The sequence below is a fragment of the Silurus aristotelis genome (genome assembly GCF_946808225.1).
Source record: "Silurus aristotelis genome assembly, chromosome: 15".
NCBI classification, from domain to species: Eukaryota; Metazoa; Chordata; class Actinopteri; order Siluriformes; family Siluridae; genus Silurus; species Silurus aristotelis.
In genome coordinates, this window is record NC_139588.1 from 5,435,819 (window position 1) to 5,507,907 (window position 72,089).

A 72,089-nucleotide genomic window follows, 5' to 3' on the forward strand; every position below is an offset into this window, starting at 1 on the left:
AATTCTGTCATGCAACAGACAAAATGCTCTCAGTCAAACCAACAAATCTACAACACAATGGCTGTAAAAAGAACAGAATCAAGGCTGTAATGGCACAGTCAAAGTCCAGACCTCAGCCCAATTAGAATGCTGTGGCAGGACCTTAAGAGAACTGTGCGTAAACAAATGCTCACAAACCTCAATAAACCGAAACAACACTGTAAAGAAGTGTGAGCCAAAATTTCTCCACAATTAAGTTATTGCTTCTAAAGGCGGTTCTACGAGCTATTGGATTATAAGGTGTACTTAGTTTTTCGCACATGGAATCTCCATTTCGGATTGATTTGTGAAACAAATAAAACTTATGGAGGTTTGAATGAGGATATTATGAAGATTAAAATGTGCTAAATGGCTGATAAAGAAAGAAAAAAAAAGAGGCTTTGACTTGTCACATGTACATTACAGTACAGTGAAATTCTTTATTCGCATATCCCTGGTTGTTAGAAAGAGGGGGTCAGAGTGCAGGGTCACCCATGTTACAGAACCTATGGAGCAAAGAAGGTTAGGGGCCTTGCCCAAGGGCCCCAAGAGTGGCAGATTGCCAGTGCTGGGGCTTGAACTAATGGCCTTCCGATATCAGTAAACCAGAGCCTAAACCTTTAAGCCACCACAGATAAATACAGAGACTGTCAGTGGTAAAAAGTCATTACATTTTCTCTTCACTGGAACCAGGAGGCCAAAATCTATTCCCACATAATGATGCCCCACTAAACACCTTTGAGATGAACTCTAACACTGAGTGAACCCCAGACCTTCTCACCACTATCTCACTAACCTTGTCTATAAACACGTGCTAAAATCTTGTGAAAATACTTCTCAGAAGATTGGAACTTATTCCAATGTTCAGCAACCTCTCCTCTCCTCTCCTCTCCTCTCCTCTTCTCAGATCTGCACACTTTGTCCCGGCCTGCCTCTGGATGGTGTTCTCTTCGACTGGAGGCACATTAACAGTCTGGGGATCCATGAAATTACGGAGTAACACAGTAGCTTTGAGGATGGATTTGGATTGTGTTTAATCTCATCAGTCTGCTAAACTGTTTGCATTGAATCACCATCACTGCACACCTCAACATTGTTTAACTGTAATAAATAGACATTTGGTGCCACTCAGATGAAGATGAGGTTCCCCTTGATTCTGGTTCCTCTTCTTTCTAATTCCCTCTATTTTTCAACTTTTTCCTTGCCACAGTCACCCCAGGTTTGCTCATTGGGGTTAAATATACATAGTTCATGAATTTAATCTTTGTACTACAATTCTTACATTCTGTAAAGCTGCTTTGAGACAATGTCCTTTGTGAAAAGTGCTATAGAAATAAACTTGAATTAAATTGAATTGAAAAAAGAGAACTACTGCCATCTTATGGCCACAGACATGTAATACATTTAAAAATAATTATAACACATTATATCTCTGAGGGTCACGTGCTGCCTTCTATAAGAGATGTTCTATTTCATGCCATTAAGGACTAACAGTGTCTTTGGACACTCGTGGATCACATGCTGGGAACCACTGAACACCAGTTGGGACCATTGGGACGTCATTGAAGCATCCAGATTCCAATAAATTTCCACTTCCTATGTTTTGATAGGAATAATTTCATGATGGACTTACTGGTTATGGAACATAATTGTATTTGTCGAAGGAACCATGAGTATTTGTATGATGGATTCTGCTGATGTGATCTAAACTTAAAAATTTTTAGTTTTCCATCATAAATAGGGTTAAGCAGCGCATGAGTACTTAAGCCTGTGAACTGTTTTCGACTTGTGTGAAGGAATTAAAATCCATACCAACACACACACAAACACACACACAAGCACACAAACACACGCACACGCACACACACACACACACACACACACACACACACACACACACACACACACACACACACACACTTACACTCTCTCTCACTCTCAATCACAAAAACCCACAGGGCGATAAACAAGGTGCTAATCATGTCTTTGGTGTCAAACATTTGATGTAAGATCTCATGTAAGGAGTGAATTTAGAGGTGCTGCATGTGTGTATTAAGTAGTATGATGTGCTGAAACTATATACTTGTGACATACAGTTGCCTGCTTGGGTTTTGTTTAGTTCACTTCAGCATATCTTGTGTTCTTCCATTACAAAAAAATAAAAAATAATACACCATGCGTTGTTGCATGTCACGGGATCGGCTCTGGTTGTTGTTTTATGAAGCAGAAGCAGAGGCAGAGGCGGAGATCTGTTTAAACAGACCCGCTATTCATATGCAACAACCCGGGTGCTAATTAGCACGTGTTTTGTTGATTGGGGCTCCACTCTTTCCTTTGATTAAGGGCTGTGAGAATGAGAAGTTCCCCTATTGTGGACCAAAGGGCCTGTGGATAATTGACAAGGGAAGGGGAGAAGACTGACACATATCACACAAGGGATTTAGGCCTTCTAGTTTGCTGGGAAGAGAAAAAAAACTGAGTGTGTGTGTGTGTGTGTGTGTGTGTGTGTGTGTGTGGATGTAGTTTTATTGACAGAAAACCATGTAAATGCAGAGACTGGGATGAAAAAACTTTCACTACAAGATGTTATATGTTCTTTTTCTCTTTTATAAGTATGGGCTTGCTATTAGGGGCTGTTCTCTGGATTTGTGCATGCATGCGAGTGAGCTCTGGTTCAGCCTTGTGTGCCGCATTCTCCAAGCGCAAGAGAAGTCATCTGGCCCTCCTTTGCTGCGAGCAGTCTGTCTGACATCTCTGAGCAAATAGAGGGGGCCAATACACAAACTCAGACAGTGGGCCCTCACTGCCACTCGGCCCCTTTTCTTATGTTTGTGTGACTAAACAAGGCATGGCAAATTTGGCAATGGAATCAGATGATCACCAACCTGTGAAGAGCTCCCCAATCCACATCCGCACGGCCTCCCTGGATTAGCTGTCTGTTTGCCTAATAATTTTAATCTCGGGATGTAGGAACAGGGTGGGAGTCCTGGAATAAACATCCCATCGGCTTGGATTTCCTTCCAAGACTTATGACGTGAAGTTAAGGTTTGAAGTCGATCACTAGACCTGGCTGTCAGACACATAAGTCGAGATGTCCACTTGCCAGACTAGGAATGTTTTACAATGTCCGGGGGAATGTACACATGAAGAACAAGGGTGGGACTGTGACACTTCCATGACCTGGACTGGAAAGCTGAGGTTTACTAGGTCTGGATGAATGCCAATGAATCAATAATCAGAGACTATACAGAAGATAGTGAATGGCAATCATATGTCATATTTGTCAGGAATTGGTTTCGATGACATATGCACCTGCTCGAGTGTTTTGTTAGTTCATTGGTAGTAAAGCAGTGGATTGCATAGCAGGCGCAGTATTTTCAAAAATCTCACCAGTTAAATTTTTTTGTCATAATTCCATTTTAACAGCATTTTCTTTTACTGAAAATTCAGGTTATTATAGGAGCCAAGCCTTTTCGAAGGAACATTGTGCCCTTGGATCCCCTTTAAATGCTCATACTATTGTATAATTAACCGAGTTACATGGAAATTTCAATGACTGAATGACTCATGGGTCGTCAAATTTAAGCACATTATGTACATGTTTGCTATGTCCCCCCCCTTACCACCCCCTGATGTCAGATACACACCCATACACACACGCATACACACACCCACCCTTTCAGCTTGGTTGAGGAGGGAATGGAGGGCGGGGGTGTGTGCGTGTGTGTGTGTGTGTCTCGGATGCCTATAAAGTGCGAACCTGGCTGTCAAAGCGCCAGTGTTTAATTTCCACTGTGTGCCAGAAGGACTAAAGAGCTTCAAGAACTTCTCGGGAGATAAGCATGGCTTCGACTTTGACCTCCTGCTTCTTCTGCGCGGTTTTTCTGACCCTGGGGCACGCGTTTACGCAAGACGACATGAAGGATGCCCTGCTGAAAAAGCTCGGACTCGACGAGGTTCCTCAGATACACAAGCGGGACCTGGAGAACCTTGTGGTGCCTGCGCACGTGAAGAGCAAATATGTGTCTATGCTGAAGCTTCACCACGAGAGGAGGCGCCGCTCTCTGCCCAGTCTGGCAGGTATTTTACGCGGGATTCCAGGCAACGCAGGTAAGCCATCGTGCCATCATCATCTTCATCATTCTTATTCTTATTATTGGGGGTGTAGGTGGTTAAAGGTATTAGTGGGGCTGTTGGTGAAGGTGTTAGTGGTGTGACATCTTTAGAAAATGCGCGCGCAACGCGTTTGGAGAGGTGGCTCACTTCATCGGTGTTACTTCTTGCAGACATCTCCGGGGAGTTCGTGTATTCCGACACAACTCGTCAGCGCGTGGTGTTCGAGATGACCTCGAGGATTCCCGACAACAGCGAGGTGACCATGGCCGAGCTGAAGCTTTACAAGAAAGCGCCACACAAGCGAGCCATGCCCGAGAGGAAGGGCCAGAGGCCGGTCAACAACGCGCGGGTCAGCGTCTACTGGGTGGAGGTGCTCGGGAACGGCTCGAACCGCACTTCCCTCGTCGACTCCAGGTACGTCAAACCCCAAATGATGTCCTTGGTGTTGCAGTTGTCTGCCCCCAACCCCCCCCCCGGACTGCCTGACACTTAATGTGCGCGTTAACCTTGTGCCCTCAGGTTGATTCCCATCCATGAGTCGGGCTGGAAGAGCTTCGATGTCACACAGGCTGTACATTACTGGTCCAAGAGCGAGAGGAACACACCAATGCACCTGGAGGTGTGGATCGAGGGCGAGAGACACGGCAGTTACGCGGCGGAAATGGCCAAGAGCGTCCAGTTTAGCACCCAGGAGCCGAGCGACATCCTGGGCAAACCTGAGCTCGTCCTCTATACACTGAACCTGGAAGAGTTTGGGTGAGCATATGTAGAATTATATATGATAGGTGTCACTTTTCACTTGAAAAAAAAAATCCATTGGAAAAATCCATGCAATTGTCCATATTGTGTCTTTAGGACAACGGTCCATGATTTTTTATTTATTTATTATTATTTAAATTTTTTTTATCACGGACCCGTTTCAGGCAATTTTTCCAGGCACGGTGGGGGTGTTTTATGCACGCGCAATAACGTGCATTATATTACTGTTATACATATACGATTGTATTCATCATGCATCATGAATTCATCTCATGCAACTTATGCATGATGAATTCATGATGCATAAGAATCAGTGCAGAATCAGTGCGAGCTGCATTTTTCGATGCTTAGGGAATAAGAAACTGCGACTGAAACACGTGTGGGGAAATTGGCACAGGCAGAAATTGACTTTTTATTGTAAAATAAAACGCTTTCCTGTGCGGCTGGGTACCAAATGATCCACGGATCGGTGCCCATTGATTTTATTTCAATGAATTCATTACATCATCAAAATATCTTTGCACTTTAGAGCGTATTTTTTGTGTGAACGCATACGTATTCAGTCTTTTATTGGAATAATTTGCATTTAAACTAATAAAAGTATTTGTATTTTTCCTCCAGCTCCCAGGGCGACTGCGAGCCAAGCAAAAGCAGGGAGACGTGCTGCCGTGAGGAGCATTTCATCAACTTCCGCGCTCTGACCTGGACGCAGTATTGGGTGATCGAGCCCGCGGGTTACCGCGCGTTCCGGTGCGCGGGGACCTGCAGGCAGCCGCAGCGCGCGCCTCACGCGTACGGAGCGCGCAAATGTGCGGCGGTGGAGAGCGCGCCGCTGCCCATGATGTACCTGGTGAAGAAGGGCGAGTACACCGAGATCGAAGTGGCCGAGTTTCCCAACATGATTGTGGAGAAGTGTGGCTGCGCTATGGACAACGTGTCCCTCGTGTGAGGGCACCCCGTCCAAAAAAATTCTTCAAACGTACAGTACTTAACATTTTTCTTTAAAAACTGGAACAATTTTTTTTCCTTTTTATTCCTTCTTTTCTCCTGAATCTCCTCGAGCACTTTGTAAAAAGTTTCTATGTATTTTATGTATTCAAACGTATTATTATTATTTGTATTATTATTATTATTATTATTATTATTGTTTTTTGTTTTTTTTTTGCATTGACGGTCGACATTAAACTCATTAAAAGCTCTATTTTGGATCACTCTTTCACTGCGTCGGCATTTTTCCACTGCCGTGTGTGTGAGCGCACAGTGTTGATTGGAGTGTTTGTGTTTGCATGGATTGCAGACTGTTGGCACACAAGTCCATCACAGCTTTGTTTGCTCGGTTTTGCATACGCGACACTAAACGCGCATTGTGCGAGCTACAGTTTGAAGACTGTCCATCAAACTCGGTGTAGATCCATATATGAACTTCTCACTGAAGTTCTATCACAGGAGCTCTCTTAGTGGAACTCTATCAGCTTTAATAAAGTAGGAAGATTGGCAATTAATATGCTCTGAAATGTTTGTCACATAAATACTAAGTGCTATCAGTGTACACATGTAACCCTGGGCGTAAATCCTGGGGGGCGCGGGGGGGGGGGGATGTCCCCCCCATCCGAGAGTTGTCCCCCCCCCCCAAAAAAAAAATATATATAAAAAAATATCGCACTCTCTATTGTAAAAAATTTATGTATACCTAAATTACTGTGTAAGTAAAAAAAAAAATGCATTTAGAAACAGTTGACTTTCACTTTAAATAAAGCGATTCTCTTTAATGTAGTTCATGCAGACTCATTCATAAATTAGTTGTGGGAAAAATGCTGATTATCGTTATAATCTCCATGAATCTGCTCTATTATAGATAAAAATATGACTTCTCTAGTGAACGTTAGCTTGTTTACAATATCTTGTAGCATAGTGCACTGACACTAACACACCAAAACCGTTTCCCATGCACTGTTTTATTTGGGACGACTTGTTATAATGTTAATTTACCATTAATGGCCACAATCAGCATATTGTTTATCTGTGCATTTACTAAATGATCACCGTTCTGTTCTTAAGTGTCTTAATTTTTAATAAAATTTTAACCGTTTTTAATTCCTTGTTTTGCTTTGTCATTGAACCTGAGAAAAACTATGAAAATAACCATAATAACACAGTCTCCATGCTACAATAATAATGATAAAAGCAAAGTTTTTCACTGTGGGGACACTGTGTCTTTATAAGTACAATTTGACTATTATTTGTCCCCTTCAAAAATTGCTCATGAGAAATTTTACATTTATTGTCCCCCCCTACTGTTAAATGAATTTTACGCCTATGCATGTAACCATCCAAAATCCACTTAACAGTGCCCTCAGTGACCTACAAATAAAAATATAAAATAACACGTGTCAATTGTTAACCATTTTAACCAGATTCAGTTAAATGTATTTGAGGGAAAAAAAGCCATTTGGAAAACCTTTTGAAAAATAAGGACTTAATTTCTCTCAACAGAGGATTGTACTATAAATTGGATTGTTTCTCACAGCACTATAAATTCCCCATAACCTGCATTTGTTACGCAGATTACTATAATGTTTTCTGTATTTATATTTAAATACGAAATCATATGAAAGGAAACCATGTAGTCGTCTATTTTTAGTCCATGGCCCTTAACCCTCATAGGAAAAAGTTTGGACACCTGTTATAGAATAGTTAAAGTACCAGATTAGGACTATAAAGCTTAAAATGACATTTCTCTCGCTCATATCCATCTCATTTATTATATATATATATATATATATATATATATATATATATATATATATATATATATATATATATATATATATATATATACAGTGAAGAAAATAATTATTTGAACACCCTGCTATTTTGCAAGTTCTCCCACTTAGAAATCATGGAGGGGTCTGAAATTGTCATCTTAGGTGCATGTCCACTGTGAGAGACATAATCTAAAAAATAAAATCCAGAAATCACAATGTATGATTCTTTAACTATTTATTTGTATGATACAGCTGCAAATAAGTATTTGAACACCTGAGAAAGTCAATGTTAATATTTGGTACAGTAGCCTTTGTTTGCAATTACAGAGGTCAAACGTTTCCTGTAGTTTTTCACCAGGTTTGCACACACTGCAGGGGGGATTTTGACCCACTCCTCCACACAGATCTTCTCTAGATCAGTCAGGTTTCTGGCCTGTCGCTGAGAAACACAGAGTTTGAGCTCCCTCCAAAGATTCTCTATTGGGTTTAGGTCTGGAGACTGGCTAGGCCATGCCAGAACCTTGATATGCTTCTTACAGAGCCACTCCTTGGTTATCCTGGCTGTGTGCTTCGGGTCATTGTCATGTTGGAAGACCCAGCCTCGACCCATCTTCAATGCTCTAACTGAGGGAAGGAGGTTGTTCCCCAAAATTTCGCAATACATGGCCCCGGTCATCCTCTCCCTAATACAGTGCAGTCGCCCTGTCCCATGTGCAGAAAAACACCCCCAAAGCATGATCCCCATGCTTCACAGTAGGGATGGTATTCTTCGAATGGTACTCATCATTCTTCTTCCTCCAAACACGTTTTGTGGAATTATGACCCAAAAGTTCTATTTTGGTCTCATCTGACCACATGACTTTCTCCCATTACTCCTCTGGATCATCCAAATGGTCATTGGCAAACTTAAGACGTGCCTGGACATGTGCTGGTTTAAGCAGGTGAACCTTCCGTGCCATGCATGATTTCAAACCATGACGTCTTAGTGTATTACCAACAGTAACCTTGGAAATGGTGGTCCCAGCTCTTTTCAGGTCATTGATCAGCTCCTCCCATGTAGTTCTGGGCTGATTTCTCACCTTCCTTAGGATCATTGAGACCCCACGAGGTGAGACCTTGCATGGAGCCCCAGTCCGAGGGAGATTGACAGTCATGTTTAGCTTCTTCCATTTTCTAATGATTGCTCTAACAGTGGACCTTTTTTCACCAAGCTGCTTGGCAATTTCCCCGTAGCCCTTTCCAGCCTTGTGGAGGTGTACAATTTTGTCTCTAGTGTCTTTGGACAGCTCTTTGGTCTTGGCCATGTTAGTAGTTGGATTCTTACTGATTGTATGGGGTGGACAGGTGTCTTTATGCAGCTAATGACCTCAAACAGGTGCATCTAATTTAGGATAATAAATGTGGTGGAGGTGGACATTTTAAAGGCAGACTAACAGGTCTTTGAGTGTCAGAATTCTAGCTGATAGACAGGTGTTCAAATACTTATTTGCAGCTGTATCATACAAATAAATAGTTTAAAAATCATATATTGTGATTTCTGGATTTTTTTTTTTAGATTATGTCCCTCACAGTGGACATGCACCTACGATGACAATTTCAGACCCCTCCATGATTTCTAAGTGGGAGAACTTGCAAAATAGCAGGGTATTCAAATACTTATTTTCCTCACTGTATATATATATATATATAAAAAATAAAATAAAAAAAATCAAATGAATGAGCCAGTGGTGGCACAGGCAGGAAAAAACCTCCCCTGAAAACCAGAAGTTATCAACTGATCGACACTGTTCTGGGGATAGTATTCCTGAACATTTGTGTATTATAAGCCAAGAATATGGATTTGGACTGTAATTAGCTCAAAGTATGAAATGACAATGTAGATACAACATAACATGATTACTTCGGTGCATATTCTGCAGACAAATCGGTCATGTGAAACGTTCTGCTAGTCGCCCAACACAAACTTCGGAGAAACATCTGAAAGAAAGTGTTGAAGCAAGGCAAAGCAGCACCAACGGAAACGGGTTCATATGTTTATTACAGTTTAAAACGCTATGGACACCTTTGCACTATCAAACTAGGACAGGTTTTACCTTGTATGATAAATAGCACGATACAAAAAAAGTTAGAAGTAAACCAAAGGACACTTGATGCATCGAGCCACAACGCCCTAAATCCACTCCTGCAAACTTCTCTCGCTTGATAAAAGATTTCCTATAACTTCGCTTCAGACACCCTGCTCCTATAAAGTACATGAATACAGTGATTATACTTGATATGGGGAAAAACATAAAAGACCTAATTTAAAGAGGGGGAAACGCCAGAGTCCAAATCCAGCTAGTTTTCTCCAGGATATAAAACATAACTGAGTACAGTGCATTTTTCTAATTACAGTTAATGAAATAGCTGCCAAGATATTGGTGGTCATTTTCACACCACATACCCAGAATTGCACCACTTGCCATAGCAAAACTCAAATATAAAAGCGCAGGGATTTTACTTAACAGCCAGTAGATCTCGGTACGGACTGAATTATCCGCAAAACCTTTGTTTTTCTTTTCTATGATTTACTTCTGAAACCAAAAGAAATACTAATCCTCAGTGGTTACATATTGATCAAAAAGATAAACAAACTTGCTTTGTGGAAGATGACTCTGCTCTTACATTTACCTTCTACTACAGTCTGGGGGAACCTGCACTGAAATGGACATTCCAGATCTTTTCATTGTAACAGAGTGTAATAGCTAGATGCTTTAACAAGTAGAAGATTTAACTAGGTGTGTGTGTAATATATATATATATATATTATATATATATATATATATATATATATAAATTCCAATCAAGTTGCAGTTTGTGTAACATATCGCAAGATTACTATAGTGCCATTCAAACCGAAACGCATCATAGCAGAGATTATAGACAGACCTGAAGATTATAGTGAGAGAACGTGACAAATAACTATTACCCTGATACAGGATTGGCGTCTGTACACCGCGTGTATCCTTTGATTCTGGACCAGATATACGAGTTTGTGTTCTAAAACCGAGAAAAGGCTAAACAAAATCAGTCATCAACTTCCTCAAAGGCTAGCTTGTCAATAAAGAAGTCAATAAACCCCCCCAAAAAAACAATCAATCCAAGTTGTACAAAAGCAAATAACCCATTTATTGTAAACCTATGGAGATGAAACTAGTACACACTGGACTGAAAACACAAACAGGATAAGCAATATGTTAGGGGTAAAATAGAATGGGTTTCTCATTAATGGAAGAGGCTTTTGCTAAATAACTACAACTGCCTTTTAACAGCCTTTAAAACGTGACCATCAGATCTGCAAGATCCGATTTTCAAATGCCATGATACTTGCACAAAAAAAAAAAACCATACTTGCAAAATAATAATTTACATTTAGTAAAAATGACAATAAAATCCACATCTCTGAAATCCAAAAGCATTCCATGCAGAAAAAAAAAAAAAAAAAAAAAGAACAATGTGGTTCTTTATAGGATATCAAAACAAAGCTAAAATAAGGAGAGGAGGGGGCGAATTTTTTTTACAAACAGGTAAGGAAAAGGAAAACCCCTCACATCTACAGGTGACCTGATGTTGGGATGTGGAATGCATGTCCACGTGTAAATCATCTTAAAACACGTTTTATTAATTTTTTTAAAAGACAGTAAAAGTAGATCGTTGGGGCTCTGTGGTCACAAGAGGGAGTCCTCCACATGCCACTAGTCTTTAATACAAAAGCCCGCTTAATAATATCCTGGGTGGTACTGCTGACTCCATGGCTTCTGGTTCCAGAACTAAAGATATCAAGAAAAAGGGGCACAGTTAATTATCATTAAAATCTTAATATAATCATATTTTAAGTTGTTCTGTTGATTCATTTTGAATTTACTATAAAATAATCCACTGGTAAGGCTCTCAGAGTAAAGCTACCCTTATAACAAAAAAAAAAAAAACCCACAACACCCCAACTTACCCCCTGCTGCCAGCTCTGATTGAAGGCTTGAGCTTTATTCATGCCAAAGTTCCCATTCCTGTTGCCATATCCTCCACGGTTCTGCTGGTTTCCTCCACGTCCACGGAATTTCTATTTAAAAAAAAAAAAATTGCATGTGAACCAAATAAATACACTAATGCATCAATGTGATGCTATCGTTTTAAATTCAAAAAGAGACAAAACTCTGTACATTAGTCATACGTACCGGGTTGAAATTGCCCCTGCTGGGTCCACCACCGTGACCACCACCACGATTCATGTTTCCCCTGTGCATTGGCTTGCCACGGTTCATAGCACCGCCTCTGTTTGACATGTTCCCCATGCCACCTCGAGAAGGAGGTCCCCTAGGAACCATGTTCCTGTTTGGAGGTCCTCCACCACCTCGGCCAAAACCGCCACGATTTGGGAAGCCGCCTCTAAAGGCAGGAGGTGGCAGAGCACCTCTGGGTGGCCTACCGTAGCCTCCACGGGGACCAGGCACTAAAAAAAAAAAAATAATCAAAATAAAAAATCAGATTTTACACCAAAAAGAAAACAAGGTTTTTTTTTTTTTTTAAAGCAGAGTACACGAGTACACACTCAATGGAATGGTGAAAGAAACGTGATTGCCCAGCAGAGGTCGGCATCCAATGCGCCGAATGCTTTTCATTTCAAATGTTACTGACTCGAATGCTTGCATTACTACTGATATAGCATCAAATGTTTTGACAGTCTAAAGTGGATTTCCTTTGTGTCTTTGTGCCAAAGAAAAATACAAGTGCGGTTAGTTAAAGCAAATGGAACATGGAGTAGGTGAATACTTTTGCAGACAAGGTAGAAATCAAGCACTCGCAAACCTTATTCCGATTTTCCAGTTGATGCTACTTGGAGATTTAATTTCTTGCTAATTAAAATATATATATGTTTTTTACACAAATTTAGGCTGTCTTGAATGACCACAGGCATGTCCTTAATCACAAGTTTGCAACTAAATTCAACTAAGTGTCTTAAACGTCCAGTGGGTGACAAGTCAATCACAAACCAAGAAAAGAAATGTATGCATGGTAGAAATTGATGTCCTTACTCCCTCTGAAGTTGCCACGGTTCTGGAAAGATCCTCTGCCCCCTCGTGGACCGGGGCCGCCTCCCCTGTTAAACTGGCCTTTGCCCCCTCGGCTACGAGCTCCACCTTTCTTGGGTGTGCCTTGGTTTGGCTTCTTTTCTGGAGGCAGGGAACTCTTGCTCTCCTCCTTGTATTGCTCCAAAAGCTTGGTGGCTTCTTCCTTCTGAAGCTCCAGAAAGGTGACCTCTGAGAAGCAGTCACCCACTTCTGGCAATGTGTATATGCCTGAAAAAGAGAAGTGGTAACCTCTACTCACACTGGGCTATAACGGCATTTGAAGAGGCACAAACGAAGGACAGCATTTTCCACGAAGGACAGTTATGCCAATATTACTCTAATTAAAAACATGCAGGTATAAAACCACTATATTGCGTCACAGTGCGTGGATGGGTGTTTACAGCTTGTCGATTGGCCACAAAAAACTTAAGCCACAAAGAAAGAAAACAATTATAAACAAATATAAGAAACATTATGGCCTTACTATTATAAGGTAAACCTTTTTTCAAGTCAAGATCTTTTAGCACTATGGAAATCAAGCTGTATAGCTGTGACTGGACACAAAAACAGAAACCTTCATGGTGTTTATTGCAATAATTTATCAGCCTGTTGTAGAACAATGAGAAGCATTACAAATCACCTACTATTTTTACAAAGTAAAACTGCAAGGTTTATAGTAAATGTTATTTATTTCCTTCTTTAAGCCTGTTATTAGTAGTAGTAATAATAATAATAATATAAAAACCCCACCTGAACTGTTTAGAACTGTTAATTATATCTATAGTAACTTCTTTGCAGCAAACAGCCCTCGTATCTGAAATTGCGCACAGCTAAACAAAAGCTCACCCTTCATCTTTAACACGGCGTGCTCGGGGACGTCTTTGCCGTCCGTTTCAGCTTTTTTCTGCGTGCGCTCCTTGTAAGCCTCATCTGTGGGCAAGACGACAACAGCTTTGCGCTGAAAGCCAGCAAACAAGCACATCTTCCTCCTCTGGGCAGCAGCAGAAACGTTGGTCTTATAAGAAAAAAGAAATAAATAAGCCGGATGGAAAAAACCAAAATCGGTCTCATCATATGGGCACAAACTGTTTACCTGATCCAAAATATAATTCCTCTTCTTGCGGGCTGCGATCTCAATGAACTTGCCGAGGAAGAGAGGTGCGCTCTGGGAGATGGCACTGAGCTTCGTGGTGTCCTTGTTCTGTCGTTTCAAACTGTTTATCTGCAAATGGAAAGTGATGTTTAACAGTATACATCGGTCAGCTAAAGTATAAAGATGAAATAGTATATAGTGAATAATTGTTTAAACGCAAGAAAAGATAAAATGCTCACCATCATCTTTTCCACAATAGTGTTAGTTCCCAGAATCGTGTATTTTCCAGGGTTCTCCTCGACATGCTTCATCACCCACGTAGATTTCCCTGATCCAGGGAGGCCAACCATCACAATGACCTAGACAATTAGATTGGAGGGAAAAAAATTAAAATAAAAAAAACACCATGAAAACAAGTAAATAAAAGGAAACTCAAACTGAGGTTTTGAAGGTACCTCACAGTCTTTCTTGGTCTCAGGCCCTTTGGGTCCACGAACACGTTCCTCAACTGGGATTTGTTGCATGAAAGTAAAGCCTTCTGTCTGAGGAAAATACGGAGTCTCCTTCTGTCCAAAATTAAATTCCACAGCACAGTTGTGGCAGAGAACATGGGGGAAGAGGGCACGGCCAGCCAGAGCCTCCTTATCGACTTTGAACGCCACACCGAGATCCTTCCCGTTCTTAGAGTACGATATTTCGACTTCATCGCCGTCGAAATTCTGTGCGGAAAAGAAGAACATTAAACAAAAAAAATAATAATTTAGTGCATACTGAATAAATTATTTTTTTAAATCAAGACTTGACACTTGAGAGAAATCGTACAATGCAGCAGCCAACAACATCGTTTTCGTCGAAAGCCTCGCCGTAGTCTTCGGTCACACAATTTGACGTCTTCTTGCCCTTGATAGCAAAAGAGTATGAATGCTCCTCCTCACCTGGTGAGAAACAGACCCACCCAGTCAGATAATAATAATAAAGGAGGTAGTATATGCTGAAACACAGCATACAGAGAATCACACTTCAGATAACAAAATCACAAACAGATACCAGCTACTGCAATAGCTCTCAAGTCTGATCATTTAAATGTATTAGAAAGTGTACCGCCTACACCTTTTTTTTTTTAAAATGGTGATTATTGTTTTACTCTTGAATTATAATTAAGACTAACAAGAAAATAACTTCAGTTTACCGGAGAGCACATGTAGGTTTGTAAACTTTTTATAACACATACAGATCAGTGCAGTCGGTTTACTTACCAAGCAGCAAACTGCCATTAGCCAGAGACCAACCCATCTGCACATCATGGACATCCATGTTCTTACTCTTCACATGCTTCACAGGGATCTTCTCAATAATCTGCAGGTGTCACAATTACAAGTTATTCAGATGCCCAACATACACTATGCATAGATAAAATGTGTGCGGTGTAATGGCACAGTCCCCACCTTCATTTCGAGGCAGACTTTGCCTTTGTTCACGCCGTAGGAAGCTCGGCCCCCTGCCCAGAGGTAGGCAAAGCTCTCCATCGTGAGTGAAGTGGCGCTGTAGCGATCTCTGGATACTTTGAAGTGCAAGTCGCAGTTGTCTACACAAACAAAGGGATCACTGAGGTGCACTCGACTACACGTGGGTTTCAGGTATACATCACAAAATGAACGATGCTCAAATGCTTACATAGGGGAGCATAACTTACATGGGTCAAGACACACCAGTGTATCATCAAACTCCTCATCCTCTTCCTCCAGAGGTGGCAGGGGAGATTTGGCCCTGAAAAAGATGAGGCACGACCATTAAATCCAAAAGACCCAATGGCTAACCAACCCTGACTGGAGTTCATAACTTGACTAAAGGACTGTCTCGGGCAGTAATATTTAAATAATCTTTAAAAAAAAAAAAAGGACACAAGCTTGGTTTTACATGAAAGTAGCTTCATGGGCCAATCAGACAGCAAAGGGACTTAAAAGAAAATCCTGCTGCTCTTTGTTGTGACAGGTTGAAAATTAAGGTTATAACCCTGGATCACAAGAGACATAACTTACAATGATGCTAAATTATTAAAAGGCCTTCCAGTAACTTCATATCCCCAAGCTGTGTCTCATGAAAGTCATTGTGAGCCAAATACGTACTCAGGACTCATAAAAGGAGGGTCTAAAACTAATTGATTTGAAGAAAGAAAAGGTATTGAATTGAAAAAAAAAAAAGGGTTAAATTCTAATTTGTCACATACAAACATACTCACCCGTTTACCAAGCCAAAAAAAAAAAAAATGAAATGAAACCATACTGTCTTACCTTCCTTCAGTCTCGCACACAAACAAACAAACAAAAAAAAAAACGAAACCAGAATACACTAAGGAATACGAATACCAGGAAATACTAAGACAGGGAACGCAAGAGAAAACTGACATCCAGAGAAACAAACAACAAAAAAAACTAAACAGACTTGAATAAAGTCTCCTGCAAGAGAACATGAAGTCAGAAGAGCTAGATGTGCACTGCATGCAAGCCACGAAGAATGAACGCTGGAACACTGCTACAACAAAAAAAAACCCATCCTGCTCGTTATCTCCTGTATGTGGTTCGTTACCAGAACACCTCAATCGCCACAAAGGCATGCATTCGGCTACATGACCCGCTGAAATGTGGACTAAACGCCCCTCGTCCCTTAGAGCCAATGTGGTGCTTTCACAAACCATATGTGCGTACAACAAATGGCCTTGCCAAACATTATGAGGAACAGTGACATGGTTTTCAAACTTAAATCCAAATAAATATTTGCAAAAAGGTCATTTCTGCAGTCTTTAGATAGTTTACACAAAAGCACTGCAAGGTAAGGTTTTATTACCCCCCATTCAAATGATTTATATTTTATGAAAGAGGGTGTTTTCACTTTTTTTTTATATTATTATCAAAAAGGTAAGGCATTGGCTCTTAAAGCCAATACATATTAAAAGTGGCACTTCGGGGATAATGAAGGCCATTACTCCCATCCTTACCGGCTGTATTTGCTTTCTTCAATAAATTCAAAGTAGCCCCTTCCATGTTCCTCTCGGCGTCTCTTAACACCCTTCTTATTCTTCTGATCAGCACTGATGTCTTTGTCCGCATCTCCTTTGAAAATAAAACAAACAGTGATGAAATAGGTGTGTTGGACCCTGGTTAAGGGTGGCCCACACATCCAGGAGCTCTCCGAGGCTCTCCTTCGCACACGCTTTAAGTATTCGCTGATGGGTTGGAAGAAAATAAATCAATAAATAAAGGAAAAAAAAATCAATTAAAGAATGATGTGTTCTCATGCTCTAGGTAATAGCAAAATGATCAGCCCATTCGGATGGAATGAACCGGGCGAGAAGGTTAGACTTTACATTACAAAACAGAAGACGAGGTATTATTTTAGTTATACTTCACGTCTTTTGTCCCCACCCAGACCCCAAACAAATATATGGAGAATACACATATGGAGAAAACAGACCTGCAAAAAGGATCATGTCATGACCAGTTACTTACATGCTGATCATTGTGTGTTATAACAGAGCCACAACAGAGACCTGACTCTCATTCACTGAACAAACCCTGATCATTAACAGATTTTGAAACATAGAAAACTAACCACTATATATACACACACATACATATGAATAAACATACAAGATCGAGTCTATACTATACTCCTGCAGAAACACACATCCTGCCTATCTTTGTTCGCTTAAAGGTCGTCTATGAATAACAAAATGGCGAAAATAATCATACAGCTCTCTCACAGAGCAGTATCTAAAACTCTTTTTTCCTCCCTGGTGCCTAAAGAATTTAGTTTATGGTAACTTGGAAAAAAAAAAAGAAGAAAAAAACCACACGCACAATAGCGTTCATTAGACAAAGAACAAGAGCCAAATGAACGCCTGCGACACCATTCACTTCAGCCATTGTCCCAGGGGTTCGGCTAATCACTAAGCTAGCAAAGGAAAGAAGAAAAGCCCTAGCGGTATCCGAGTTAACCTTACAGCTTAACGGGATTAAAAATACGCACAATAAAACGTCGCCGAATAGAAAGAGAACGATAAAATCGAACAAAAAAATGAGCCGCTTATCGCACGCTGATTCCGGACCGAGTCCTGGCGGTAAGGCGAGCGCATTGCCCGGCAGCGGGATTGAACGCATGTCGCCGAAACTCACCCTCAGTCGTCTGCGGCTCTTGCTCACCATCTTCTTCGTCGATTTTCTCGGCGGCTGCGGCGGCGTCTTCATCCTCCTCCTCTTCATCCTCATCGAACGCTTTGTCCATCTCAATCCCGGCGTCTCCATCTTCGTCCTCCTCCTCTTCCTGGCCCGCTTCATCTCCTTCTTCCTCTTCGTCGGCCATTTCGTCGTCCTGCCCAAGGTCCTCGTCGCACTTGTCCTGAGCGCTCACCGGCGGGGCAGCGCCGCCGCCTCCATTTTGCTCCTCGGCCTCCATGTTCTCGCCCGCGGGCTCTTCGTCCTCATCCAGCTCTTCGCCCATGCACTCCTGCTCAAGCGCTGCGGCTTGGCCCTCGTCGCCATTTTCCTCCTCTTCGTCCTCCGCGTCGAGCGCCGCGTCTCCCTCTTGGGCCTCGGCGTCGAGCGCGGCCTGTAGCCGGTCCATGAGCTCGGCCTTCAAGCCCTTGTCCGACAGCTGACGCTTCTTCAGCTCGTCCTTCAGCTCGTTCACTTTCAGTTTCTTCACGTTAATGGTACTCATTTTCGCTGTTGCTTTAGTAGGGGAAATGAAAGAAATGTACTTATTCGAATAAAAGAAAAGATATCCCCCGTCGCGTCTCAGAAAACCAATTCGTGTGAAGCTACAGCGCCGAGCCGCGTTTCTGCTCTACCGCGCCGGCGGTCGTAAAAATCCGCTCCCGCTTTGGTGCTGAGGGGCGGGACCTACGACACAGACACGCCCAATATTACGTCACCTCCCGCCATGAGGCCTAAACAGCGGTTGCAGCGCTGCGCTCGTGCACGCGGAATTGAACGTGTGATTTATTCATGTGAGAATGAAACGTAACTGTTATACATTATACACGTAGTATATATATATATATATATATATATATATATATATATATATATATATATATATATATATATATATATATATATATATAAACAAAAAAGCTCAGGTGAGCACAAACTTCTTCTTTCGGTTTCTCCCATTAGGGGTCGCCAACAGCGGATCATCCGTCTCCATCCCCCCTGTCCTCTATATCACCTTCTTTCAAACCAACTATCTGCATGTCTTCCCTCACCACATACAAAAACCTCCTCCTTGGTCTTCATCTTTTCCTCCTTCCTGGTGGCTCCATCCTTAGCATTCTCCTATCGATGTAGGACATGTTCAAACCATCTCAATCGCCTCCCTCCCTTTGTCTCCAAAGCGTCCGACATTCGTGTTTAGTCTAATTAGCTTGTTTCTAATCCTGTCTATCCTTGTCACTCCCAACGAAAACCTTAACATCTTCAGCTCCGCTACCTCCAGCTCCACCTCCTGTCTTTTACTCAATGCCACTGTCTCTAAACCATACAACATCTCAGGTTTCACCACAGTCCTATAAACTTTCCCTTTCACTCTTGCAGATACTCTTCTATGACAAATCATTCCTGCTATCACTCTTCTCCACCCACTCCACCCTGCCTGCAGTCTTTTCTTCACTTCTCTCCATTACTTTGCACTGTTGACCCCAGGTACCTGAACTCATCCACCTTCTTCACCTCTTCTTCCTGCAACCGCACCACTCCACTGCTCTCCCTCTCATTCACACACATGTACTTGGTCTTACTTTTACTGACTTTTATTCCTCTTCCTTTCAGCACATACCTCCACCTCTCCAGGCTCTACTTAACCTACTCTCATCACAAATAACAATATCAACCGCAAACATCAGTCCACAGAGACTCCTGTTTGACATTGTCCGTCAAACTGTCCATCACCACTACAAACAGGAAAGGGCTCAGAGCCGATCCTTGATGCAGTCCAACCCTCACCTTGAACCAATCTGTCGTTCCTACTGCACACTTCACTGCTGTCACACTGTCCTCATACATGTCCTGCACCACCCTCACATACTTCTCTGACACACCTGACTTTTTCATACAAAACCACAACTCCTCTCTTGGCACCCTGTCGCACGCTTTCTCTAAATCCACATATACACAATGCAACTCCTTCTGACCTTCTCTATACTTCTCCATCAACATTCTCAAAGCAAATAATGTGTCTGTGGTGCTCGTCCTCAGCATGAAACCATACTGTTGTTCACAGATGGTCACCTCTTCTTTCAGCCTGGCTTCCACTACTCTTTCCCATAACTTCATTTTGTGACTGATCAACGTTATTTCCCTGTAGTTACTGCAGGTCTGCACATCTCCCTTATGCTTAAAGATTGGTACCAGCACACTCCTTCTTCATTCCCCAGGCATTCTCTCACCTTACAGAATCTTGATAAACAATCTTGTTAAAAACTTTCCATTCTTCTATTGCTATGTCATCTGGTCCAACCGACTTTCCACTCTTCTTCCTCTAAATCGCTGCTCTCACTTCCTCCTTACTAATCCTATCCACTTCCTGCTTCACCATCTCCACACCATCCAACCTTCTCTCTCTGTCATTTTCATCAGCTGCTCAAAATACTCCCTCCATCTTCTCAACACACTCTCCTCACTAGTCATAACATTTCCATCTCCATCCTTTATTGCCCTAACTTGTAGCACATCTTTCACAGCTTGGTCCCTCTGCCTGGCCAACTGGTATAAATCCATTTCTCTTTCCTTAGTGTCCAACTTCTCATACAGTTCTTCATATGCCTTTTTGTTGGCTTTCGCCACATCCCTATTCACCTGCTGCTGTTCACCTTGTACTCCTGCCTACTTTTCTTATCTCTCTGTTGATCCCAATCCTGTTTTGCCAACGTCTTTCTCCTTATGCTTTCCTTCACTTCCTCATTCCACCACCACGTCTACTTGTCTTTCATTTAGGTGAGCACAAACAACAGACAACTCAGACACAGTCTCAGTGTTCAAGTCGAGGTTGAAAATTTATTTATTTAGTCAAGCCTTTTATCAGTAGATTTTTTCTTAGGTAAAGGAGCAGATCTGGAGGGATCATGGATATAGAGTGTTTGGTGAACTGAAATATTTGTATGCTGTCGTCCCCTCACTCTCACACATTCAGTCAGGTTTGTTGATGGTGGTGTGGTGGGTCGTCTCTTATCCCAGAGATCCCTCATGTCTGTGTTACCTTCTGGTTCTCCCTTTTAGTTATGCTGCCATAGCGAGTCTTACCAGAGTCCAAACTGCACAGTGTCCTTAACTTTCATACAACAATAAAGACACTTAATAATCCATATCCTTCTCTTCCTCTCTCTCGGTTTCTCATTAACGCCTTGTGTGGTTTCATGAAATTCTGGAGTAAGAACGGGCGCTTTGAGGATGGATTGGACTGTAGGTAATGTAAACAGTCTGCTACACTGACTCAGGACTACTTTTCGCTTCTGATCATCATCACTGTACCCCGCAACATCGTATATCTGCTACAAATGGACATTCAGTGCAACACAGATGTGGATGAGGTTCCCTCTTAAGTCTGGTTCCTCTCAAGGTTTCTTCCTTATGCCATCTCGGGGAGTTTTTCCTTGCCACAGTCGCCACCGGCTCGATCATCAGGGACAAACTTAATTATAAAGAACATATATTAACTTTTAATCACCACATTATCTGTGTAAAGCTGTTTTTAGACAATGTTTATTGTTAAAAGCGCTATACAAATAAAAATGAATTGAATTGAATTGAACAGATTAAAAAATATACACAATTTCTCTCCGAAGTAAACTTGCATTCAGAAAACAGGTGGGGAAGATCAAGTACATCTTTCCTTTATAGGCCAGATTAGTCATTGAAAAGTGTTTAAAAGCATCTATTAAGCTCTATTAAAGCATCTTTCTGCAGTTTGATGTCCTGCTGGAGCACTAAGCATTGTCTACATCATAGCAAAACAAAAGGACATCAGCCATGTCATCTGAGAAGTGACTGTTGGGAAATCTGGTAAGGGTTACAATGACATCTCCAAAGAATTAGAAATTCTACAGTGAACAGGATAAAAACCAAAAAAAACCATAAATACATATATATATATATATACACACACATACATACATACATACACAAACACACAAAAATGCAAGACTCTTCAAGACTGTTCTTCCCAGGAGTTAGCATTCCAGAAAATTCAGTCCAAAGTCAGACAACTTGATTCTCAGAAAACCCCGAGAGATACATCATGTGACCTACAGGCATCTGTAAGCACATAAAATATTTATGTTCATGACAGCACAGTCACAAATCATGAAATGGAAGTGTAGCTAGGAGAAAAAATGATAAAAAAAACAAACAATAAAGCATCATACTCAGGTTAGCAGAATCGCTTTTAAACAATTCACATTATTTCTGAAACAATATCCTTCAGACATCTCCAAGGTGGAGGTGTTTGTTCATGCACAGCTGCAGGTTTGGCAAAAACAAATACACCAGTTTACCACAAATGCATTTGCAGGCACAGGACCTCTTTAAACCAGTAGTTCTTTTAAAGAACAGTGAGACATTTTTGAGACAAATCTAAGGCCATCTGTCCAGCGAGATAAAACTGGATTTTCCAAGCACAGCAGCAAATTGGCATCTAAATGGATAAAAAAAAAAACCATAAGACTTCCATTTGCTTTCCCCCAGGCCGACTCGCAAATGTCATAACACATCAACATTTTCACGTCTTTTGACTGGATGGCCAGAGAGTGCACTTTTCAGAGCTTTCAAAATGCATTTGTTCAAGTGCACAATCTCAAATATATTCATATAGATTAAATAGCTGTTTTTTTTAGTCCACAATGGCTTACAGAGAAGAAGAAATATATTTGGTCGCAGATATACTTACGAGGACATTTACAAGATGGACAAGATCAACCAAAACAGCTCAAAACAGTTATTAACCTTTTTCATGAACCATTTATACTTTTGTGTTTTCTTTCTCATAGATTTTGCAGAAAAACACACAATTTGCCTTCATTTCAAATCCACAGGAAAACCGTAATGACTAGAAAAAAATGCACTAAAATACAGGGATAACTCTGGGTCATTTTATGGGGATAATATCGATGATTCTGCTGTAGATGACATTTGTGGGCGGTGCAGCTGTGGCTGCAGTGAAAAGAGACTTGTTGAATTGTGTTGATTCGGTTTCTTTCTTTAGTAATTCCATTTAATCTCACTGTATGAGATTCCTGTCTGTAAAGCAACATTTTGTTCTACTGCGTTTCTTTAAATTATTGATGGTTTCTATAGCTGTGTCATCACAAGGATGGTATTAATAGGTAGATTGATTTAGGTAGGACACCACTGAAGGCCTCGGTTTAAGATGCACAGCCCACCACTGGTAAGAACAAAGTACTTTGCTTCTAACTTCTGAAGAGGTGATCTGTCAACAGTAGTATATGTGTCAGAAGAAGATTCGAAGTGGTTACAGTGTTACAGGGTTATGAAGGACCATAAATACCATAAATAGGTCATGTTACTTAAAATAAATAGATATGGATTAATACTGCCACCATTATTTTATTAAATTGGAAAGAAGCTGGTTATTCAAACACAATGGTGGGAGATAAGGTAAAATTAAAGTTGGAAAACTAAAAATATGGGTGTTAGACAGGTTTGCAGAAGATTGATTGATTGATTGTGTATTTATCGTTAACATCCTGGATTCTGAACTTAGTTTGCTTCTTTTGCCTGCCATTTTACTTATTATTGAGAAACAAGATTTGATACAGATCAGCAGTAGTTTACAGGTCTATATGACCAAGTTAGCTCACTATTTTACAATTACTCATCATTAAGCTAGCAAACATCAGTTTGCGTTACCACCAGCAACAAAGTAAATGTAATTTGTGACTAATGTTACTCTTAACATGCTAATCTATTAATAGAATGATTTAATTAGTCAAATACTGATTGATATCTAATACATTTATCATGAGCCCAAAACCTTCTTTTCAACTACTTCAAAAAAGTAAGTACAGAGTCTTTTCACATAAGTTAATTAAGCAACAGTCTTGTGAGAAAAATGATATGTACATTATAGCCATAATAAATCAATGTACCTATTTTGGATATTTAAGTACAAGGCAAATACTTTTGTACTTTTACTCAAGCAAAACTTTAAAGGGAGGATTTTTACTTTTACTGGAGTGATATTTTACCATGTATCTCCACTTTAACCCAAGTACATGGTTTGTGCACTTTGTCCACCACTAATTATCGGCAAGATGGTATTAGCTTAGTCACATCAAACTAGCATTAATTAATTGCCTTTCCCAAATAAACTGAAACCACTTTCTTCTTTTTCACAGAAGCAACATATGTTTTACCTTAAATGTCACTTTTGAATGCCACATCCAAAAAAGTAGTAACTGTAATCAATGATATACAGTATCTCACAAAAGTGAGTGCACCCCTTACATTTCAGCCATCATTTTATTATATATTCTCAAGGGACAATACTATAGAAATGACACTTGGATATATTTTAGAGTAGTCAATGTGCAGCTTGTATAGCACTACAGATTTACTATCCTCTATAAATAACTCAGCTTCACAAAATAAAGCAGGAATAAAGAAGACCATATTTTTTTGACGTTTTCAGCAGCTGGACTTACAACCTTGATTACACACACACACACACACACACACACACACACACACACACACAAAAAAAAAACCCTCAAGTTTGAAAACCTTAAATGTCCACTGTGTTGGCTTGTCCTAAGAGTAAGTCCACTCTGTAAATGAACAGATACGAGTCGTTATACTACAACAATAATGTAAAACACTTTCACTATTTTGTATTTCACAGTGTGAAAAAAGAATAGGAAAAAAAAAATTAACACAACATTATAACATGCAAAAACATGCATAGATTTATACATGTCTGAATGTGATAATTAGACCAATCACTCTATAGTCACTATATAGTCCTAATTTTACACTCACTGGCTCATGTGCACTGTAACCAAACCCTGATATAATACAGTTTACTTCCTGTTGATATAAACATGTGTTCACAAGACATTGCTTTTAACCAACAATTTACATATTGTTTAACAATAGAAAAAACTTAACAGATATGACAGGACTTGAATTAGAGGCTTTACACTTCAACGTTAATAAGTTGTTAAAATTTTCTTTAATAGAACGATATTAATGAGTCAAACACTGATTGATATCTATTCAAACTATCATGTGCCCAAAACCTTAGTTTTAACTACTTACCAAAAAATCACACAAATAAGGCTGATAAAGTATATTGTATAAGTACTATATATGGATAAATAAGAATAAAGTTTGAGTCAGGAGTTTCTTCCATTATTTATTCCTCTCTAAATGTTCTGCTTGCTGTTAATCTGATGCTGAACTGTTTGTTAATGATAAGTAGATACCAATCAAATCAAGTTCACAACAGAGCGTGCGCTCAACCCTGATTGGATGGATTGCTGTGTGTTTGACCAGTTAAGTTTTTATCCACTCATAAATAAAAAGGAACGACTGATTTTTGTACAAAATGTAGTTGATATTCAGATATTTGTCTCCACAAATCTAAATACTTTAGTAAAGTACAGATACACACTTAAGTACAGTAACGAATAACATTTACTTACTGTCTGCCACTGTCTAGCAGTTACGGTAAAGAATGTCTAATAATCAGTTTCGAATTGTTGTTTTAACATGAAAAACAGTGCTTTATGGCTCAATAAACTTTTATAAAACTATAGAAAAAATATTATTAATGCCAGGTTATGCAATTGAGATGAACGTTGATGTCTATCGAATCAGGTAAACAAGAATCATACAATGCAGACAAAGAAATAAACATGGACTAAATTCTCAGTGAAATTTAATATAACAATGTTAAAATTAAGACGATTCATTTAATATATTTTACTAAACCAAAAAGTATTTTTTAGTGTACACATACATGTTCCTTTTGTTTATTTGCATTAAACTCAAAAAGGCAAAAAAAATAAAAAATAGAAGCATTAGACAGTGAATAACTGGAAGAAAGTTATGTCGATATGAGTACAAATTGGACATTTTTGACTCTATTAAAAGAACTTATGTAAGACGAAGAGAAGATGTTAGCAGACTGCCTGGAAACCTTTTGGTTTTGGGTTGTTTTGGAGCAGGGAATGTTGGAGACTTAAAAGGAAAACGAACCAACATGGCTATAATTCCATAATCATCACCATGCAATTCTGTCTGGACTGCAGATAAATGTAACCGACTTCACCATACAACAAGACAATAAGCCAAAGCGTACGTCCAAACACAGTAACTGTTATTTACACAGCAAACAACTATCATGGATTGGTCTGTCCAGTCACTGCACCTAAATCCTATTTAGCTACTCTGGGATGAACTGACTTGCAAGGTCAAAATGAAATTTCCAACCAGTGAAGAACACTCCTGGCATGTCAAGGTATTTCATCTGTTTGGGAAAATTAACTGTCCAAAGTGTCTAAAGGTGTTAATCGTGCTAATGGAGGATTTTTCAATGAAACTAAAGTGAACGTTAAATGAACAAATTGTTGAATAGAAACAGAAAGAAACACACGTTTCTCTCAGAAACCATAGAAGGCCACACTATATATAATAATGTATGTATATGTATATATATATATATGAAAAAAAAAAGTTTGGACACACCTTCTCATTCAAAGAGTTTTCTTTATTTTCATGACTATGAAAATTGTAGAGTCACACTGAAGGCATCAAGGGCTATTTGACCAAGAAGGAGAGTGATGGGGTGCCAGATGACCTGGCCTCCACAGTCACCGGACCTGAACCCAATCGAGATGGTTTAGGGGTGATTTGGACCGCAGAGTGAAGGCAAAAGGGCCAACAAGTGCCAAGCATCTCTCGGGGAACTCCTTCAAGACTGTTGGAAGACCATTTCAGGTGACTACCTCTTGAAGCTCATCAAGAGAATGCCAAGAGTGTGCAAAGCAGTAATCAAAGCAAAAGGTGGCTACTTTGAAGAACCTAGAATATGACATTTTTCAGTTGTTTCACACTTTTTTGTTATGTATATAATTCCAGTTATGTGTTAATTCATTGTTTTGATGCCTTCAGTGTGAATCTACAATTTTCATAGTCATGAAAATAAAGAAAACTCTTTGAATGAGAAGGTGTGTCCAAACTTTTGGTCTGTACTGTATATATATATATATATATATATATATATATATATATATATATATATATATATATATATATATATATATATATATATACTCTACTGTATATGTTTGGAATGACGATGAAAGAACTATTGACTATATTTCACCCATCAAAGTCAACTGTTAACCCTATTTTCTTTCGTATTTTTAACCTGTCGATGGGGGGCGCCATTTCTCTGTGATAAACTTTGTAGTGAAGGGCACAAGGACTCAATGTACTGAATCGATTCTTCTGAACTGCCTGTTTAATGGAACTGAAATCTGCATCTAGTGACACTGTGTATGCTGCATTAATTATAGTAAGTAATACTATAAAAAATGCAGTAATCTACATTTATAGATTATATGGTCACTTGTTAGGCCACATAATGCGGTATGCATGTATAATCTATGTGACATAAAAGTGCAAGACAAATCAGGCTCATTGGGAAAGAAGGAGGTAACTCAGTGGATAAGATGTTGCACTTTTGATCAGAAGGTCGTGAGCTCAAATCCCTCCACCAACCTGCCACTGGTGGGCCCCTGCGCAAGGACCTTAATCATCAACTGCTCAATTGTATAAAAGAGATCATGGATAAGGGCGTCTGCCAAATGCCATAAATTTAAACGATTGGACATGCATTAAGGATTATTCAGTGTGTATGTGTGTAAAAATTATTTGAACATAATGAATAACTTGGGCGAAGAGCCCTTGTGCTTGCAAATCGACAAGACTCGTATAAATGAATCGATGCTTTCATGATTCTCTCCAACATCTCACCATGCGGTAACCAAAACAGGTCCCGAGCTTCAGGTCTCCTGACAATAACTGGGTGGCACCCTTCTTCTTTTCCTTCTTCTTCTGCACGGACTGGGAAAAGACAATGAAGGTGGAAAAAAACAATCCACCTCAATTTTTTTCTCTTTGGTTTTTATTTTAGTTCTTTGATCCATGAAGCATATTAATAATAATTATTCTAACACGGTCCAGATGAGTAAAAGTGAAGAGAAAAGGAGTCTCCAGGAGTTCAGCAGGACATCAGGCGTCAGATTGATCAGTGGAGTGCACGATTGAGTGATTTTTCAAGCCTTTTCTGCTTGTTTCGGGTTGGAGCGCGTAAATCACTACGCAGGACACTTTTTTTTACATCGTTTCCGTGTTGATGCGCCTCCGGGCTGCACCCACAGCCTTCTTTCATTAACTGAGTATAACTGGAGAACCTCAGGATACGGAATGGTACTTTAAAAACAGCGTTTTTGTGAGCCATGGGGTCTTCGGATATAGCGCGGAAACAAAGATACGTAAGTATAACATTTACGAGACGCCTAAAGCGCCCGATGTGCAACTACAGGTGTTCCTTAATTCTTCTTCTTTTTCTTTATTGCTAATGTGTGTTTCATGTTGCACATTTGCACCCGAGCATTCACAAACATGTGGCATTGTAACTTGGATGGGATGATGATGATGATGCATGTGATTGCCCTCAGCTCGCTCAGATGACCGGCAGTAAGTCGGCCGGTCAGGCGCAGTTCAGCGCGATGTGCGTCCCGCGCGCCGAGCGCCTCTCTCCAGAAGGTGCAGGAGCTACAGGAGCTTCAGGAGCTTTAGGAGACTCCAAACGCTCCACGACCAAAAGTGAGAGAACACCGGACATTCGTTTGTGTGAAGAGTGCGTCGGTCGTGTACTAGTCTTCAAGGATCAAGCTCTGCGAATATTAAAAGATGGCCACTTCTCACGCAATGTAAGGACATCACCATTATAATATACTATACTATACTATACTATACTATACTATACTGTACTGTACTGTACTGGACTATACATTACTATACTATACTATACTATACTATACTATACTATACTATACTATACTAACCTTGTACTATACTAGATAATACTATACTGTACTGTACTGGACTATACGTTACTATACTATACTATACTATACTATACTATACTATACTATACTGTACTGTACTGGACTATACATTACTATACTATACTATACTATACTATACTATACTATACTATACTATACTGTACTGTACTGGACTATACATTACTATACTATACTATACTATACTATACTATACTATACTAACCTTGTACTATACTAGATAATACTATACTGTACTGTACTGGACTATACGTTACTATACTATACTATACTATACTATACTATACTGTACTGTACTGGACTATACATTACTATACTATACTATACTATACTATACTATACTGTACTGTACTGGACTATACATTACTATACTATACTATACTATACTATACTATACTATACTATACTATACTATACTAACCTTGTACTATACTAGATAATACTATACTGTACTGTACTGGACTATACGTTACTATACTATACTATACTGTACTGTACTGGACTATACATTACTATACTATACTATACTATACTATACTATACTATACTATACTATACTATACTATACCATACTATACTGTACTATACTGTACTATACTGTACCGTACTATACCTATACTGTACATTGTACTATACGATATAATACTGATTTATACTGTACTATACTGCATTGTACTATACAATTATGTACTGCACTATACTATACTACACAATACTATATAAAATAATACTATAGTATACTGTACTACACTACACTCTATTAAACTATACTATATAACACAATAGACTACACTGCACTATATAAAATAATACTATAGTATACTGTTTTACATTACACAATAACACTATACCGACTGTATTATACTACATTATACTTATACTATACTATACTATACTGTTCTATACTGTACTATACTGTACTATACTATACTTACACTAAACATTATACTATACTACATAATATTATACTGTACAGCACTATAATGTACTATGCTGTACCATACTATACCTATTCTGTACATTGTACTATACTTTAAAATACTGATTTATACTGTACTATACTGCATTGTACTATACAATTATGTACTGCACTATACTATACTACACAATACCATATAAAATAATTCTATAGTATACTGTACTACACTACACTCTATTAAACTATACTATATAACATGATACTATGGTATACTGTACTACACTACATAATAACACTATACTGTACTGTATTATACTTCATTATACTATACTATACTATACTATACTATACTATACTATACTATATAACTTATGTACTTTACTATATAACTATAATATTCTGTACTACACTATGCTCTACTAAACTATACTAAATAACATGATACTATAGTATACTGTACTGCACTACACTATACAGTACTACACTATACTATATTTTTCTACACTATACTGTATAGTATTACACTACACTATACTATACAATACTGTACTGTACAATATTATACTACAATACATTATACTACAGTTTACTGTATTTTGCTGCACTATACTATACCATATTGTAAAATATTATACTGTACTACATAACACTATACTATACTGTACTATTTCCTCAGTGAGTGTATTTCTAAACCTATGACTTCATGCATCATGGCTTTGTGCACACTTATCCTCATCCAACAGTTTCTTGTGACACAGGACTGACCCACACTTTGTAATTTAATATCCATTACACTCACAAGCTAATCTCTCTCTCTCTCTCTCTCTCTCTCTCTCTCTCTCTCTCTCTCTCTCTCTCTCTCTCTCTCTCTCTCTCTCTCTATCTATCTATCTATCTCAAACGAGTTTAAATCGATTAGGGTCTGCTATAGAGCTGTGACTCACATGTCTCCCCCTACTCTCCACCTTCCATTACACAGGGAAGATTTAAAATAATGGGTGGAATGGCAAAGAAAAAAAAAAAACACAGTTGTTTCTGTAAGGTTAAAATGAAAACGTAATGTTATTAAAAAAAAAAAGCGATGCATCAGTGAGCGGCATTTGTCTCAAATCTACAGTATGTAGTAGATTAAATGGGTTAGTGGACCACTCCTTAGCGTATGCCAGTCACACTCATAAAATGTCTGGACTTAGAGAGTCTGCATCCTTTGCAGTGGGCTTCATGTCCACTGTAATTAATTCTGATGTCCATTTACCGTAGTTGTGCGAGGAATGATGCGCAAGCCACACCAACCTTTATGATGCGAATTTCTTCTCTACTACACATAATTTGCAGTGTATTTCAGTAATAATAATATAAAAATATATATATTATGCATGTATAATAACCAATAATGGCAAGTTATTATGCCACAGCCTTGCATTCTGTCCTCTTTTCCTTTTTTTACACCAGGATCCAAAACTCTCCATCCTTCTCTATGAGAGCTTGCGAGTGCCCGCTTGGATTGGCTTCTCTGGTTACTGTGACGTCTGCTTCACTCACCTGAGCCAGCTCAAGCGGGAGGCCATCCACACGCTACTAAACCAAACCCCGACCATCTGGCCCATTTCTCCCCCTGCCAGCAACTCACCTAGCTACGATGCCTTGGGTTCTCACACTCTGCCTAGAGCCACCACCTCTCGTTCTCCAAGCCCTAGCAAACGGCAGAAGTTAAGCAACACAAGGACGGAAAGCTGGGTCAGGGAACACTCGTGCTTTGATACCCTGTGGCGTGCAAATAGTGAAATGTCACCAATTCCTGACATGGTAGGTGGCTCAGTTAAAATACATGTAATCCATTTGAATTAGCATTGATTTTAGGGAAAAAAAAAAAAAAAAAAAAAATTTATATATATATATATATATATATATATATATATATATATATATATATATATATATATATATATATATATATATAAATAAAAAAAACATTTATTTATTTATTTATTTATTTATTTATTTATTTATTTATTTATTTATTGTTCCTAAAATATAATAATCATAAAATTATAATCCTATTATTATATGCAATTTTTACTTTTAGACAGGATTTTAGATGAAACAAATCTTTTGTTATTTCTTTCTCTTATTACAATGATTTCCCACTATATATTAGCTTTAATTGAAAGATCCCAGACCTAGTTTTCTAATGATTTTCTTAATTACATTTCTGTGCACTTGATATAAAATGTGAACAGACATCAGTAAGAGCCATTATCTTCAGGGTATGACGCAATCCAGCATGCATTTCGTTATAGCATGTCACTTTTCTTTCATTTTATGTGCGTACTGATGATAGCCAGGGCTCATGTGTGTGTGTGTGTGTGTGTGTGTGTGTGTGTGTGTGTGTGTGATTCACAGCCTCTCTAACCAGTCTCAATTAGAAACCAAGAAATTTGGCTGCGTGCCTTCTATAGTTAATGGCAAGGCCATGCTTTGCCTTTAGTGATTTATTCCTGTCATACAGTAGCCAGTCAAAAATAAGGACATGATCGATATCTTGCTAATATTTAATGACTTGTGGAATATTCATCCTCTCACAGTGCAGGGCGATAAATCACAACCAACCGGAAAGCTTTCTATAGTAATAATGCTTCAGTGCAGCACTTGCCCCTGTATTTGCTGATGAAGGGGTGGACAGGGGGCTCAGCTGAAAAAAGGGCATGTATGTGTAACTAAATCTCCCCCCGCCATTGGAGAAGCTAAGTGCAAAGTGAGAGTAGACAGAGAACTGAGGGAAGGAAAGGCGAGCAGAGGGAGTATCAGTATTATGATGATACAGAAACCTCGACACATCAATTCCACCATCTTCTCCCAAATGAGTCACAGGATCCCTCTCAGCAGTAATTGGCATTACAACATGGCATTATTTTCCTTGTTCCAAAAAGCATGCAGTGGGCTCCTGTTTCACGTTGATGAAAAAAAAAACATTGATGAGGGCATGAAGACTAAACCTTATCCTATGCAGTGTTTCTTGAATGTGAGTGATCCATCATTAAGAACAATCCAATCTGAGATCTGATCTAGAGAGACAGGCAACAGGCTGATTTCTAAAAGGCAAAAGAGTTAAGTGAAATGAAATGAAGTCCAGAGCTTTAATAGTCTCTAAGGAATGAAAGAGGATCTGATCTAGAGTGAACTTCTAACAAGGGGGTGGCTAGTAAACAGCAACCTGCGACATTTTTATTGTTAGAATGAAACCACAGTCTACTCTACGATTTATTACATTCATTATTATCATCATCATCCTCATCCTCATTTTATTTATTTACTTTGTTTTATCCTATTTTCCTCCAATCTGGTCATTTGCCAATTCATACCCACTTTCTCCTAACCACCAACAAGGAGGGTAAGGGCTATTACATGCTCCCTGTAAGACGTGTAGAGCCTATCCAACTCCAACTGCTACATCACAGGGAAGCGTAACACAGTCTTTGTGAGCTCACAAACTTCGTTATTGGCTAGCGTTACTCTGATTGACAGGGGAGGGATTAGTGTCCCTCCCACTAAGAAAACATAGATATTGAATAGACATTTGGTGCCACCCAGATGAGGATGGTGTTCCCTTTTGAGTGTAGTTTCTCTCAAGATTTCTTCCGCATGTCTTCTCAGGGAATTTTTCATTTGCAACATTCACCACTGGCTCACTCATTAGGTACAAACTTACAATTATAAGGAACAAACATATACATTCTTTTATTACCACTCTGTAAAGCTGCTTTGAGGCAATGTTCATTGATTAAAGCGATTAAAGGATTTCCGCACCGGGGTTGGGGTTAGCTCTGCTTTTGCAGGCGTTACCCCCACATCCAGGGTATTAATGTTAGAGCTAGATGCTTAGCGACAGATTCCAATTATCAATAAAAATGTTGTGGGATTGACATGGCAACATTGTTTCTCACACAAAAACAGGATTCATGGTTGAAATGTGAACAGTGTGAAAGGTGAACCGATAACCCAGGATTCTGTTTAGCATGACCAAGGTTTAACTAAATAAATGTAAATAGCAATAATATACTGTCATTTTGTTGTAAACTTTGAACTTGTATAACTATTTTGTGTAATTTGAGATATCTGAGTTGTGTAGATGAACATGATTGAATTTCTCGGTTTCATCCTTTAATTTTTTATAACCCAGCCATTAGGGGGGCACAAGCCAGTGTACTCTTAGTGCCGGTCCCAAGCCCGGGTAAATGGGGAGGGTTGCGTTAGGAAGGGCATCCAGCGTAAAACATGTGCCAAATCAAATATGCGGATCACAAATGAGAATTTCATACCGGATCGGTCGAGGCCCGGGTTAACAACGACCGCCACAGGTATCGTTAGCCGACAGGGTACCGGTGGAAATTGGGCTACTGTTGGCCGAAGGAGGAGAAGGAGAGGAGGAAGGCGTCTACAGAGACGGCAGGAAAAGGAGCAGTGTAGGAGAGTAGAGGTTCGGGTTGGTACTTTAAATGTTGGTACTATGACGGGTAAAGGGAGAGAGATAGCTGATATGATGGAGAGGAGAAAGGTAGATGTGTTGTGTGTTCAGGAGACCAAGTGGAAAGGGAGTAAGGCCAGGAACATTGGAGGTGGGTTTAAACTGTTTTATCATGGTGTGGATGGGAAGAGAAATGGTGTAGGGGTGATTCTGAAGGAAGCGTACAGTAAGAGTGTAGTGGAGGTGAAAAGAGTTTCTGATAGGGTGATGATCGTGAAGGTGGAGGTTGAAGGGATGATGATAAATGTCATCAGTGCCTATGCTCCACAAGTTGGCTGTGAGATGGAGGAGAAAGAAAGATTCTGGAGTTAATTAGATGAAGTGGTAGATGGTGTACCTAGGAAAGAACGATTGGTGATTGGGGCAGACTTTAATGGGCATGTAGGTGAAGGGAACAGAGGTGATGAGGAGGTGATGGGTAGGTATGGTTTTAAGGAGAGGAATGTGGAAGGGCAGATGGTGGTAGATTTTGCTAAAAGGATGGAAATGGCAGTGGTGAACACGTATTTTAAGAAGAAGGAAGATCATAGGGTGACGTATAAGAGTGGAGGAAGGTGCACACAGGTGGATTATCTTCTGTGTAGGAGATGCAACCTGAAGGAGATTGGAGACTGTAAGGTGTTGGCAGGGGACAGTGTAGCTAGACAGCATCGGATGGTGGTCTGTAGGATGGTTTTGGAGGCGAAGAAGAAGAGGAGGAAAGTAAGGTTTGAAAGAAGAATAAGATGGTGGAAACTGAAGGAGGAAGAGTGTAGTGTGAGGTTCAGGGAAGAGGTCAGACAGGGGCTCGGTGGTGGTGAAGAGGTGCCGGATGATTGGGCAACTACTGCAGGAGTGATGAGGGAGGCAGCTAGAAAAGTACTTGGTGTGACATCTGGAAATAGAAAGCAAGACAAGGAGACGTGGTGGTGGAATGAGGAAGTGCAGGAGAGCATTAGGGGAAAGAGGTTGGCAAAACAGAAGTGGGATCGACAGAGTGATGAGAAAAGTAGGCAGGAGTACAAGGAGATGTGGCAGCAGGTTAAAAGGGATGTGGCGAAAGCCAAGGAAAAGGCATATGAGGAACTGTTGACTAGTGAGGAGAGTGTGTTGAGAAGATGGAGGGAGTATTTTGAGCAGCTGATGAATGAGGAAAATCAGAGAGAGAGAAGGTTGGAGGATGTGGAGTTGGTGAAGCAGGATGTAGATAGGATTAGTAAGGAGGAAGTGAGAGCAGCGATTAAGAGGATGAAGAATGGAAAGTCGGTTGGACCAGATGACATACCGGTAGAAGCGTGGAGATGTTTAGGAGAGATGGCAGTGGAGTTTTTAACCAGATTGTTTAACAGGATTCTGGAAGGGGAGAGGATGCCTGAGGAATGGAGAAGAAGTGTGCTGGTACCGATCTTTAAGCATAAGGGAGATGTGCAGACCTGCAGTAACTACAGGGGAATTAAGTTGATCAGTCACACCATGAAGTTATGGGAAAGAGTAGTGGAAGCCAGGTTGAGAGAAGAGGTGACCATCTGTGAGCAACAGTATGGTTTCATGCCGAGGAAGAGCACCACAGATGCCTTATTTGCTTTAAGGATGTTGATGGAGAAGTATAGAGAAGGACAGAAGGAGCTGCATTGTGTATTTGTGGATTTAGAGAAAGCGTACGACAGGGTGCCGAGAGAGGAGTTGTGGTATTGTATGAGGAAGTCAGGTGTGTCAGAGAAGTATGTGAGGGTGGTGCAGGACATGTATGAGGACAGTGTGACGGCAGTAAAGTGTGCAGTAGGTACGACAGACTGGTTCAGGGTGAAGGTTGGACTGCATCAAGGATTGGCCCTGAGCCCTTTCCTGTTTGCAGTTGTGATGGACAGGTTGACGGACGAGGTCAGACAGGAGTCTCCCTGGACTATGATGTTTGCAGATGATATTGTGATTTGTGGTGAGAGTAGAGAGCAGGTTGAGAAGAGCCTGGAGAGGTGGAGATATGCGCTGGAGAGAAGGGGAATGAAAGTCAGTAGGAGTAAGACAGAGTACATGTGTGTGAATGAGAGGGAGGGCAGTGGAGTGATGCGGTTGCAGGGAGAAGAGGTGGAGAAGGTGGAGGAGTTCAGGTACCTGGGGTCAACAGTGCAAAGTAATGGAGAGTGTGTTAGGGAAGTAAAGAAAAGAGTGCAGGCAGGGTGGAGTGGGTGGAGAAGAGTGACAGGAGTGATTTGTGATAGAAGAGTATCTGCAAGAATGAAAGGGAAAGTTTATAGGACTGTGGTGAGACCTGCGATGTTGTATGGATTAGAGACAGTGGCATTGAGTAAAAGACAGGAGGTGGAGCTGGAGGTAGCAGAGCTGAAGATGTTGAGGTTTTCGTTGGGAGTGACGAGGATGAACAAGATTAGAAATGAGTTTATTAGAGGGACAGCACATGTAGGATGTTTTGGTGACAAGGTGAGGGAGGCGAGATTGAGATGGTTTGGACATGTGCAGAGAAGGGACATGAATTATATTGGTAGAAAAATGCTGAAGATGGAGCCACCAGGTAGGAGGAAAAGAGGAAGGCCAAGGAGGAGGTTTATGGATGTGGTGAGGGAAGACATGCAGGTAGTTGGTGTAAAAGAGGCAGATATAGAGGACAGGGTGGTATGGAGACGGATGATCCGCTGTGGCGACCCCTAATGGGAGCAGCCGAAAGAAGAAGAAGAAGAAGATCCTTTAATTTTTTATGTTCATCTATCAGTAAAATCTATCAGTAAAAAATTTGTTTACATGAAGATAGCAGGGTTAATCTTTGCTACTGAATGAGTGAGATTTCATTATATACAATTTCCTTGCTTAGAAAGGAACAATGCTTTCCCCCTGGCTGTGAGAAATGCAGTGAGGTTCACTACAACCACTACAACACGTTCTGTGATAAGCAGGTCTGAGAAAAGGTGTGAGCTCCAACTGGTTTCACACAACTCTCCCGGCCAAACACTTATTTATTCACACACCTTTACCAGGCAACCTTAGTGGATGCAGAGAGAAACAGTGGGCTGGAAAGTGACTGCTGTGGCTTGTTTCATTCATAGTGGCCTTACTGTTGACTTTTCGAATGGATGTATAAATTGGCCATGAGTCTTTTGACAGTGCCTTTGGCAGCCATATTCAATTCAGTTCAGCATTCATGACCTCATCTAACTATATGAATCAGCTCATGCTCTTTTGGCTTAGCTCCTCTGAATGTAAAACTACATATAGACTGTAAAATAAAATTAAATAAGATAAGATAAGATTACATAACACGAGATAAGATATACATTTTATCATCCAACAGTGGGGAAATGTGTGTTATAGCAGCAAAGAAAAAGAAATGTGCAAATATATAAAAAAGTTGAGACATAATACAAGTATATACATTACAGTGTATAAATACAAAAGAAAAAGATCACCAAAATTAGTTACACTTTCAAACATATTGCACATATGTCATATTGCATGGTTTTAAATTAGTGTTATTGTACATTTGTTGCATACATTTGTTTTTTTCACTGTTATTTTTGCACAGTTAAAAACACAATAACACAATAAATATACAATAAGTGTATATTTAGGTGACTGGTTTACTGTATATTTAGGTGACTGGTTCACTGGGAGCAGCTCTGATTGTAAAGTCTAATAGCAGCAGGGAGAAAAGACCTTCTGTATCGCTCCTTTAGACACTTAGGATGTAACAGTCTGTCACTGAAGGAGCCCTCAGAGATTAAACTGTTTCATACAGGGGGTGGGAGTCATTCTCCATTAATGATAGTTTAGCTACCATTCTCCTTTCTCCCACCTCCTGTACATTGTCCAGGAGATTCCCCAGGACTGAGCTGGCCTTTTTAATCAGCTTGTCCAGTCTCTTCCTGTCTGCAGTAGAGATGATGCTGCACCAGCAGACCACACCATAGAAGATGGCTGAGGCCACCACAGAGTCAAAAAATGCTTATATGCTTAAGTATTCCGACATCGTGAAAACACAAAAAATCATTTACTTTAAATAATGTAAGAATTATAGAACAAAATTAACTTATATATAAATCTGTGTATTTATCCCTAAAGTCAGGGGTGCCTGTGGCAAGAAAAACGGAGTAAAAAATGCGTAATGTTATTTCCTGTAGGTTTCTCAGGACGGTATGAAGAAGAAAAAAGACGACGAGTCCACAGTTCTGTGCCGCTTCAGTGGTCCTCTGACGTTCAACACTTCCAAAGTTGCCGCATTGCTACCTGCTGGAACGTCTACAGCGTTCTCGTTCATCGTCAGGTAACGCGAGAGTTTTTAGCACAAAGACAGAAAGACAAGAAATCTGAAAAGCCGATCAGGCATAACATTATGATGTTATAACATTATAAGTGGTGAAGTGAATAACACTGTTTCTCTCCTCATCATGGCACCTGTTAGTGGGTGGATATATTTATTAAGAAATTGTGCCATCTGGACGACTGAGTCAAAGCATCTCCAAAACTGCAGCTCTTGTGGGATGTTCCTGGTCTGCAGTGGTCAGTATCAAAAGTGCTCCCAGGAAGGAACAGTGGTGAACTGGTGGCAGGGTCATGGGCGGCCGAGACTCATTGTTGCATGTGGGGAATTAAAGCTAACATCTTCCAAGAGACGAGCTCCTGTAGCTCAAATTGCTGAAGAAGTTCATGCTTGACAGGGCTAGAACTGTTTTGGCAGCAAAAGGGGACCAACACACTATCAGGCTGGTGGTCATGTTATGCCTGATTTGTGGTTATAATGTTATGCCTGGTGGGTGTATAGTGGGCACTGAAAATATATTCTAATTACTAATTAACTAATGAAAGACTGTAGAAAGATTATTACTCGTAATCTTACATTCCAGTGCTCATGTTAGTTCTCACTCTTTAGTCTTCTGTATTGTTTAAAGACTATAATCACACTCTTGATATCACCCAAATGAGGATGGGTTCCCATTTTGAGTCTGGTTCCTCTCAAGGTTTCTTGCTCATAACATCTAAGGGAGTTTTTCCTTGCTACAGTCGCCACGGCTGCTCATCAGGGATAAATACACACTATTCACCTTAACTGTTGATTTCTGTAAAGCTGCTTTGAGACAATGTCTGTTGTGAGAAGCGCTATAGAAATAAACTTGACTTGACTTGACTAATTATAAATGTTGTTAAAGCCTTTATAAATAGGATTTTGCATTGTTTCAATGAAACGTAAAGGACTGCTGAAGTCAACTCACAAATACACAGTATTCACGTATCGATGTTTCTGAATAACACCAAACCACATGTCCCTAGGGCAGTCCAGAAGTTGCACTTGACCTCGAGAAGGAGGAAGCAGTGCTCTGAAAAGGACTGCTATCCCACCAACTTCTATGGCCTTCTCCAGAAGGACCCTCCTCCTGCACCATTAAATCTTTTACAGACTCACAGCAAAAGCCGCGAGTTACCAGAGATGCCAAAGGTACCACTGCCTTATTTCTTTCGTCTTAACTTAATCAATATACTAAAGTCCATGTGAATTAAAAACGCATGGAACGACTTAATTAATATTTAATCTCTATATCATCTAAATATGTTGCATTTCGGTCTTGTTCACACCCACCAACCCCTTAAACCTTTTAATGTTATTTTCAATTCTTTGTGCCGGATCCCAAGAGTATGAAAATAAATTAAATTTAATTGAAGCGTATTGCAGCTTTCCCATCTCACAGCTCACACTGCTGGAGAATCTTCTTGAGTTTCACAGTAGACAGCTCTCACAGTAGCACCTGCTGGTGAACAGGCACTTAGCCCGCCCGCACCAAGAAAATCTGCCCGAGTAAATGGACGTTTTAAATAATTCATCCCTCATAAATGCAATTTAAAAGGACACAGTAGACTTGGAGATATCACCAGTCAGTGAAGAAGCACATTCCATATTAGACTCAAGTTCAGAATCAGGCAGGTCGTCTCAGGGCTTCAGTAATGACTAATACATTTTTATCATCATGTAGCTTCTCGGGAGATCAGAAACATTACCTCAGTTAAAAATCTGAGTGAACTTTTTTTTTTTATATCTCGCAGACCAAAAAAAGGGCCCGCTCCGTAAACCCCCAAAATCAAGGCCATGCACAGACATTTTGAGGGACAGTGGCCGAATCCAAAAAAAGGGTCACTAAGGGGGTGGTTCTGTGTTTGAATTGAGGGGGGGACCGGGACCCCCCATAAGGCATCAGGGACCCCCCATGACAAATAAAAAATAGACTTATTTTATTAGACCAAGATTATTTTAGTAAACAATATATGAATTACACAACAACTGGCGACCCCCCATAAGTCATGACTCAATTCAAGCACTGGGGTGGGTTTTTGTTAATACAAATTATTCATTTGCTACAAATATATAATTAGAAAGAGAAGACAGCACACTAATAATTTCAGACTTCATTGCAGATGTTTTGATAGAACATCACAACTACACATTGCTGATAATAACAAAAACGATTTACTATTTTACATTTTGATAATTGTCTATTCCTTTTACAGCAAAACCTTTTTTTATTTGGTATTATGAAATAGGAAATATCTTTATAACCTCACCGTTCATGATTCGCAATTACACAATAATTCTAAGAATGTGGATATTGTGTTTAAATTACTAATTCGGTGGATTGGGTGGGAAAACACAGAGCGGATTAGCAGAGTCGGTGGATCTTTAGCGGAGCTGTAACAGAACACTTTGACCCATGGGGTGGGTGGTGGTGAGTGAGTGTTTGGTGAGAGGGGCAGCTCAGCCAATGAGGGCAGAGGGGGAGTGTAACCCCTGTGCATGGCCGTGCCCAAATAAATACAATGGTTGATGCATTTGCCACAATCAGCACAACTAGTCAAGATTTCTCTAAAAACGCTGTGGTCGTCTGTAAAAAAGAAAAGTAAATATGACTTTTTTTTTTTTGACAAAAAACTGTATAAAAGTATTTATATGTATCATGTATAAAAGGCACAGATGTCAGATCTCAGCCTGCTTGAGACTCCTCTCAGTCTGCCTGCTACTGATTGTGCCTTACTATTTGTACCTTATTCGATGTTGCTGGTTTATTTTGCACAAGTTTGCATATTAGACTGCTTGTACATTACCTAAACCTTGATTACCTGCGTGGATGGGTAAAAACATACAATTATATCCATACATATATATATATATATATATATATATATATATATATATATGTATGTATATGTATATGTATATATTATAGGACATATATATGTCCTCATATTGCATGTCACCCTAAACTGAACTAAAACTCACAGTAACTGGGTGAAAGAGAGTGCCATAGAGTACAGCAAGTGGAGACTGTGGCAAGTGGCAACAATCTTTTAAGGCTCTGATGCTTTGTGGGAGTAAAGAGAATACTCATTTGCGTAAATGATTATTAATGTTAATATAAAAATCATAATAAGACCTCCTAGGAAGTTAACATTTACAGTATAATAGAACTATGAACACATACTCTAGCTTTTATGCTATATGGAATTACACACACTCATATTTATCCATGAAAGTGCATTAAACTTTATAACTCTCTTTAGGATGCTTTATGAATAGCTAAACTTAGTTTTTATGGCATTATACTGTATATAGACCATTAGGAGAAGATGTACAGTAGGATCCAGCATATAAAAATGTATTAGCATGTAGTAGCTAGTAATAGCATTTTGCATTGTTATTCATAGACACACAATACAGATGATTTTTTTTTTATGTTTTCTAATGTTTTCAGGTCAGAGTAATGCTGAGACTCAATCCGATTCCGACAGCAGGCACGCCTCATTCCCAAGCCCTTAAAGTGGACCTACATAAAAAACAGGTCACAGTGTTAGAGACTGTCACACAAAACACACAACGATCGGCAGCAGGCGCTACTTTTATGCCGAAGACTTTCTCATTCGATGCTACTTTTGGTCCTGAGTCATCCCAGGTAATAATCACACCTTTACTGTGAAGGCTCTACAATCATCATGCTCTTAATTCCCACTCCTATCTTTACATATATAACTTTTAAGTTTTTTTATTATTAATAGCTTTTTCTAATTCTAATTTTTTTATTCTGTCATGATGCCATGCTGTAAAACAGTTGCCAGCAAAGCACTTTCAAGTATTGTATAATGTACTGGAATATATTTACACAGAATCCTGTAATGCTTTTTACAGTATATTACAGATTGTTGGCCAGTAAAATCCTTATAAATATAATTAGAGTATACTATAAAATCTAATACAGTACATTTACTCATGTAGCAGATGCAGGATACAACTAAGATGAAGGTTAAGACTTTAGCTCAAGAGCTGACTGTGGTGACTTTGCTTTCCCATTGAACACACACACTCCTAATCTGTACTTCCTGAGCCACCATAATGCACTAATTCAAGCATGTCACTAACTTAAATCAGGAAAATATATTTAGTAATATAAACCGACCAGGCAAACTTTATGTCCACTGATCAGGCATAACATTATCACCACCTGCCTAATATTGCGTTGGTTCCCCATTTGCTGCTAAAACAGTCGACTCATCGAGCATTAACATCATTAACTTCTTCAGCAATTTGAGCTACAGGAGCTCGTTTGTTGGATAGGACCACACGGACCAGCATTCGCTCCCCACTTGCATCCTTTAGCCTCGGCCGCCCATGACCCCTTTGCCAGTTTACCACTGTTCTGTCCTTGGACCACTTTTAATAGATACTGACCACTAAAGACCATCACAATTCGTCAAACTCAAATCCTTACCCTTGCCCATTGTTCCTACTTCTAAGACGACAACTTTGAGGACAAAATGTTTACTTGCTGCCTATTAAATATATTCCACCCACTAACAGGTGCCATGATGAAGAGATAATCAGTGTATTCACTCACCGGTCATAATGTTATAACGTCATAATGTTTTGCCTGATCGGTGTATCACTCCCTGCCCCATTGAGAGTATTAATATTATTATTATTATTATTATTATTATTATTATTATTATTATTACTACTACTACTACTTCTACTTCTACTACTACTAAGGAATAGTAGTAGTAGTAGTAGTAGTAGTAGTAGTAGTAGTAGTAGTAGTAGTATTCTTTTCCGTTATTTTGTATTTTTATGTATTACGATTGTCTGAGTAGTTTGTCTGGTGATAGTGGCTGCTGCTGTTGGGAACAGAAATAGAGTTGTAGAGGGTGGCAGCGAACGTTGTCCATGCTGGATTAAAAGTGTTTTATCATCATGAAAAGGTCAAAGCCATCTGAGGCTCAGTATTGTAAAAAGAAAAAAGATTTTAATAAAAAGAACAGTTTTTAAAATCGTTTTATGGCAGGTTGAGAATTATTTCTATAATGTGGGGGTGGGGCATTTGGTGGGAGGGCGGAGTCATGGGAAGATTACGATTGGATCTCACATACGTAGGTTGCCAAAAAGGCTAGAAATGGATCACATGGCCACACAGCAACAATAAAAACGTTTAATTTTTTTACAATTTTATTTCTATTTTATTGACTTTAATAGTGTTTTATAAAAAAAAAATCCAAAACAAAAAAGACCACTTAAAAAGGCTCCTTATTTTCTTCACTTGTTCAGTCACTTTTTTTACCTATGAATTTGCATTATATATGTAATATTTAAATTAATAATTAAATCACTTAATATGTATACCAGTAATATAATATGCACTTTATTGCATGTGACAAAACCCCAGCACATAAATCCCCCCCACCCCACCCCCATCTTGCATAAAAGGATTGGACCACTGGTTTACAGTACAATTCAATAAATTAATTATACGGTATACGGTATTTAACTGTGTTTAAAGTTTTTTTTTTTTTTTTTTAAGAAATAAAAATAAAAATACTTGTTAAGGTGCTTAGACAAATTCATAATTAAGATTAATAACCTGTAGCTACGAGATAATTAAATAAATACATAAATACTAAAATTTCAAACTGTCTTTAAGGATTTTAGTATTTATGTATTTATTTCTCCTTCTCCTAATCTGAAATATAAAAACACCCTGAATTCTTTTGTGCAAACTACATTAACCCATTTAATCCTTTCACTAGGCTAAGGTCTGTGAGAAGAGTTTGTGTGAGGTTCTCCAGTCTGTTGTTGCTGGAGCAGATGGCTGTGTTCTAAGCTTCGGACAAACCAAAGTGGGTAGGTGCAAACGTGTATAGTGCGTTAAAATCTGCTGCTGAATGCCTCTAGGTTAATGTAGTATAAAAGAATTGCACATTTCTCTGGCTTGCATCAAAATGTGTGATCTTTGACCTGTTTCATTTTCCCACTTATAGCTCAATGAATCAATTATACATCACAGGAAAGAACAGTGTAATATTTTAGGCTATCGTGTACCACTTACTTTGATAGCACATACTGTAGAGGCCGATATTCAACTCTGAAAATAATCCTGGTGGTGATTCGGAGCACGGCTTAATGGATGCGCGTTAATGCTGTCCTCTCTCTAGTGAGGTCTCGGTATTGGAGGTCATGGTGGCCTTTCCACTTAGAGGGTTATTAATAGTTATCCAGTGAAAATCATGAAAACAATTCTTCCTTGCTGCCACCTTGGAGAATTGCATCACTAGCTATTAACTAATTGAATTTGCAGCCTATCTGTCATGATTCCTGGCACAGAAACAAAAGCTATAAATCTTTTAAAGCGGATTGTGGTTAGCTACGGCTAATAGCAGCGTGCGATTTTTATTGAACCTGACATCCCAGGAACATATTTTAGACCGTACGTGAATTGGAGTGACACAGCTGTGACACGCATTCTGTTTTTCCTTTGTCTGTTTTGATGACTCTCTTTGTTGCTTACAGGAACATCTTACACCATGCTCGGGCGCGATGACAGTGCACCGAACCTAGGGATCATCCCTTGTGCCATTTCTTGGCTTTTCAAGCTCATTAAGAAGAAGAAAGACAAGACATGGGCAAACATCACAGTGTCTGTGTCAGCTGTGGAGGTGTGCGTGGAGACTGAGGTCATCAGGGATTTGCTGTCTGGTGTCGAGGCTGGAGAACACACCCATAAACCAAATGTTTACCTCCAGGAAGACCCTGTTTGTGGAATACAGGTTAGGTTTAAAACTCAGATATGTCAAAGTGTAGGGAAAAGATTATTAAGAAATAGCATATGGTGGACCAGCAACAAATGACCATGTGCATGCATTATTCATGTCATATGTAAATATTTATAAGGAAGCAAAAAAGACATGTTGAATAAATTAAATCATCATTAATAATCATAATCCAGACGTAATCAAAATTTCATGTCAAAATTTCCTTTTAGCTTCATAACAACAGGCTAGTAAGTGCTTCAACAGCTGAAAGAGCTGCCTGCCTATTGGATGCAGCCCTAGCGTCTCGTAACACAGCCACGGCAGGGTGCAAAGGGACGTTTCATCATCACTGCCATATGTTCTACACTCTTCATGTCTGCCAAAAACACATAGAGAGCAGTCCTACATCTGGGAGTAAGTGGCATTGATTGTAGTTTCTCCGGTTTCAGATTTTTTCCGGTACTGATAGCAATGTTCACGTTCTGTAAAGGAAATGTAATAAATGCATATATATTTCATATTGTGTCCTCCACTAATATTGGCACTTTATTAATATGAAAAATATGAGCAAAGATGGCTGTAAAAATTGTTTAAATCATTGCTTAAATATTATTTAAAATTGTAATCTTTTGTTTTATTTTATTAATGCAGTTTAAATTTCTGTTTTGCTATTTTATTAAAAATATATATAAATACATATAAATGAGGCGAAATTAAAGCCTTTAACACAACGCACATTTATTCACAAAGTGATATCCATACTTAGATATAAAAAAAAAAATAATAATAATAATCGCTAAACGTCCATGTGGAAACATAGCAAAAGTTCCATTTGTTTTCCTGATGATTTACATAACTAAAAACACCATAATTACTTGCTAAAACATTTGCAAGAATATTTTGTTTTCATGCCCTATGTTGAGTTTGGTTAATATTAAACATAACTTTGAATAAAACATCGATATTTGTCAATGCCCATGTTAATTAGTGTATTAAAAACTTAAAAAGCATTAATTTAAGGTACATTTAGAAATAAGAGATAAAAATCTAATGTGTCGAAAGCCAAGTAAAAGTCATATGATGAGCTGTATGGGAAATGGATCTGTACCGTTTGGCCAGGCAGAGGAATCGTGCTGGGAAGGATATGCTACAAGTTAGAGCAATAAAGGGTGGAGATAGAAATGTGTTGACTAGTGAGGAGAATGTGTTGGATAGATAGAAAATGGAGGGAGTATTTTGAGCAGCTGATGAATGAGAAAAATAAGAGAGAGAGAAGGTTGGATTATGTAGAGATAGTGAAGCAGGAAGTGGATAGGATTAGTAAGGAGAAAGTGAGAGCAGCGATTAAGAGGATGAAGATTAGTATATCTGATATCAATATTTGCTTTGAGAATGTTGATGGAGTAGTATAGAGAAGGTCAGAAGGAGTTGCATTGTGTATTTGTGTATTTGGAGAAAGCGTACAACAAGTTGCAGATAGAGGAGTTGTGGTATTGTAAAAGGAAGTCAGGTGTGGAAGAGAAGTATGTAAGGGTGGTGCAGGACATGTATGAGGACAGTGTGACAGCAGTGAAGTGTGCAGTAGAAACGACAGACTGGTTCAAGGTGGAGGTTGGACTGCATCAAGGATTGGCTCTGAGCCCTTTTCTGTGGTAATGGACAGGTTGACGGACGAGGTCAGACAGGAGTCTCCTTGGACTATGTTTGCTGATGATATTGTGATTTGTGGTGAGAGTAGAGAGCAGGTTGAGAAGAGCCTGGAGAGGTGAAGATATGTGCTGGAGAGAAGTGGAATGAAAGTCAGTAGGAGTAAGACAGAGTACATGTGTGTGAACAAGAGGGAGGGCAGTGGAGTGGTGCAGTTGCAGGGAGAAGATTTGGACAAAGTTTAGGAGTTTAGGAAGTGAAGAAAAGAGGAAATGGGAGAAGCCGAAAGAAGAAGAAGATATGCACAGGGAGGGCAGTATTTATGATAGATGTATTTTAAATATAAAATAGGATTTTGTAATTTGCATTTGAAAGGTTTGGTGCAAATGGCTTAATATTTATATCAAAATACTTTAGTTTTTGTGTATTTTTGTATTTTTGAAATACCGTAAAATACTTTGTAAGAAGTCTACATGATGACATCATAAAAATGCGGCGTCTGATTGCTGCCTACTCAGTAGTTTGCCCAGACTTGATGAGAACAGAAAATGTATTCACATGGAAGAAAGTGGTAAAGGTAAGAAACGCACAGGCTGCCAGCTTACAAATAGGATTGCAGTAATTAATAAATCATTACTCTTGATAAATTGATAAATCACTAATTGAACTAGCTGTTTAGTAGGATCTTGATTTTGCATACCATTGCATAATGACTGCCTGTCACATAATATATTATTATATTTATGATTACCAATCAAATAATTCATTAGAAACTATTTGCTATGAACACAGCTACCATCAGTCATCTTCTGATGAATGACTTGTTTGTCATTGAGTCGGTGTTGCTGATGTAAAGTAGCCCTTCATTACCAAATACCAAGTAACTAAATTAGCATACAATTATGGGTCATTCGCAAACTGTTTAACATTAAACTGTTGGTTACTTTAAAACTGATCTCTTATCTGGTTGCATAAGTCAGATTTATTGCATTAATCAGCCAGAGAAAAGCTATTGCTATAAAACATTGTTTACTTAATCAACTGAGTCAGGGTAATGGTCAAGCATCGATCAAATTAATTTGGAAGGTTTGCGAAGAAATTTCATGCTCCCTTGTAAAAGTATTTTTAGTATTTTTAAAATACAAAAATACAAAACAAATGGGTAAAATGGTTGAGTGCAAGGATTTGAGCGAATGAGGAATGGTGGTAAACCGGCAGAATGGTCCTGAAGCTGAAGAAGTTAATGCTGTTAATGTTTGAAAGGTCAGGACTGTTTTGGTAGCAAAAGGGGGACCAACACAATATAAGGCAATTGGTCATAATATTATGCCTGGTTGGTGGCCATAAAGTTATGCCTGCTTAGTGTACTTCAAATATATTTTTCTTATATGAATACAAATAATGACAATTATACAAATAATTGTGCAGTCGGTTTTCGCAAGTGTTTGATGTCCATGACAGCAGAGAGAGCAGCCATCTGAGTGTTGTTTCGCTTAAAAATCCTCAGTGTCTGTGGAACAAAGCAAGCTGAGTCTGATTGACTTAGGAAGCTGTACCAGTGAGATGACTAAGACCAACATCGAAGTCTGTCTTCTGGACCTGGGCAGTGTTATTATGGCCAAGCTCAATGGGCACAAACACGTCCCTAACAAGTATGCTAATAAAATATTTTAAAGTAACATCCAATGCATGTATGAAAAATCATGATAAATTAATAAACACTTTTTTTTTTTAAATAGGGGAAGCAAACTGGCAATGCTCATGCAAGAGTCTCTTGGAAATGTCAACTGCCACACGACGATTGTAGCCCATATCTCTACTGCTCATGAAGACCTTTCCGAAACCCTGTGCACCATTCAGATTGTCTCTCGCATTCGAAGATTACAAAGGATCAGGGTATGTTTTTAACTTTTTATTTGATTTGAATGCAAGCAGTTATTGCGTATTATAATTTTTGCATGGCTTTTAAACTAACAAAACTATATTGATTAACTTTTTTCCCATAATTTTTTTTCAGAAACAAGCCTGCAACTCACCTGGAACAAGAAGCTTGGGCAAAGAGAAAAAAGCGAACAACTCTTCTAAACTGAGAGCATTTCGTTTTGCAGGCTCATTAGAACATAATTTGTCTTTGCCCCAGCTCTTTGATGATCTTGAAGACCACTCTGAGAGTGATAAGTCCTGTGACACTGTGTTCTGTGTAGATCCGAAAGGTGTCCTCCACAATAAAGAGGCCAGAGGGAATCAAGAGTTTGTACCAATAATTCCGTCTTTGCAAAGGAACAAGGCCAATTTAAAAAGCTCATTCTCTATAAGACACTATGATTTCTTACAGTCGATTCAAAAGTCCAAAGAGCTAAAAAAACTTCCTGCTCAGCAATATTCTAGTGCCCCTGACTTGGAGTGTTTCAAATGCAACACCTTTGCGGAACTACAGAATCGACTGGGATGCATTAACGAAAGCGAGATGGTCAGTTCGCAGCCTGCGAACGCTGTTGTTAAATCGGAACTCCTCTCAAGCAGAGTTGTAAAGATGCCAGCTGAAAAACCAGACATTCAACAATTTCCATGTAAAAAACAGGCTAATGAGAAGGAACAAGGACAACCTACTAGGAGAGATGCCTTCAGTAAGGACGTTAAGGAAGTACCTTGTGAATATTCTTGTCAAGAGAACATCCTTCCACCCAAATTGCACATGGCTAGTAACTACATACAATGTGAACGAGACACTGAATGCAAAGGCATTCCTAAAACAATAGACACAACTCCTTCTGTACCTTTGCCAGTGGAAGGGCTACCATCTGATAAGTCAACATTGCCCACAAAGATTCGGATACCCCCTGTGGGTAAAAGCTCCTCCTCTTTGTCTGCTGTCCTAGGGCCCCATATTTCTTTCCCTATTACTCGGTGTGAAGTTATTCCACAGTTCCCCACAGACAGCCAAGGAGAGAAAGCGACAATTACTGTAACAGTTCAGCAGCCACTTGATTTGAACGGACATGATGAACTTATATATTCGGTTGTTAAGGAAGTCGAGGTCAGTGGCCCAGTTAACATGGGCAAGGCTGCGAAAATAGCGAATATGGCTGACCTTGATTCTCTTAAAAACTTGCCACTAGGGTCTCAGCCTGTAAAGATCATAGGTAGTGTTGGAAAGGAAGAACCTGCCTCTAAATCTGTACCTGAAATTCAGACTTTAGGTTCAAGTGGAAATACATCAGCAGATTTATCTGAAGGCAAGACCAGTTCTATGGGTCCAAACTGTATCGTCAATGCAAAGAGTGACAACAACCCCCCTCAACTCGATGTTAGATCAAAAGAATTCACATCTAAAACTGTTACAGAGGCAGACAAAATTGATTTTGGGTCCATTTCCCAATATGAGACCTCAAGGTTCAGGGAGCATGCATTTGAGATTTCAGCAGAGCAAGAAAATGCTGATAGAGAGTGTAACCAAAGTAGTGGGCAGCTTTGTGGGGAGCTCAAAGACAAGGCTTTGTTAACAAATCAACGAATATTAGACAACATTCAGATTAAACCAGCAGAAAATCTAGCCTGTAGTTACTCAACATATGACACTAGCAGCCTTACAAAAGCTTGGCTTGATACTGAAAAACAGCATACTTGTGAGGACACCTTTTATCTCAGTACAAGCTGGAAAAGTGAGACTTCATATGGCTCACAAGCAAAAAGTAATGCTGCTGAACCAAGTCTCAAAGAATGGGGAAAATATAGCAAACCAATTTCTTCAGTGCCAAAATCAGATAACAGTCCCAGTAAGAAAAACAGAAAAAATGTGCAACCTACTATGACCCAGACAACTTCAGAGAATCACCTCAAAACGACCAACCCCAAATCACCAATTGATGAGAGCACTAAGCTCTTTAGTGCAAAACTGGAGCAGCTAACAAACAGAAGCCGGTCTTTAAGTAGAACAAATGTTGAGTGCGTTGCTGTACAGCCTTTTGAGCGTAGCAATAGCATGTTCACTCAGGGTTCTACAAGAAGTATGGAAGGCAACTGTACCCCACCAAAAGTCAACAGACATCTCGAAAATTGCCAGGATATGGGGTCTAAAGGAAATCTGGAAAGACAATATGCATCATCTCATGCCAACAACACTGCCTGTCCTGGTTTGCGAACAGTTTTTGAAGCAGACCTCCTCTGTTTGTCCAACCATAGCCTTAGGAGAGTTCCAAGGTTTTTCCCACTTTATGATGTTGATGAAAGTGACACCAGTGAGCCTTGTAAGATTAGTAACTCCAAGGTTTTGTCTGGCCCAGCAGTTCAGAAGTTGTCTGGAACAGACAGTAATTTATGTGGATCACCAAAATCCAGCAGACGCTCAATAAACCGAAGCTCAAGTCTGTCTCCTGATGGATTTTCCAGAAAACAGATTTCATGGTCTTCACAATCTTTGACCCGAAAACAGACGAAAGCTTCAAACTCATCCAAATATCCAAACAAACTACTTAATGGACGGGTTGAGGTTCTTAGAGCAAGTGAGGACTCCCTCTCTAGCTTGAGCCAAGGTAGCTCGGATATCGACGATCTTGAGGAGTCAAAAAGAAAGATTAAACTGTTAAGCCATACCTTGCCTTCCCCATACAGCAGGATTACAGCTCCACGTCAACCAAACCACTGCAGTGGCCATGCTAGTGATAATACAAGTGTTCTGAGTGGGGAGCTTCCTCCAGCCATGTGTAAGACGGCACTGCTGTACAATCGCAACAGTGTGGTCAGCAGTGGTTATGAAAGCCTGAAGAGGGACAGCGAAACCACATACAGCAGTACGTCAATACATGACTCAATCAGTGACTGCTTTAACAGTACTCTGAAGAGTAGCAGAGGTTCTAAGAAAAGAAGCAACACAGGTAAGTCATCGTCCAGGCAAAATATTTATGTGGTTATTTATTTTTCAAATTCAAATTTTTGCTAGTTCTTGATTATTTAGCAATGATATTTCTGTTTACAGGATCCCATCAAAGACATCCATCACAGGATACCCTGTCATCATTCAGGTCTGCAAGTGGGTCCAAAATACGCTGGGTAGATCGTGGTGACTCCGATGCTTATGAAATTAAAATTTATGAGATCGACAACGTGGACAGTTTGCAGAGGAGAGGAAAGGCCGGAAAAAAGGTAATATTTAAATATACTGTAAATATATAAAGTTTGGTGGATCTGTTCACAATCCTCCCTAGTTGCTATATTATAATACTGGCCCCTTTACCACTAGCCTGGACCGTAATAACAACTTTGCTGTATGAGCACATTTGAATATCAGTTCAAATTTGTCATACACTTCATGGTCTTGGCTGTGGATAATGGGACTTTATTTTGGACATGTTGTCAGAGTGTTGTCTGCTTCAGTGCCAAGCTGAAATTCCTAGAGCATCGACAACAAAGGATTGCAGAGATGAGGGCCAAGTACAACACCCTAAAGAGAGAGCTGGAACAAGCCAAACATCATCTAATGGTAGATCCGAAGAAATGGACCAGTGAATGTAAGTGATCCAAATAATTTTGTGATGTTTCGATTGGTTCATTGGTCAGTTTGGCCTGATTCTTAAAGATAATTTCTTTCAATTAACATTATGATATATACCTAGAGGGAAAATCCATCTACATATAAAATATTGAATATAAATTATTGGTCACTTTGTAAATAATAAAAGTATAGCACATCTACTACTAATAATATATAAATAAATCAGTTGTTAAAAACGATGCATCGCGATACAAATGCCAACTTGTTTCCGATGCACATTGTTTTACATTTATGCCAATGCACTGATGCAAATCATTTAATCTAACCATCCCTTCATATTAAAGAGTGAATCTAAGGTTAATAAAATGCAAATATCTGTTGTTATTAAATATTATAACAGCTTGTCATGGATTTTATTTTAAAAAAGTTTTGTAAGATTTTCAACAAGTAATTAATTTCTACTCTGATCTTCACAGTTAGCCTCTGGCAGACATTCGAAGTAGATTCTTTAGAGCACTTAGAAGCTCTTGAGCTGGTGACACAGCGTCTGGAGTTCCAAGTATTCCGCTGCAAGGCGCATGTCATGATGGTAACCAGTTTTGATGCTTCACCAAAGCGAAGACAAAGGAAGAAGTACCGGCCACCTGTCGAATATAAGGGATTCATATAGGCATATAGGTATACAGCATCCCCAGAGTTTACGTTAATTTGACCTTTTTCTTTTAATCATGTAAAAAAATGCAGAGAGACATGGCTGCATTCTTGCCACCAGGTGGGAAATACACTTCCTTCCATGTATGTGCAAGCATTCATGGGGCTTCCTGGAAAAATGTATGATGTAGTACTTGCAAAAAATACCTGTCATACAGCCATCGTTCCCTGGAAACCTCTCTTCTAGCCAGTAACTGTTACATCTTGTATGCAACTAGAATACTATTTTAACTCTCTTAAGCACAACAATGTCATGAGGAACTGGAAAGGTGCTTTGCGATTGCCGTAACACTCCTACCAATGAAAGTGGCAAAGATAACCTTGTAAAACCTTGGGGAAAAAGTCACTTAATCACCAGTGTATACTTTGCTGGAGCAGTAACTCACCATGTCTTGTAGACAAAGTGACCCAAGCAAAACAGAGAGTAGGCCATTTCAACTCATTATGTGATCATTAGCATAAAGGCCTCTAAGTCCTCCTAGAGACTCCAAAGTGATGGTATCCACTGTGGTATGATGCCACATATTGATTGCTTTAGCATAGACGGGAATTTCTGCCCTCCTGATGTAAAGCCAGGCTCTTGGCAGTTGGGCTGGAGCCAAACAATGAGGTAAACGTTTATTTGCATCAGAAAAGCTCCTACCTAATAGCATAAAAAACCTGTTTGCTTGCATTTATCAGTGTGTCGTGGACTGCTTGGTCACAGTCCTTAGTTGGTGATTAATAAAAGTGCCAAGCCCACATACAAATGGCAAATGTTCTACTCAGGGAGAAAGATGCCAGGATGTTCTGACCAGTAGTGAGAGATGTAGTAAAATATCAAGGTCTTGCTGACCACCTCATGGACAAAAACAGGATCCTATGCCAGCAGATCATAAGTTTTTTTCTTTGGAGAATATGAATCTGCAATGGTTATCTTAGTGAGGAGTACCACCTATAGTTTTCCAAACATTTCCTAGCTGTTTCCTAACCCTTCTGCAGACACAACTCTCCTGGACAGTGTACCTGCTGCATTATTGTTCAGACTTGACAGATAAGATGGAGATGTGGGAGAATATGTATACTGTATATGGACCCACCTGAAAATATCCCTTTCAAGCAGATGAGAAACATTTGACCTTGTGCTATCCTGCTGGTTGGTAAAGCTGACATCAAATCTTTGTCTGAGTTTATCAATGTGTGGCAACCTTTAGGAAGCATTAAGAAGTCATTCCAAGTTACTTAATGTGATTTGACCTTATACTAAGGGGCTAAATATCAATTATTTGGCACCACACCACTTCCCATTCTGCAACAAAGGCATATTTAGCAATTATCTTTCACCAAATGGCTTTTTTGAAAGCATACTCTAAACCAAGGCACCATTCTTATAATTGGCATTGAGCTTCCAAAGAATAAAAAAACCTTGGAGGACAGGTCACCTGTGGTTCAGACTGTAGCTGCATAATGTGTACATATAGTTCAATGTGTCTAAAGGGAAGAGAAAAAAAACAAACAAACAAAAAAAAAGATGGCTGTATGAAGAATTTCTTAATTGCAAATATTGCATCATGAGTATGTGACTCTACAGAATGTCTCATGCACAAGCAGGCATCCATGCGTTTTGTACCACTCCTTGTGGTTAGGTGGGGTAGAATAGAAACAGAACCAAGTTTACAACAACATCGTACCTGCCTCTAAAGCCAGGGCTTCCAAACTCACAATTTGCAAATAGGGTTTTCGAGAAAAACCTATTATCTCCTGTTTTGAATGATTCACTTTGTTATGCTATTTAAGATTAATTTTGAATTTTGACAATTTGAATTGTATGGGGAGTCGCATTCAATCAAGCCTCATTGAAATAATTAGGGTACATGTTATGTTAGTCGTCTTCACTATCCTGATATGCAGCACTGTTGTACTACAGCAATAAAAATGGACAGATTTTCCTGCCCATCTACCTCTGCTAAACAAACCACCACACACTCTTGAAGACTAAATAGTTTTCCTAACTCAGTACTTTTACCAAAGCTTTGAACCTACTGAAATGTCTGTTTAGTGCACTATTCTTCTAGATTTTCTAGATTCAGGTCAGAGTTTTTGATTTGAGCTGTAGATCATGGCAACAGTCACAACGACAGTGGAAAGGAACACAGAGCTTCTCAGTGTGATTAAAATCGCTGTGCATGAAAACGCTAAACAGTTTTACCTTCACGTGCATGCACAGTCATGAGTCCTCTGGTTCACATTGGGCCATATAACACCATCATCACCCCGGCATGGATTATTTCTCACTATAATAACAAAAATTAACCCTACAATGGTAAATCAGTATAAGGAATACTCTTCTGTTTTTATGATACATGTATGCATTTACTAACATAATCATGTTCAAATGTTACTGTAGTCCTACTGTAAAACTGGTAGATTGGTAAAAGCTTTTTCTGTTACAGAAAATTCAACCCCCTTTACCCCCCACCCAAAATGTTTGGAAACCTGGCTCTAAAGCACTACTAATGTATGTAGCTAATACACACGGTTGCTGGTCTTGTTGAAACACAAATGGCCATTTTGGCGACAGCTAACGCTTGGCTACAGGTCAAGGCAACATATTGGAGAGCAGAGATACAAATGACCTTGGCAGATGGAGGTCTTACATCGAGTTGGCCAATAAAACCAAATGCCTTTGCTCCTAATTTGCTTCCTGAAATGTGCGAGCAACATTCCAATTCCATCACTTTGACAATTTCTCTTCATATATCACATATTTTTTTTTATAAATCTACTTTGTAGAAAGGTTTTTGTATTGTAATTTAAATGTTTCCCAATTTGTCGCGTTAGCTTGTGCATATTTATTTGAAATGGTCTAATTTGCATATACAGTTAATCTGTATTAAATATGGGAACTGTACTGGACCAAAGTTTTCACTCAACATATATTAATCACCTTATACTGTATGACCGGCACTTCTTTCTGTATTTAAACATGCTTGTTTGCTTACTACATACAGTGTTCATTTGGAACGAATTTGTCTAGTGCTTAAGTCATTGTCTTTTGCAACTTTGCTGTGAAAATGATTTTTTTCATAATAAACTGGAACGCCATCTCACACTGTGTAATATTTTGCAAATATATTACAAGGTCGTTGTAAACTCTAATACGCAACGTGACTCACCTAAACAGCCTGTTTTCCTGTCAGAAAGAATATGGCTCAAATAAGATAAAACAGGAAAAGCTGCTCTAGGTTTGTAGCCATAAACTGAGTAAGACCTCAGAATTCCTTTAATCCAGGGCAGTGTTTTTGTCTCTTTCTGCTTCAGTTACATTTGACCGGATTTAACAGATTTATCTTCTCTCTAAGATATGAATGCACTGTAGACATATGTACAATCTACAAACACTTTCTCTCATTATACTTCTTCTTCTTATTATTTTGTCTTCTCCCATTAGGGGTCACTACAGCGGAATATCCGTCTCCATACCCCCTGTCCTCTACATCTGCCTCTTTTAACCCAACTACCTGCATATCTTCCCTCACCACATCCATAAACCTCCTCCTTGGACTTCCTCTTTTCCTCCTTCCTGGCGACTCCATCCTCAGAATTCTTCTACCAATATACCCCATGTCCCTCCTCTGCACATGTCCAAACCATCTCAATCTCTCCTCCCTCACCTTCTCTCCAAAAAGTCCTACATGCGCTGTCCCTCTAATAAACTCGTTTCTAATTCTGTCCATCCTCGTCACTCCCAACAAAAACCTTAACATCTTCAGCTCTGCTACCTCCAGCTCCGCCTCCTGTCTTTTACTCAATGCCACTGTCTCTAAACCATACAACATCTCAGGTCTCACCACAGTCCTATAAACTTTCCCTTTCACTCTTGCAAATACCCTTCTATTACAAATCACTCCTGCTATCACTCTTTTCCACCCACTCCACCCTGCCTGCACTCTTTTCTTCAATTCTCTAACACATTTTCCATTACTTTGCACTGTTAACCCCAGGTACCTAAACTCCTCCACCTTCTTCACCTCTTCTCCCTGCATCCGCACCACTCCACTGCCCTCCACACACACACATGTACTCCGTCTTACTCCTACTGACTTTCATTCCCTTTCTTTCCAGCGCGTACCTCCACCTCTCCAGGCTCTTCTCCACCTGCTCCCTACTCTCACCCAAATCACAATATCATCAATACCATCATAGTCCAAAGAGACTCCTGTTTAACCTTGTCTGTCAATATGTCCATCACAACTGCAAACAGGAAAGGGCTCAGAGTCGATCCTTGATGCAGTCCAGCCTCCACCTTGAACCAGTCTGTCGTTCCTACTGCACACTTCACTGCTGTCACACTGTCCTCATACATGTCCTGCACCACCCTCACATACTTCTCTGACACACCTGACTTCCTCATACAATACCACAACTCCTTTCTTGGCACCCTGTCGTATGCTTTCTCTAAATGCACAAACACACAATGCAGCTCCTTCTGACATTCTTTATACTTCTCCATGAACATTCTCAAAGCGTCTGTGGTGCTCTTATATTAATACTAATTCTATTAATACTAGATATATAATTCAATAAAAAAAAATAAAAAAAAAATTATATATATATATATATATATATATATATATATATATATATATATATATATATATATATATATATATATATATATATACACACACACACACACACACACACACACACACACACACACACACACACACACACACACACACACAAAGAAGAGATAGATGGTCGGTCATCTGTGCAAATGAGCTGTATGTATTTTAAACATGTAAGAAGATTACATTGAACTGTTACATAATACATAAAAAAAATCTCGAACACTTCAGGGATGACAAATATTTGAGCAGAATGTGCAACCCTAAGAATAAAAGCTTTTAAACTGCCTCCAAACTTTAAAGTTAGATGCTCAGTACTTTTTATTCTCTACACCACCAAATAGTCTATAAATTGTTATATTACAGCATGGTAATACTGATAAAAATGTTTCATGTAGTGCAGTCTCAGACAGAAGCTGCAAAACAGGAGCAGCTTGAAAGAAAACTTGCAAACGAAAACCAAAGAACAACCACAAAATGTGTCCAAAAACAGGCACAGGTCAGAAGATATGCAAACTAGGCAAGGCAAGTTAAACAGCAAAGTGAAAATCTGAAACCAAAGGCTTGGTAACTGTTAATGAAAACAGAGTAACACAGAGCGTCTACTTCACAAGGATTGTGTGTTAAACAGTGTGTTTGTGTGTCAGGTGTGTGATTGAGCACAGGTGTGCACAGTATGTATCTGGGGGATTGGGATCAGGAAAAATGTATGTGTCATGGGAGTGTGTGTCAGCCATCTTTAAAACCCCTGATGATTCTCTTGGTTACTGAAGTCACTGCTGAATTCAGATCTAACAACAGGATCTACATAGTGTGTGATTCACGTTATAGGCTCATTTAATTGTATCAATGACAAGGTTCCAATATTAGGGTTTTTATGTTTCATTAAAAGAACAAACACCTTTGATGTTTATTTGTAGATGAAGACTGATTCAGGGAAACACAATGGCAATGGTATTAGATCATTGCTGCAGGATCGTGTCCTGATTGTGAAGATCAGGACACAAGTATGGATTTGTAGTTGAATCAAGCATGAAGGACATGCGTTTTTTTTATTTTTTATATCAAGGCATGAACATGAAGGGAAGACAAAAGCTAGACAATGAACGAGGTGCAAGACGTGTCCTGAAAGACACATTTTTGTTAACCAAAATGTGACGCAAAAATGCAAATAATTTTGATGTGAGCCAGTACAGTGCAGTGACTGATAGAAAATGTAAATTTTTCCAACTTGACCAAGACCTTGATTAGTATCGTTTAAAGGATATAATGTGATATCCAAGTGTGACATCATTGAACTAAGAGAATATGGCTTTCCTGATACTGTTATTAGACTCAAGGCATTTCTTACTAGTCACATGTAAAACAAACAAACAAACAAAAAAATCTTGGCACATCAACAGTCAGCAAGTCTAGCTTTTGTTGATCGTTTTTATGCCAGAAATATCCTTAAAATATTCTTCAAATTGGAAAGAAACCTATTAAAGAGGAAACATAATCAGACCTTGAACTTAATTGAATTCATTACATAATCTAATCAGTCCATCAGGTGGTTACGATGATAATTCCTTATAAATCCTACAAACATCCTACAAACATTCTTAACTGGAATCTCTGATGGACGCATGGGTGAAGGGACAATTACTCTGGATTTAATTATGTATAATGCATTAATACTGCAAGCTGTTAAAAGAGAGCATGTGTTTTCTTTTTCTTTTGAATAATTAAATTTTGACTCAGATACAACGTTACACTTTACAAACCAAATGCTTAGTCACAAACCATTTTAATAAGGCACCTCCTGTTTTAAGTGTTATTATCAATTTTTAGAGAACAAACGGGAACAAAAAGAGAAAGGAACCAAAATATGAAGATGTGCATGCACGTAGCCTGGTCAGGCATAACATCATGACATCTTCATCACCTGTTAGTGGGTGGGATTTATTAGGCAGCAAGTGAACAGTTGATGTGTTAGAAGCAGGGAAAATGGGTGAGCGTAAGGATTTGAGCGAGGGAAATTGTGATGTTCAGACAACTGGGTCAGAGCATCTCCAAAATTGCAGCTCTTGTGCGATGTTCCTGGTCTGCAGTGGTCAGAATCTATCAAAAGTGCACCAGGGGCGCCGTTAGGGGGGGTGCATAGTATGCCGGAATATGGGCCCAAGAGAACGCTAGGGGGCCCCACAATCATCAATTAATATTTTTTAAAATTACATACACACATATATTTTAAATAATAACACTGTGGTGAAATAAAATAAATTCCCTGTAAATAAAATTAAACTGAAAATAGGATGAAAATGTTTATTTATTTTTTGACTTTGAGAGAGTGTTTACTCATGAATAAAATTAAACGCATGAGGTTTGTCTACAAACTGCATAAGTAAAAATGTGTTTAGAAGCTCGTTGTGGTATTTAGTCGGTTGATGTGTTACATCTCTCTTCCTTTATACATCTGTTTTTTTTTTAAATGTTTTATTAAAAAATGAAAATCATTTATATTAATTTATATTCATTATATCATTTATATTGTAACATATTAATTATTACATTTAACAATACAAATTATTTTATTATTAATAATATAACATTGTATATATATATATATATATGGGGGGCCCAAAATTCTGTCTTGCATACCCCCTCTTAAAACTGGTAATTGCGCCCCTGGAAGGAACAGTGGTGAACCGGCGACAGGGTCATGGGGACAGACGAGTTAATGTAGCTCAAACTGCTGAAGAAATCCTACATAATAGATTAACCTGGTTGAATACATGCATTTGAAGCCATACAATTTGTTATTTTGAAAAATAAACACAGACTGGAACAAGAATGTGGTTTCTTTTTTTTCCCACAACTGTATTAAATGCACTTGTTGTTCCAAATAAATAAAGTAGTCTACATGTAGTCTACAAAATTGTCTTCTAAACCTAATTGATTTGTAAGAATGGTTGATTTGGAGGCTATATATGGTTATAAGCAACATATACAGTATATGGTCTGGTTTCTATTACAGTAACCCTATCTTTGAAAATATTATTGGAAAATCAGGAGGAAAAACAATAATCCTGCAAACCTGCTTATATTTTTCATCAGCTACAATCTTGTGTTGTACTGTATGCGCTTTGGTTTGCATAACCCTAAAGCAAGCCATAGTCTATTGTTTAATTGCATTCAATTCAATTTTTATAAAATGTAATTTGTATAGCACTTTTAATAGTGGACATTGTCTTAAAACAGATTTATATAAATAAATAGACTATGGATGTACATTTGAATGATATGCACCTCCTGTCCCATAAACCTATTGTATTGTTATCAGAAAAACCAAGTTTGGGATCTGTATGTGCTTTAGTTTTTGTAACATGTTACACAGATATAATATTTCTATTGAATGGATTATTAAAAGAATATTAACCCACTTTGCTCGAAACATTTATATCCAACATAATATGGTATTAAATAGAAAAATTACGACCATGTAAACCTTAAAAATCGGATTATTTTACATTGTAATCCTTGCCACAGTCGCCACCGGCTTGATCATCAGGGACAAAGTTACACTTATAAAGATCATCTTATTCATTCCTTATCACCACATTGTTTAAATCGCTATACAAATAAAAACTAATTTAATTTTATTAAGAGTGCTTTAAAAATATTATCATGATTTAGGCGCATATGGTGCACTTCTGCCAGTGAACCAGCAAGTGGCACCAAAACCTCACTAAACACAAACAAGCGTTTGTAGCGTATACGCCCTGGTGTACATCGAAAACAACCTCACAGCTGTGTAAACCGAACCCCATACCTGATTCCAGATGTGTGTGTCAGAAAAACCCTGGACTACGGCGGCAGCTGCAGATCTTTCTGATGTCCAATTGCCGTGCAAATGTAAGTAGACCTTCACTGCATGAAACAGTGTGGCATGATGAAGAAGCATTGAAGCTCTGCAATGAAATGCACAAGAGCAGTCACAGCACAGGCTGTGGGATCATTGTGTAATAAATGGCGCACCGGTATATACTGCAAAGGCTGTATAAGTAATCTCAAAGAAGCTGACTAGGCTTTACAGGCTTTAATATGAACTTGTGATCAGTGTGAGAGAATGATTTGGATTATATTATATTGTTATTTGTAGAATGGTTGGGCAGAAATAAAGATGTCAAAATGCTCTAGAAAATACAGAATGTATTGAAAAAGAGACTTTTGCTAGCCTGTTTTTGCTTCGGACAATATATTAAGAGTAGCAATGCCTTTACTCCATCAAGAAGGAGCATGCTTTGTAATGCCATGATTCCTTATACTCTAATGTTCAGCATATTCGAAGCAGAAATGCTACACAGATCATGCATTACATTAAGCCCACGGACAGGCGACATAAATAACATTGATTGTCTGTTTACAATTGCACCTGTGGAGGAATAAGATATAGCCTGCCTGGTGTAAATTTACAGAAGAGCACCTGCTACAACAATTGCTGAAAAGGTTATTGCTTACTTTGATAGAAAGATATCAGAATAGATAGCAGCACAGCTTGCTGACCATCACATAATGCTCATGCTGACCCTTGTGCAGCACTTAAGGCTCTTGCAATGGGCAAGAGAGCATCAAAACTGGACCCGGATGAAATAAAAGAAGGTGTCCCGGGTATGATGCATCAAGGTTTCAATTCAATTCAATTCCATTCCATTAGATTTAATTAATATAGCATTTTTAACAATGGACATTGTCCCAAAGCAGCTTTACAGATATACAGAGGTTATGAAGTTGGAATGCACATGTTTATTGCCTTTAAGTTTATTCCTTATAAGCCAGTGGAGACTATGGCAAGAAAAAAACTCACTGAGATGGTATGATGAGGAAACCTTGAGAGGAAGCAGACTGAAAAGGGAACCTCATCCTCATCTGGGTGACACCAAATATAGATTCATTACAGTGCCATCATTGTTAAGGTGTGCAGATCAGTGATCTTCTTCATTGATCTTTTTTTTTTTTTTGGCAAAAAGCTGTTTTTAAATGATAATAAATAAATACCATTCTGTTTGACAGATTGGAACACTGAATAAGGAATGATCACCTGTCAGAATGCCTTAAAGGTATGGGAGACCCCAAACCAGAAGAGTACACGAGAGGAAACTATGATCCTATTCTTCCCTATTCCAGTCCAGAAACCATCCCCAGTTCAGACCTCTTTGCTTCTCATGAAAATCAAGACAAGTTGTTAATAATAGGAGGTTTCGATTTGGTGGTAGAAAAAACACACATTATGAAGAACAACCCAGAAGAGAAATATGAGAAGAACAGCAAAAGGTTCTCTTCAGATACTACTGAATCAGGTAAATTCATTTGTGCACTGCAGTGACCAGGCCTTAGCTTTCTTTCACATATTGCACATTAACGTATGTACACATTTAAACCTGTGGACTTTCATATATGTCTCATGTATGTCATCATTTATACTATTATATACAGTGAGGAAAATAAGTATTTGAACACCCTGCTATTTTGCAAGTTCTCCCACTTAGAAATCATGGAGGGGTCTGAAATTGTCATCGTAGGTGCATGTCCACTGTGAGAGACATAATCTAAAAACAAAAATCCAGAAATCACAATGTATGATTTTTTAACTATTTATTTGTATGATACAGCTGCAAATAAGTATTTGAACACCTGAGAAAGTCAATGTTAATATTTGGTACAGGAGCCTTTGTTTGCAATTACAGAGGTCAAACGTTTCCTGTAGTTTTTCACCAGGTTTGCACACACTGCAGGGGGGATTTTGGCCCACTCCTCCACACAGATCTTCCCTAGATCAGTCAGGTTTCTGGCCTGTCGCTGAGAAACACGGAGTTTGAGCTCCCTCCAAAGATTCTCTATTGGGTTTAGGTCTGGAGACTGGCTAGGCCACGCCAGAACCTTGATATGCTTCTTACAGAGCCACTCCTTGGTTATCCTGGCTGTGTGCTTCGGGTCATTGTCATGTTGGAAGACCCAACCTCGACCCATCTTCAATGCTCTAACTGAGGGAAGGAGGTTGTTCCCCAAAATCTCCCAATACATGGCCCCGGTCATCCTCTCCTTAATACAGTGCAGTCGCCCTGTCCCATGTGCAGAAAAACACCCCCAAAGCAGGATGCTACCACCCCCATGCTTCACAGTAGGGATGGTGTTCTTGGGATGGTACTCATCATTCTTCTTCCTCCAAACACGTTTAGTGGAATTATGACCCAAAAGTTCTATTTTGGTTTTATCTGACCACATGACTTTCTCCCATGACTCCTCTGGATCATCCAAATTGTCATTGGCGTGCCTGGACATGTGGTCATTAAGACGTGCCTGGACATGTGCTGGTTTAAGCAGTGGAACCTTCCGTGCCATGCATGATTTCAAACCATGACGTCTTAGTGTATTACCAACAGTAACCTTGGAAACGGTGGTCCCAGCTCTTTTCAGGTCATTGACCAGCTCCTCCCGTGTAGTTCTGGGCTGATTTCTCACCTTTCTTAGGATCATTGAGACCCCACGAGGTGAGATCTTGCATGGAGCCCCAGTCCGAGGGAGATTGACAGTCATGTTTAGCTTCTTCCATTTTCTAATGATTGCTCCAACAGTGGACCTTTTTTCACCAAGCTGCTTGGCAATTTCCCCGTAGCCCTTTCCAGCCTTGTGGAGGTGTACAATTTTGTCTCTAGAGTCTTTGGACAGCTCTTTAGTCTTGGCCATGTTAGTAGTTGGATTCTTACTGATTGTATGGGGTGGACAGGTGTCTTTATGCAGCTAACGACCTCAAACAGGTGCATCTAATTTAGGATAATAAATGCAGTGGAGGTGGACATTTTAAAGGCAGACTAACAGGTCTTTGAGGGTCAGAATTCTAGCTGATAGACAGGTGTTCAAATACTTATTTGCAGCTGTATCATACAAATAAATAGTTTAAAAATCATATATTGTGATTTCTAACTTGCAAAATAGCAGGGTGTTCAAATATTTATTTTCCTCACTGTATATATATATATATATATATATATATATATATATATATATATATATATATATATATATATATATATATATATATATATATATATATATATATATATATATTATATATATATATATATATATATATATATATATATATATATATATATATATATATATATTTACATGTGTTAATTCATAGTTTTGATGCCTTCAGTGTGACTCTACAATTTTCATAGTATATATATATATATATATATATATATATATATATATATATATATATATATATATATATATATATATATATATATATATATATACTATGAAAATTGTAGAGTCACACTGAAGGCATCAAAACTATGAATTAACACATGTGGAATTATATACATAACAAAAAAGTGTGAAACAACTGAAAATATGTCATATTGTAGGTTTTTCAAGGTAGCCACCTTCTGCTTAGATTACTGCTTTGCACACTCTTGGCATTCTCTTGATGCCTACTTTGAAGCACCTACAATATGACATATTTTCAGTTCACTTTTTTGTTATGTATATAATTCCATATGTGTTAATTCATAGTTTTGATGCCTTCAGTGTGACTACAATTTTCATAGTCATGAAAATAAAGAAAACTCTTTGAATGAGCAGGTGTGTCCAAACTTTTGGTCTGTACTGTATATATATATATATATATATATCTGCTTTGAGACAATGTCTGTTGTGAAAAGCGCTATACAAATAAACTATATATATATATATATATATATATATATATATATATATATATATATATATATATATATATATATATATATATATATACTATTTATATCTTAGCAATTCTTCAAAAATGGATTTAAACAGGAAGCAGTTTATTGTCCCTTACCATTTTATAGTCTCATTTTAAACCATTTAAAAAAACATTTTCTAGTATGCTAGCACACTAAGAAGCACTGCCACACCTAAAACTCAAGTTCTGTTTAACCCCTTCAAACCATAAAATTTTGTCTCTTTTATTTCCTCGTACTGTATATGCTTTTGTATGTCTTGGAGGTACCTCTGTAACTGTTGCGACTATCAGTTCTTCAAATCTGGTGATGAATGAACTTCTTATTCTTTTAGTGACTTTGTACAGCACTCACATGTGGTTTTCTTTGACAAGCTTCAATGCCACTAGCAAAGTCAAGTAGTCTCCCTCATAATAATGTGTTCATACTGGGGACTATGTGAAGCAAGTTTTTTCCCCCAAGTGTTATGATGAAATGATGAAATACTAACATGTGTAGGTTTCATTTTTCTGTTTGACCCATTTGGCCCAAAATTCCTATTAGGTTTGATAGAGCAGGTTAAAAAAGTGCTTCAAATATATTTGTCATCTGATAGCTTGCTCTGGATATAATGACAATGATATTGTTTGTATGATTGTGGTGTAGGTAACAGTACTCCAGGGCCCAGCCCTGCATTTGTGGCCGCATTAAGCACTCTGGGTGAACACAACGATCACATGCTCTTGCCTCGCTCATTACATCAGGTTGGTATGATTAGCGATATATTTAAATATTAAATTAAATATGCAGAGCTTTTCCATGAAGTTTAAATTGAGTAATTTTTTCACTAGTTTTCAAACGATTTCACTAGTTTTCTCTTCAATGACAGATACACAAGCTAGGATTACATTATTATTTTTATTATTATTGTTATTTTATTTATATATATATATATTTATTTCATCTTGTTGTCTTTGCCATGAAACATTCTTGTGTGTATTAAAGGCTTACAAGATGTTTTAGAGCAGAGATGCCCAAACGTTTTCCTATGAATGAGGGCCATGGAAATTTAAATGCTCCATTATTCCAAACTGTATTCTTTGAAAGTTGTTCTCGTTCATCTCATGTACGATCTCACAATATTTTAAAATAAGTAAAAAGACAAAATGACTCTGTACTCTGCTTATCTTATGCAGTTCTTGTTTAGCGAAACAATCCGGATTACTGTATAATAGAGTTCATTGCCTAATACAGCTGTTTATTGACCTCTAATGAGAGATCTGCTCCTTATTCTTCCCTCTTCTTATATAAGACACAGTGGGCCAAAACAAAGCTACATGTCCTAGTTTGGACATCTCTGTTCTAGATAGAAACTCTTGACAAGAACTGGGTTGAAGACCAGATTGCTGTTAATAAATTTTAGGAAAGATTTTAAACACATGACTTTCAAGCCTGCGACATTGTAAAACCAGATACAATAATTATCAAAGCGTCACTTTGGAATGGCTAAAGCTGATTTCAGTGCTAATGTTAATGTTATAAAACCTCAAATTAATGCCAATTCCTCACTGGGCTGAAATGAAGCGGGCTTTATTTCTCTAAAAATGTATCTTTGTTATAGATAGCAGAAGCATATTTTCTTGAAGAGGACTGTATCCTTTTTATGATGGCACAAAAATATTGCTGGTGGTGGAGTACATTTTGAATCATATTTCTAAAATATTCTATACAATAATCAGAGTTAAATTAGAAATTTTCTATTAATTAATTAATTAATTAATTATTATTTTTTTCTTTTTTCTTGTAATGTAAAAAAGTGTAGATGTTATAAATTTAATAAAATGTATAGCTACGGCAGGTACATACTATGAACACCGTTACTGGTGTTACCTTTAACTTGCTGACTGTGTCAGATCAGTGGGCAATTCAGTTCCTGAATTTGGAGATGTTATATCATGAGAGACTGCTTTCCAACTTGGCCTCCATGCAGAGGGACTGGGGTAAGTGAGCTAAAACCTTTACACAGCTGTAGCATAGTAGCATACTCTTCAGTTCAGCAACTAATTATGAACAATTGGAGGTCTTTTTTAACTTAAAGATTTTAAAGATGAACATTTAGCTAGTAAAACATGCTTTTATTTGGCAATTTGCAATAAAATGTAAAACATCCACATCTGCAACTCTTACAAATATTTGTAGACACATGACCATAAGTGTGCTTGTGCAGATTCACCTTGGAAAAGTGAAAGTAAAGTTAAGAACTAATGTAGGTGAGGGGGCCTGGGGTGCAGTCAGCATTCACATTCATCCCAAAGATGTTTAATAGGATTGAGGTCAGAGCTCTATAGCAGGAGATCTTCCACTCCAACACATGTAAAGCATATTTTCAAGGAGCTGGCTTTGTGCACAGGGGTATCGTTATGCTTTGGAAGGTTTGGCTCTCCTAGTTTAAGTGAAACCACATATGGATGTAAAAGTCAGGTGTCCCAATACATTTGGCATATAGTATATATTCGACAATAATATCTCTATTGCAAAGGGAAAATATATTGATGATATTTGTAGTGTATTTTCACTTTGTGTGTGTATGTGTGTGTGTGTGTGTGTGTGTGTGTGTGTGTGTGTGTGTGTTGCCATGGCTATGTTTAGAATCCCACTGGAAGACTTTCTCTCAAGCCAAAAATCGTTCTCCTGTAAAGACCCACTCTACCGAGGCTGAAACAAAATGCATGAGCTCCCTGAGTCGCATCTGCCGAACACACCAAAGGTATAACAAACACGAATGGGAATCATTTTGCCCCTGAGAGCAAGGGGATTATTATTTAAAAAATATGAAAAAATATTTAAAAAATTGCTTATAAAAGAACCCAGAACAACATCTATAAAACTGCAGGCCTTAATTGTTTCAGTTAAAGTCAGTGTTCATGATTGAATTATAATAAAGACACAGGGGAAAAATGACAAATGATGGTTTTCTCCTGGTTTACTGTGTCTATTCTGTGGACTGGTTTATTGTGTCAGTACTAATCAAGTCTCCTGTTTTTATATCATAATGAACAGTCTATACGTAAGCACAGCAGCTCTGCTCTTTAATTAGCATAACCTAAAGTGTTAATTAATACATTAATACATTAACAAACACGTACTAGCATGTAATGCAAATGTAGTATTTAGTGTTCACACATGAATTCATGTGACATGTGGTGTAGCTAAGGTTAGTATCCCTAAACCCATCATTAGTTTATAATAAAGTAATGTTGAGTTTACATATTACTACATGCTTATTTATGTACTGTTATTATAATGTGTTACCAAATATAAGCCCTGTAAATGTGTTCCTGAGTGAACTCAGCTGTCCCCTTCCCTAAAACAGATTCGTGCACAGACAAGAAACCACACCTTATTAATAATGCATTCCTGAATTTATGATCTTTGCCTTTTTCCCCCTCAAGTATTAGCTTTCTTCTAAAAATATATTCATTACAGTGCAGCAGTGTAAATTTAATAACTATTAATCGTACAGATAACATGCCTGAACTCTGCTTCTCTCTCCCCAGACCTAATTGCAGTGTTGAAAAGGTAAGATATAGTGTTAGTCTATTTATAGGATAGGAATGACTGAAAGATATTTTTTATATACAGTAAGTAATTCAGTAATCATTGTTACATAATTTGTATTACACAGGTGTGTATTACAACATTAATTATTAGCCTTACTCTTTCATTTTATTTGCATGGATGCTAACTGTATTTCATTGTCACTGTCTTTGTACACTGACAGTAAAAATATATTTTGAACCTTAACCTCTCTGGGATCTGACAAAGCAGGTATCCAAGCTGAGCATAAAAGTAGGAGAGCAGACAAGTTCAATAAATTCCACTAAATGGACTAAGTGGACTGAGCAGACACCAGAAGATGAGGCGAGGGAGAGCGACGAACCTCTACACCCATCTGAAAGTTTGATGAATGAGGTTGAAGAGAAAGCCACCAAGCTCATTGAAGTTGAGGAGGTAAGAGGACTCCTGTATACTGTGGTCATGAACATACACACAGGATCTTTACCACACTAAAGCTTAAAATTTCCATTGTTTGTCTTTCAGAAATATTTGATTCGTCATGATTTACCATGATCTATCAGACAGCACCTAATATAACTACTGTTCCATTTTAAATAACTTTACATTTGTAGTGGTGTCACTTAGAGTCTACAGGCATTATTACTATTAATTATTATTATTATTATTATTATTATTATTATTATTATTATTATTATCATTATATGTGGGTGTTATACATATATTGGCCTGGCTAAACAATGCAAACAACACTGCAGTTTAGTTATCAGTGACCAAGCATTAAAGAATCTAATTTCAATTAAATAACTCCATTGCTCAACGCAGTATGTCCCTAAAAAACAAAACATGGCATATTATAACACCACGAGCATGAGTTATAACAACCAGCTGCAGGAACTGTAGTGAAACTTGTTGAGGGGAAGTAATGACTTGCTGATCGACTGGGTGTGGGCCTCTTACATAACCCACAGGCCTTGAGGAGAAAAACAGCACTGCAGGATTCACTCTGATCAACAAACACATACGCTTTGTTCAGAATGGAATCCTTGTGCATCCGTAGTTTAATTGGCTCAAACGAAGGATTAGAAGCCAATAAAATGTAATGTTCCTGGTCTTGCAGCACGGATCAAAATAAATTATTTTTAAAGCATTGGTTATTCATAAACTGCTGTATATTAAAAGGTATAGTTCACATTTCCCAGTTACATCTATCAGAATTTTAAACTGCACAAACCTCATAGGTACAAACCTTCACTATATAAAGTACTGTACAAAAGACCTATAAACTGAAGATGTTTTCAGGAGAAAATTCAAACGAAAGACTTACAGGATAAAAATAATCTAATCTAATAAAAATTAAGGGCCAATATGGGATGAAAAAAGAATTAGAAGGGGAGGGGCAAGGTTTTCCGAAGGGGATTTCCGGGTTTAAAACTAAAAATTTTCAAGTTGTCAGTCGAAGTTTTCTAAATTGAAATTTTTCGAGGTGAAAGTCAAGATTACAAGAAATAAACTTGAAAGTTTTGTGTTTAAAACTCAAAAGTTTTTTCTACGAAGGAAGATAACCACATATACACTTTGCAAATTGGAAACCCCCCTTCCAACTCTTTTTTTCCACCCCATATTGGCCCTAATACGCCATTGTAGTAATTTCAGGTAAAATTAGTTCAGTTTTCCAAGGACATGAGCTGGTAAATTTTCCTGAACTTCTCTGAGAGTCTTCAGTTGTGTCTCTTTTTGAAGGTAAACCTCCATTGTCTTCATTCATGTCTGAAAAAAGTGGTCTATTACTTAACATGCTGCTTTCTTTGGTTGTTTCGCAAATGAGGAAACCTTGAGAGGAACCAGATTTAAAATAGGACCCATCCTCAAGAGTGTTATTATAAATCATTAAAACACCAAACAGTGAGAAACACAGGATTGTGAGAAATCATGTCTTAATATCCGATATATAATATAAAACATAATAGATAAAATACATTTATCTTCTCCCGCTTATCCGTAATTCGGGTCGCAGGGGCAGCAGTCTAAGCAGATTCACCGGACACTTCTCCGTGTCCAGGGATCGGGCTGTCAAGGCCCCCGCCTTCGACTGCTGCCCAATCCTCTCAGCACCGGTCCCTTACGGTCCCTCCTGCAGGTGGTGAGCCCACGGGAAGGCGGCCCCACGTCGCTCCGACGTCACGGTCCTTGATTTATTTTTCTCGTAAAGGTCCCCTGGAGCATAGAGGGTTAAGGGCCTTGCTCAAGGGCCCAAGAGTGGCAGCTTGGCGATACCGGGGCTTGAACCCCCGACCTTCCGATCGGTAACCCAGCGCCTTAACCGCTGGAGCCACCACTCCCCCCATAATAGATAAAATCTATAATAAAATTTGTAGGCAAAAACTTGAGGCAGTCCGAAACTTTTGCACAGTACCGGCTGTGTATTTTATATAATATATAGAAAACATAGATTATAAAAAAAAAATGCAATAAATATGAATAAAATATGGATTTGACTATTATATGAACATTAAATTATTAATTCAATTTTATGAGTAAAAAATTCCTTCGTTTTTTGAACGACTATACAGTGTAGGCAGGTCAGTGTTAAAGCTCAATATTATAAATGTAACATTTACATTAAATGTTAAACACCTTTATTGTGCTTAATGAACAGTAACGAACAACTGAAAGTCCCGCATATTTTTGCACAGTGCTCTGTATCTTATTAATATATAATAAAATAGCTTACATTGCATCTAATTAAAAAGATGTACTTGAAATAATAGCTGACTATAACATT

The 72,089-nt window shown here is 38.6% G+C and overlaps 4 protein-coding genes across 7 annotated transcripts in view; 3 read left to right on the top strand and 1 right to left on the bottom strand.

Moving 5' to 3' along the window:
* Positions 1 to 3,786: 3,786 nt before the first annotated feature.
* On the top strand, positions 3,787 to 6,041 carry lft1 (lefty1). Its single transcript, XM_083562824.1, has 4 exons — positions 3,787 to 4,128; positions 4,305 to 4,548; positions 4,654 to 4,890; positions 5,515 to 6,041. The coding sequence occupies exons 1-4, from the start codon at positions 3,861 to 3,863 to the stop codon at positions 5,840 to 5,842; spliced, it is 1,077 nt and encodes a 358-aa protein (XP_083418950.1). The 5' UTR covers positions 3,787 to 3,860; the 3' UTR covers positions 5,843 to 6,041.
* A 4,761-nt stretch (positions 6,042 to 10,802) lies between these two features.
* Positions 10,803 to 18,773, bottom strand: hnrnpub (heterogeneous nuclear ribonucleoprotein Ub). Its single transcript, XM_083563019.1, has 14 exons — positions 18,032 to 18,773; positions 16,855 to 16,969; positions 15,553 to 15,626; positions 15,305 to 15,444; positions 15,116 to 15,215; positions 14,682 to 14,794; positions 14,315 to 14,578; positions 14,099 to 14,218; positions 13,860 to 13,988; positions 13,613 to 13,781; positions 12,731 to 12,994; positions 11,873 to 12,147; positions 11,647 to 11,757; positions 10,803 to 11,467 (listed from the first exon to the last, which is right to left on the bottom strand). The coding sequence occupies exons 1-14, from the start codon at positions 18,573 to 18,575 to the stop codon at positions 11,417 to 11,419; spliced, it is 2,469 nt and encodes an 822-aa protein (XP_083419145.1). The 5' UTR covers positions 18,576 to 18,773; the 3' UTR covers positions 10,803 to 11,416.
* A 9,069-nt stretch (positions 18,774 to 27,842) lies between these two features.
* Positions 27,843 to 56,453, top strand: kif26bb (kinesin family member 26Bb). Of its 2 annotated transcripts, none has more exons than XM_083562926.1 (15): positions 27,843 to 28,428; positions 28,615 to 28,869; positions 31,397 to 31,750; positions 38,579 to 38,721; positions 39,726 to 39,891; positions 42,194 to 42,391; positions 44,514 to 44,607; positions 45,274 to 45,530; positions 45,746 to 45,929; positions 48,670 to 48,814; positions 48,902 to 49,058; positions 49,180 to 52,036; positions 52,138 to 52,304; positions 52,519 to 52,669; positions 53,130 to 56,453. In XM_083562926.1, exons 1-15 carry the CDS (start codon positions 28,393 to 28,395, stop codon positions 53,321 to 53,323), a joined length of 5,358 nt encoding a protein of 1,785 aa, XP_083419052.1. In that variant the 5' UTR covers positions 27,843 to 28,392; the 3' UTR covers positions 53,324 to 56,453. The 2 variants fall into 2 exon arrangements, with proteins under 2 accessions (XP_083419052.1, XP_083419053.1); XM_083562927.1 differs by having other exon boundaries at positions 52,536 to 52,669.
* A 5,236-nt stretch (positions 56,454 to 61,689) lies between these two features.
* cnstb (consortin, connexin sorting protein b) overlaps positions 61,690 to 72,089 on the top strand; it is a 12,459-nt gene continuing 2,059 nt past the window's right edge. The window contains exons 1-8 of one of the 3 annotated variants that reach the window (XM_083561901.1): positions 61,690 to 61,868; positions 63,027 to 63,313; positions 66,395 to 66,492; positions 67,350 to 67,380; positions 67,642 to 67,728; positions 68,378 to 68,495; positions 69,286 to 69,307; positions 69,557 to 69,739. In XM_083561901.1, coding sequence (XP_083418027.1) covers positions 63,076 to 63,313; positions 66,395 to 66,492; positions 67,350 to 67,380; positions 67,642 to 67,728; positions 68,378 to 68,495; positions 69,286 to 69,307; positions 69,557 to 69,739 — 777 coding nt within the window. In that variant the 5' untranslated portion in view covers positions 61,690 to 61,868; positions 63,027 to 63,075. Of the gene's footprint in view, positions 61,869 to 62,803; positions 62,930 to 63,026; positions 63,314 to 66,394; positions 66,493 to 67,349; positions 67,381 to 67,641; positions 67,729 to 68,377; positions 68,496 to 69,285; positions 69,308 to 69,553; positions 69,740 to 72,089 lie in introns of those variants that run through there. The other 2 variants (XM_083561899.1, XM_083561900.1) reach the window with 2 other exon arrangements.

Coding starts and splice junctions, on each gene's coding strand:
- lft1 (XM_083562824.1), top strand. CDS start 3,861: ATGGCTTCGACTTTGACCTCCTGCTTCTTCTGCGCGGTTTTTCTGACC. Junction 4,129..4,304: donor CGGGATTCCAGGCAACGCAG/GTAAGCCATCGT, acceptor TACTTCTTGCAG/ACATCTCCGGGGAGTTCGTG. Junction 4,891..5,514: donor CTGAACCTGGAAGAGTTTGG/GTGAGCATATGT, acceptor TTTTTCCTCCAG/CTCCCAGGGCGACTGCGAGC.
- kif26bb (XM_083562926.1), top strand. CDS start 28,393: ATGGGGTCTTCGGATATAGCGCGGAAACAAAGATAC. Junction 28,870..31,396: donor ATGGCCACTTCTCACGCAAT/GTAAGGACATCA, acceptor TTTTTACACCAG/GATCCAAAACTCTCCATCCT. Junction 31,751..38,578: donor TGTCACCAATTCCTGACATG/GTAGGTGGCTCA, acceptor TATTTCCTGTAG/GTTTCTCAGGACGGTATGAA.
- hnrnpub (XM_083563019.1), bottom strand. CDS start 18,575: ATGAGTACCATTAACGTGAAGAAACTGAAAGTGAACGAGCTGAAGGAC. Junction 14,795..15,115: donor TAATGGCAGTTTGCTGCTTG/GTAAGTAAACCG, acceptor GTTTCTCACCAG/GTGAGGAGGAGCATTCATAC. Junction 11,758..11,872: donor GCAGGGGCAATTTCAACCCG/GTACGTATGACT, acceptor TTTTTTAAATAG/AAATTCCGTGGACGTGGAGG.